At 32.5% G+C, this 72089-nt stretch overlaps 6 protein-coding genes and 3 long non-coding RNA genes across 14 annotated transcripts in view; 3 read left to right on the top strand and 6 right to left on the bottom strand.

Moving 5' to 3' along the window:
* Positions 1-883, bottom strand: part of LOC115880367 — a 2012-nt gene extending 1129 nt beyond the window's left edge. Inside the window, exon 1 of the mRNA XM_030897579.1 lies at positions 872-883. The gene's annotated coding sequence lies outside the window, so the exon portion shown is untranslated. The remainder of the gene's footprint in view (positions 1-871) is intronic.
* Positions 884-3004: 2121 nt separating this feature from the next.
* On the bottom strand, positions 3005-4249 carry LOC115880366. 2 transcript variants are annotated; one of them, XM_030897577.1, is made up of 3 exons: positions 4162-4249; positions 3952-4082; positions 3005-3808 (listed from the first exon to the last, which is right to left on the bottom strand). In XM_030897577.1, exons 2-3 carry the CDS (start codon positions 4056-4058, stop codon positions 3274-3276), a joined length of 642 nt encoding a protein of 213 aa, XP_030753437.1. In that variant the 5' UTR covers positions 4059-4082; positions 4162-4249; the 3' UTR covers positions 3005-3273. The 2 variants fall into 2 exon arrangements, with proteins under 2 accessions (XP_030753437.1, XP_030753436.1); XM_030897576.1 differs by lacking the exon at positions 4162-4249 and having other exon boundaries at positions 3952-4155.
* Positions 4250-8655: 4406 nt separating this feature from the next.
* Positions 8656-12873, top strand: LOC115880391. 3 transcript variants are annotated; one of them, XR_004049857.1, is made up of 7 exons: positions 8656-8899; positions 9121-9281; positions 9584-9719; positions 10252-10386; positions 10973-11107; positions 11694-11828; positions 12691-12873. It is a non-coding gene; the product is annotated as an uncharacterized LOC115880391 (long non-coding RNA). The 3 variants fall into 3 exon arrangements; XR_004049856.1 differs by having other exon boundaries at positions 8656-8828; XR_004049858.1 differs by having other exon boundaries at positions 8656-8813.
* Positions 12874-16017: 3144 nt separating this feature from the next.
* LOC115880407 lies at positions 16018-17591 on the bottom strand. The gene is made up of 2 exons (XR_004049873.1): positions 17135-17591; positions 16018-17002 (listed from the first exon to the last, which is right to left on the bottom strand). It is a non-coding gene; the product is annotated as an uncharacterized LOC115880407 (long non-coding RNA).
* A 7728-nt stretch (positions 17592-25319) lies between these two features.
* LOC115880304 (F-box only protein 11) lies at positions 25320-41478 on the bottom strand. Its single transcript, XM_030897488.1, has 11 exons — positions 41346-41478; positions 38601-38969; positions 38227-38377; positions 37962-38172; positions 37118-37295; positions 36836-37060; positions 35256-35750; positions 34485-34847; positions 28328-28770; positions 26727-26926; positions 25320-26291 (listed from the first exon to the last, which is right to left on the bottom strand). The coding sequence occupies exons 1-11, from the start codon at positions 41440-41442 to the stop codon at positions 26162-26164; spliced, it is 2862 nt and encodes a 953-aa protein (XP_030753348.1). The 5' UTR covers positions 41443-41478; the 3' UTR covers positions 25320-26161.
* A 99-nt stretch (positions 41479-41577) lies between these two features.
* LOC115880356 (CAAX prenyl protease 2) lies at positions 41578-46454 on the top strand. Of its 3 annotated transcripts, none has more exons than XM_030897564.1 (6): positions 41578-41749; positions 43833-43938; positions 44002-44140; positions 44216-44383; positions 44473-44541; positions 45508-46452. In XM_030897564.1, the coding sequence occupies exons 1-6, from the start codon at positions 41634-41636 to the stop codon at positions 45774-45776; spliced, it is 867 nt and encodes a 288-aa protein (XP_030753424.1). In that variant the 5' UTR covers positions 41578-41633; the 3' UTR covers positions 45777-46452. The 3 variants fall into 3 exon arrangements, with proteins under 3 accessions (XP_030753424.1, XP_030753425.1, XP_030753427.1); XM_030897565.1 differs by having other exon boundaries at positions 41588-41749; positions 44219-44383; positions 45508-46453; XM_030897567.1 differs by lacking the exon at positions 41578-41749 and adding an exon at positions 41824-41949 and having other exon boundaries at positions 45508-46454.
* A 343-nt stretch (positions 46455-46797) lies between these two features.
* Positions 46798-56180, bottom strand: LOC115880315 (BTB/POZ domain-containing protein KCTD3). The gene is made up of 12 exons (XM_030897507.1): positions 56031-56180; positions 55656-55969; positions 55408-55602; positions 54957-55157; positions 54274-54367; positions 51366-51547; positions 51070-51273; positions 50770-50886; positions 49235-49374; positions 48370-48692; positions 48007-48188; positions 46798-47484 (listed from the first exon to the last, which is right to left on the bottom strand). Exons 1-12 carry the CDS (start codon positions 56084-56086, stop codon positions 47243-47245), a joined length of 2250 nt encoding a protein of 749 aa, XP_030753367.1. The 5' UTR covers positions 56087-56180; the 3' UTR covers positions 46798-47242.
* A 423-nt stretch (positions 56181-56603) lies between these two features.
* Positions 56604-60072, top strand: LOC115880284. Its single transcript, XM_030897467.1, has 5 exons — positions 56604-56869; positions 56934-57085; positions 57215-57254; positions 57382-57445; positions 60065-60072. The coding sequence occupies exons 1-5, from the start codon at positions 56864-56866 to the stop codon at positions 60070-60072; spliced, it is 270 nt and encodes an 89-aa protein (XP_030753327.1). The 5' UTR covers positions 56604-56863.
* Positions 60073-66180: 6108 nt separating this feature from the next.
* LOC115880402 lies at positions 66181-67787 on the bottom strand. Its single transcript, XR_004049868.1, has 3 exons — positions 66718-67787; positions 66410-66647; positions 66181-66340 (listed from the first exon to the last, which is right to left on the bottom strand). It is a non-coding gene; the product is annotated as an uncharacterized LOC115880402 (long non-coding RNA).
* Positions 67788-72089: the final 4302 nt, after the last annotated feature.

The following is a 72089-nucleotide window of genomic DNA, read 5'->3' on the forward strand; positions in this document are numbered from 1 at the left end:
TTTAGAAAAAAAAACAGAAAACACAAACTCATTAGGTATGTGATTATCTACAACTTTTATCTGAAAAGTTTTTGTCTAAAATACCGTATGATCGAATAAAAACAACTTCAGCGATGGCTATGAAATGACGATCGATGATATTTCCCATATAATTTTACATAGGCACAAACATAGATATAAAATGACAGCGATCTTCATTTCATAGCCATCGTTGACGCCGTTTTTATTCGATCATACGGTAGATTATAATGGAATTAGAGAATTTTTTTTTCGAAATATCTAGTAAGCCTTGAATTTCTCCGAAAAATCCGAAAAGCGCATATTTATGACCCCACAAAACTGCAATTTTTTCCCCATTTAACCGACTCTATCTCCAGTAGTTTCCGAGAGTACCCATAGAGAACATCGTAGGAAACTCACCCTGTTTAGTATTTAGAAACTAACTATTATTATTTGGCTAGATTAGTTTGATTAATAAAACTCGATTAATTTAATTTAAAATAAATTTGATCAGATTTTTTCTTCGTATATTCTACTACCAGAAAACCAAAATTATATGATAACGCACTTTTCAACGAAGTTGAAGGAAGATATAGTGTATCTATCACAATACTTAATAGAATTACTACAATTAGAAGAAAAACAAAAGAAAAAAATACCCAAATACCTTCACCTACTACTCATCTACAAAATAAACTAATATAATCTCTTATAAAACACTACACAACTACTTCTTCACTACTTCAACCACTTCTACACTGAAAAAATTATCAAACTTACTAATTAATCAAACAAAAAGAAAAAATAACCAAATTATCCTTTCACCTACTACTTAACTGCAAAATAATAAACTATAAAAACACTACTAAACTGTTTCTGGTATTCTACACTAAACATTATAATTAAACTTAATAAAATTAATCTAATTTTACACTACAACCACTACAACTACAAAGAAATAAGAACATTTTTTAAAACTAGAGGAAACAGAACCTCGATACGTGCAACCAGTATATTAGATCAAGCGGACAAAGAATATAAAATACTTTAAAAATGTGCATTCAGAAAGAAAAAATATCTCGAAAATTATCTAAACAAACATTTTTTTTTCTTATCAGTGAAAAGCATCGGCCTCGTCGGCCTTGCGAAATTTGTCGGGTATTTACAATGGTCGAATTGTAAATACCCGACCAGCTTTTATAGCATATCTAATAGACAAAAAGTATCTGGTCTATTAGTAACCAATTGGCACAGTACGAAAATTATCGATTTTTATTTTCTCTGTTTTTATTGGTCGCTTCAAAATTCAAAGTAACAAAAAATATTTTTCTGTAGTAAAAGACTGTGAAATACGCCCCGCCATCTGGTGCTTTACATCCATAAACGTCTTAGGTTGAGCTACTTTAAAAATTCATATACAAGGCTATTACCGATAAACCTCCTTTTTTAAGCCCTCCATAATTTCTCTCAACTGAGTTGTCATGATTAAAGTGGGGTTGCAACCTGTTATATTAATTATGGAAATGGGAGAAATTTCCAAAAGTTCAGTTCGATTGAGATTTCTGGTAAGGATTCGAGGGCCCCTTGAGCTTGAGGGCCCCGGGGCACTGCCCCGCCTAGCCCCTAGGTAGCTACGCCACTGGGTGTCCCAGGCTGAGTGTGCATTATACGTTTCTAAAGAACTACGACATCTAAATCGGACATTTTTTGCACATTACTGTTTCACAACGAGATCTATCGATTAAAAATATTACTATAAATACTATAACTACTAATAACTACTATAAATGGGTACGCCCGGTACGCCCCATGAATTCTCTGTACAATTTTCTGAATTTTGATATCATACACTCTATAGCTAACATTAATCGTTTTTGAGAAAAAAAAATTAACATTTTTGGAGGAAAAAGACTACCTGTCAAAAAATCTGTATGGCCTAAACGACAAATTTAGTCATTACCACAACCACATGTGGCTATCTATTTCAAAAATTAAATTCTTCGAATGTCATATATAATATTGGCCGTATAGCTGTCATGAAATTGAGCGATTAAAAAATTACCATAAATCATTTTTTTTTCAAATGGAAACCCACTCTTTTTATTTCACTAGTGAAAAGGTTTTTGCCCTTTATAACTAAATAAAGATTACCGTTTATAACTAAATCTTAACTAACTTAAAAGCGATTTATTTTAGGTATACGAATATGTATAATGAAAAAGTAACGAATTAAAAAACCTTTTTATTAATGAAATAAAAAAAGTGGGCTATGATAATTTTTCAATAACTCAATTCCATGACAGCTCTACGTCTGTAAAAGCTCTCCGATTTTTTGCAACATTCCTGATAAAAAAGTCCTTAAAAATCGTATAATTTTTTGCTGCCACCTATCGGATAACTACGACACTATAACTAAAAACTTATCAAGAGCCATATTATATTTAAATTAATAATTATAAATTGACTATGCTAAACAGAAATATTTTACACATTATTGTTTGTTCATATTATAATAAAAGTATTTATGTAGTTTTTCATAATTAACCTTTTTTTGGAATTAATACTTATTGATTCCTCATCAAAAAATACAAAAAAAGTTTCAATAAACATGGGTATGGAAATGCATAGTTTTCCAGTTACAAGGTATTAACACTTTAAAATCAGGTTTTTTGAAAAAAAAAGATGAAATGAAGCATTACAAACTTACTTGAATGATTAATATAGAGTAGAAAATTAAAGTCTAAAGTAAAATAATAAAATTATAAACAAACAAGTGAAACAAGAAAACATTTGATATTTTTACTTTACTAGAGTTTTCTTTTTGATAACGCTAAATAAAACCTCATTCCGTTTTGATACAAATATAACTATATGCTGCCAACTATGGGAAAACTATGACAATATGACTAAAAACTTATCAAATGCCTAAAAATGATTAAATAGACATATTTTACACATTATTGTTGTTTGTTCAAAATAAAATAAGTAAATAAAAGCATTTATGTAGTTCTTCAAAATATAACTTTTTATTTGGAATAATTATTAAAGAATAAACTTATATACTAACATAATGTAGTATAAACTTATAACAAGTTAACTGAACGAATAATAAACGCAATATAAAATCAAAGTCGAAAATCAGAATATCAAACTAAAATAATGAAATGAAGCATTACAAACTTAATTGAATTAATAATATAAAGTAGAAAATTAAAGTCTAAAGTAAAATGATAAAAAATATAAACAAGTGAAACAAGAAAACATTGGATATTTTTACCAATTTTCGGTTTTATTTTTGGTAACGCTAAATAAAACCTCATTCCATTTTGATACAAGAGGCAGGCGCGTTCTATGTAAATCAACTCTAAGTTCCATAAAAAGTTTTACTAAACATTGTATTTCCTGCAAAACTTTAATCCTAGTTGAGTTGGCTTTCTTATCGCATTTTAATAAGATATGTTGTTCTGCAATGATGTTCGCTAAACCATTCTTAAAAATTTCTGATGAATTTGTTGGCGTATCAAAAATCGAATGTTTGGATCTGACTTTCTGTTGATAATACCTTAAATATTCCAAAGTGACATTGTAAGGTAATGCATTTGAATAGTATAGATAGTAAACTAGTTTCTGTAGTGCTTCATCTAGTTGTTCATCGGAATCTTCAGGTAAGATTTTAAATAGAGGATGGTTTGCGACTCTTGTTATAGTTTTTGTTTCATGATCTTCAGATTCGTTCCTGTGTTTATTACGCTCAGAATCGGAGAAGAACTGAATACCACAAAAGTGGCAAAACAGTCTCTTAGCAGCTCTAAAAAGAAACACACCTAAAATTCCTTTCCCTAACATATCTAATATTAAATTCTTTGGAAATTATAATAAATTACGTAATCCAATAAGAGAAGGACGTTGCCACTAAATATGTACAATACAACTAACATTACAATGGATTACCTCTTATGAGTCATGGTTTCTATATGTTCCTCCAGAGTGGAATCATATTTGTCGCAAAAAGTACAAGAACCCCCTTGAACAGCCTTTTCGGGAATTTTAGATGACATATCCAACAACCACAGTTTGAATCGCTGATAAAAATTCTCAAACTTAGGTCACAATAAACAATAACTAATACAATCTATACTATAAAAAGTACTGAAACCTAACCTGTATCTCCAGAAAATTAAATAGTAGAGCTGTGTTCAATACGAATGATCTGCTACAGAGGAACTATTCTGTAAAAGCTGCTGATTTTGATCAATCGAAAATCATATAATTATATGCTGCCATCTATTGGATAACTACGACACTATGACTAAAATTTTAACCGTTTAGGCAAGGGTTTAGGTCTTTGAATAATAAATGTGTAAAATTGAGACACAAATTATTACATAAATTTTAAACAACGATTTTTTTGAAAATTTGCGGAAATTACTACCACCTTTGATTTTTAAATGGCACCCTCGGTATTTTTTACTTTATTCGATAGAAAATGACACTCTGAATAGAATGACATATCATATGTCAACTTTTGACATTTTCACAAATGCCCCACATATGGTTTATTTCTTAGACAAGGAAAGAGAGAGGACAGCTAACACGCTTATTCTCCAGTGAAAAATTTTTGAGGCCAAAATTTGATCGGCGGCCATACTTTGGTGACAAGATTTCGAGGTGACACCAAGAGAATTTTTATGTTTTTTGTGAATACTGTTTTGTTTTAAATTTATAAACTGTGTTGTTTAGTATGGTGAGATGTTCGGCGTATGGCTGCAAAGGCTGAAGCGAGAAAAAAATGACTGGAATTACATTTTACAGGTAAAAGTTGATGCACAACTTGTGCTATGTAGCCATAAAATGTACATTTTTTTCATTATAGCAGTAAAAATATGTAAAATGCTATTAATATGTCTTGTACCACATCCAAAACAAACTATTTTTATTAATTCCAAGTAGTATTTTCAATATCCTATATTATAATTAATGTTTGAAACTATAAATAATGCTACTCAGACAGGATTTCTCCAGTGGCGTAGTTCTGCAATAAACATTTTTTTATATATTTTACATGTAAAAAAATGTATAAAGTATTCAGTATCAAGTTATATATTCGGTATCAAATATGTAAAATAATAATTGTAGACTATAAAAAAAACATGAAAAATTTTGGTTATAAAAAATCTATATGTATAGTTGTTACATAAAACTTAAATTTACCTGTCAAGATGGGGAATGTCATCGATCGTCATTTCCAAACAAACAGGATGCCGTTGTTTTTCGATCATTCGGTATATATGTATATACACGTTTAGAACATATATATTTACATTATTTTTTATTTAATTATACATTATACACACGTTAATAAATAAATAATTGTCTTGATGGTCAGTTCACTGTGACTGTTAAATAAATTTTGCATTATCGGCTTAGATATTCTAATATTATAAAGGTGAGACTATAAAGCACAAAATTGTATATGCATTACTCAAAAATAAACGATATATTAGTTAACGTTTTAATAAATATTTTTTATCATCTAGGTACAAGCTATAATTTCTGATGCTACGCCATTGGAGAATTTCGAGTGGTGACAAGTGGCCTCACTCTCAGCTGCCGTGTTACCTGTCCCCTCTCTTTCCTTGTCTAAGTCAATTCCGGTGAAACCGGAAGTGACCGAAAACATACCAAATCTTGTTGTTTTATCTAAAAAATAAAAAAAAGTTATAGGGGTGAGCCACTTTTGAGACGCACCCGGTATATTCTGAAAGTATCTAGGTCTAGAACCAACTAGAATCTTCGAAGTCTCGTTGAATATGTCTCTAGAGGTGCCAGACGTCCGGGATTTACGGGAAAATCCTGAATTTCGGTATGTTGTCCATTTTTTTTGGAAAAATCGAAATAAAATTGAAACTTCTACACTCTGTATCTCCGAAACTAATCATTTTTTTTAACTTACGAATTTTTTTACTTATTTTTACCTGCAGAATATGCTGCTAAAATTTCTGGAATACAGTTCTGAGTTCTGACCACCCTGTATATGTTTACTTAAATGTTTTAGCTTAAAACATTAACAATATTTTATTTAATTCTCCTTGATATAATGTATTGTTTTCTATTCTTTTAGAGTCACATAGCAGAAAATAAGGACGAAATTCCCATAGTCTAAGAGACTTACAACAAACCCTACGCTAGAGTCTATGACGAGGCCAAACTTCTAACTGATAAGGTACACACCTTAGGCCCACACTACTATAAAAAATACAAAATTTACTGACTTGGTTTTACGTTAGATCTGACAACTTTTTTTATTGTTTATTTATTGGATTATTAATAACTCTAATCATTTTAATTTCTAGATACTTCTGGCACACGGGATCTACCTGACCGACGAAGACTTAGATCTGATTGCTGAGAGAAATACGGGAATCTCCCAAATAAAAAATTGCTGAGAGAAATACGGGAATGTCCAGATTCCAACACATGTGTCAAATCTGGACTGTGCGACGTCAAAAGACTGTTAGAACGAGACATCAAAGTTGGCCTGGGTTCAGGTTAGTTATACTCGCTTGTTCCTTGTTATAGTCTGTATACAGGGTGACCCATTGTGTTTTTTTCTTCGCAGACGTATCAGGAGGGCCTGTCCCATCAATAAGACAAGCGATGAAGTCAGCTTTGGATACGTCAGTCCATCTGTCGTTTATTAAAAATAATTATGACCCTCTAACGTACGATCAAGTATTTTGTTTGGCTAATTTAGGCGGCGCTTGTGGTATTTTTTCTTTTATTTATTTTAAAACGCCCTTTTTTAATTAATTATTTTTTATTTCGTTTACAGTACGTCACTTGCAGGACCAAATTGGAAATTTTGCTGTTAACAAAGCTTTCGATGCTCTGATCGTTGACGTTGATGTTGAGACCTGTCAGGTTGATGACGTTATTAGACCGCACGCCACTGGAAATACTTCAAAAGTTTGTTTATTGCGGAGATGACAGGAATGTGGTCACTCTTGTAGTCTTTATGTGGCTGGTCACATGGTAAAATAAGAATGTTTTTTTTGTAATTTAATTTGTTCTTAAGTTTTGTAATAAAATAATATATCTACATATATAAAATGCTAATGTTTATCTGTGTCGTCTCTACTGAAGTAACGACTTGCTCTAGAAAGTTGCTTTTTTTACTAAAAGATAGCTAATTAGCTCTTCTAAAAACTGTCGTCGCCGGATTTTTTGTTTTTCATTTAATTAAAAAAAATAAAAAGTTTTTTTTTCTGATGCCTTGGCGGATGCGCCAGACTTCAACTAGTAGAAATATATGTTTTATTTGTTTTATTTTGAGGGTCCAAGTTTAAAACAAGGATTCGAAATATATACAGGATGTGTCTTAAATAAAGTGCCAATATTAGTAAATTAATATAATAAATTATAAAAAATGTTGGAGTATTTGGATCTCTTTTAGTGTCGTAACTATAGAGTAAAGCTGTAACCATGTGGTAATACCGTATGAAAAAAAAACGGCGTCCAGTTGGCTTGGAAATGAATATCAATGACATTCCCCGTTTATAATTTCACATGTAAAATGACAGTGATTTTCATTTCATAGCCATCGCTGACGCCGTTTTTTTTTCGATCCTATGGTATATCAGAAATTAAGAAATTATACAGTGGGAAAATTTGCGGTGACCGTGCAGTTCTAAAAATTTTTCTAAAATATACAGGAAAATTTAAAAGAAAATGAACGATTCTCAACAACTTTTTTTGCGCAAAAAGCCTCATAGACGTGTTCCTGGGGTCGACATATACCACCCCTAAAAATATTTACACTTATTTAAGGCTCACCCTGTATAGGACTGTATTTTCTAACTATTTATTAAAAAAAAACTGTTGAAAATTTTTAAAAAATACCCTGTATATTTCTTATTCATTCCATCATGCCTAGTATGAGGTTTTTTTTAATTAATCACTACTTTTATTGTGACTCCCCCTGATTTATAGCACAGATAACATTGTGTTTTATCACAGAATAGAGAATTATTCTTTATACTGTGGTTTTACTATGTTATCTGTGATTGTAGTAATTTTTTTGGAAGTAATCATAAACAGTAGTCAATATAAAACTAAAACAATGGAAGTAACTAAGTTATTGAGTTTTTAGCGAAATACCAACTTTTTATATGAATATCTCTATTTCTCAAAATAATTTTTACCTTGTTGGTTATCTTAATGTTTTAAAGAATCTTTAAGAATCGCAGAATATATTAACAATTAATTTATTCAAATATTTACTTTATTTAACTCTAAAATAAGAATATTTAGCAGCTTTTTCAACCAAACTTTTAAATTAATGCTTTAATTTTACGTTCATAGATGGCGCACTTTAAATATTTACCGACAAACAGATTTCTATATTTTATATCTCGAGCGCCACCTATGTTGTGATAGTGGTACTAAAAAATATTGTAGCGACATCTGTTTATTACTTTCTGAACTAACGCAAAGTCTGGTGCCCTCTATATATCAAAAGCAAAACTAATTCTGCGTTTGCGCCATCTATGAGAATTTCTGGGAACTTATTTTCCGTCTCTGTCTAAGTTTTCTCTTTCGCACTCGTTGCATCCTTTTTTAGTGTTTTCTCTGTCTCTCTCACACTCATTAAAAAATTCTTGCTTGTCGTTTTGGGACATAAACAGAACAAAGTTGATATAAAAAATTAACATTTATTTTTATAGAGTTAAAAAATGTTAATACATAGGCAGACAAAGGATAAATATATAGTTATATAATACACAAGCACATCTACAGTACTTGAGAATAACTCAGTTAGTTGAAAATGGGTATTTACATTTACATATTTACACAATAATAAGAAAAGAATCATCCCTTTGAATTTGAATGTTTATCTCATGTAAGAGTTCACTTCCTCCTCATTTTTTAATAAAGTTGACTCAAAATTTAACACTCGCGTAGTACACACTATAAAATATAAAACATAACACTATTCATTACAATGTGGTAATTGTCTTATAAAAGATTTGAACTGTAGAGGTACATAAGTTTAATATAAAGTAATTTAAAGGTTTAATACACATTTATTACAGCATATCTATATCTTTTATTGTTTTATAGGGATCATTCTAATACTTACAAAGGATTCTGGTCTATAATAGAATGCAATTTTCGTAGAAGAAAGCAACCATATCTTTCAAGGATGAATGAAGTTACGTAGGAAGTCTGTTGTAGTTTAATAGAACTTTGTTGGGATCAGTCAATCATTGCTTCCGTTTAAGGTAAGTAAAAGAATATATAACCATAGTTGAAGCAATTTATTTTGAGTAAAAGCATTATTTATTTCAGTCGTAGTGAAGTTGTTAATTAAAATCAATTCTAGTATCTTGGCAGTATCATTTATTCAAGCTAATTACTGACTTATTATAATATTTTCTTACTTAATTGACTACCTTTATGTATTTGCTTGAATGCTGTAATTATAAATATATATATAATGCTTTTTTCTTTAAAATTTCTTTTTAAATTTGTTTATGTCTAGTATGACGATCTTAATACATATTAATATTTTTTTATTTCACAGGATACATATAAAATTAGAGTCATTTTCTATGGACACAAGGAAGAAGGCGAAATGCTACATAATATCTTCATGAAATTCACTGAAATCATACCGGAATTATTTGTATTTGCAAATCGAATGATGGACCATCAAACAGGTAAAGATTTCTTACTTTTATTCCAATTTAAATAAACAGTTCCTTTGTGTAAATGTTGAAAAAATGCATCATAAATCTATGATAATTTTTTAGTGATAAAAATAACATATTTAGTATTGCATTACTTGTAAATTTGTATTTGAAAGCACACTTAAATACAAATACATCCAATTTGCTTTAAATATAACGTGTATTGTTGGTTGCATGTACAGTCAGGGGTTTAATAAAATTATTTCCAGAAAGTATCATTTATTAAATATTTCTTTAATTATTTATGATTTAATCTTTTTCTTTAAAAGTTAGATATCACAAGCCAACTGTGTATTATATATCTATTTTATTACATAAAAGCAACATGAATTATCTAAGTTAAATATCCAAACTTACAGACCAGATCAACTACCTATTTCATAGTATGTTGAAGAGTAATATATGAAAAATTATTAAATATTATTTATCCGTCCCTCCATTGCCCATAATAAAATAATACTCTTATGTTATTATTTAGATATTATAGTCTCTTTATTTGTAGGACTCCATAATTATTCAAGGTTGTCTAAATAATTTGTTTATGGAATAAGAAACAGACAAAGGACAATGACTGGCTAAGGATATTTATTCAAACAGCAGAAGATATAAGCAGTCATAGTTGAACAACTAACTAAAGGTAAATATTCTGAGAATATTACTGCAAAAAGCAAATACTCAAAAATAAAAATAAATGCGTTTTCTTTAATGGCATATATACTATAATTCGCCATTGCTCCAATATTTTGATTACTTAGCATTATTATTTTAGATATTATTGACCAAAATATGAATTTGAATAGAATATTGTGCTGATTGAAGCAAAAAAAAATGGTGTTATCGCCCGTCATTTCAAGGCTAATTTTTTCCTCTAATGGACGAGGTGTGCGAACACTCTGTATATCATATACCGTTAATGAGAGTCTCGTTTTTTCTGAATAAGGCTTCTAAACTAAATATTTTTTATCAGCATTAGAAAACTAAGAGTCTCTTCTTGACGAAATGGTGAATGCGCTTATTAAAAAATGTTTTAAATTTCTTGAAATTAACAGACTTTTATTTGCTTAGCTAAAAACAATAGAGCAACTACCTATTTCAATGTTTATTGAAGAATGATATAAGAAAAAATATTAAATATTATTTATCCTTATCCTCACTGCCTATAACAAAATAATAAATAATACTCTTATTTTATTATTTAGATATTATAGTATCTTTATTTGTAGGACTCCATAATTATTCAAGGTTGTCTAATGAATTTGTTTATGGAATAAGAAACAGACAAAGGACAATGACTGGCTAAGGATATTTATTCAAACAGCAGAAGATATAAGCAGTCATAGTTGAACAACTAACTAAAGGTAAATATTCTGTGAATATTACTGCAAAAAGCAAATACTCAAAAATAAAAATAAATGCGTTTTCTTTAATGGCATATATACTATAATTCGCCATTGCTCCAATATTTTGATTACTTAGCATTATTATTTTAGATATTATTGGCCAAAATATGAATTTGAATAGAAAGATATGTTGATTGAAGCAAAAAAATTGGTGTTATCGCCCGTCATTTCAAGGCTAATTTTTTCCTCTAATGGACGAGGTGTGCGAACACTCTGTATATCATATACCCTTAATGAGACTCTCGTTTTTTTTCTGAATAAGGCTTCTAAACTAAATATTTTTTATCAGCAAAAAAAACGAAGCGTCTCTTCTTGACGAAATGGTGAATGCGCTTATTAAAAAATGTTTTAAATTTCTTGAAATTAACAGACTTTTATTTGCTTAGCTAACAACAATAGAGCAACTACCTATTTCAATGTTTATTGAAGATTGATATAAGAAAAAATATTAAATATTATTTATCCTTGTCCTCATTGCCTATAACAAAATAATAAATAATACTCTTATTTTATTATTTAGATATTATAGTATCTTTATTTGTAGGACTCCATAATTATTCAAGGTTGTCTAATGAATTTGTTTATGGAATAAGAAACAGACAAAGGACAATGACTGGCTAAGGATATTTATTCAAACAGCAGAAGATATAAGCAGTCATAGTTGAACAACTAACTAAAGGTAAATATTCTGTGATTATTACTGCAAAAAACAAACACAAAAACAAAAATAAAAAATGTGTTTTCGATGACATAATATACAATACTACAATTCGCCAATGATCCAATATTTTGGTTACTTACTATACTTAGCAAACTTATTTTAGATATTATTGAAATCAAAATATGAATTTGAATAGAATATTGTGCTGATTGAAGACAAAAATGGGAGTTATCTTTCGTAATTTCCCAGCCAAATTTTGTTCCTACTGGACGAGTTGTGTTAACACTCTGTATATCATATATCGTTTTATAAGAGTCTCACTTTCCCTGAATAAAGGTTCTAAATATTAGTATTATCCTTGTAAGCAAGGGTATTATAAAACCGAGGGTTTCTACTTGACGAAATGGTGAATGCGCCTATATAAATATTTTTATAAAACTCGTGAAATTAACAGACGTAAAAAATGTAAAGAGATAGCATAAATTCTGTAATTTAAATAGTAATTTCCTACAAATGCATGTGTTTTATATATTTTAACTTATAATTCGATTGATATAATACCGTATTATCGAAAAAAAAACGGCGTCAGCGATGGTTATGAAATGAAGATCGCTGTCATTTTATATGGGAAATGTCATCTATCGTCATTTCATTAGGTCATTTCACAGCCATCGCTGACGCCGTTTTTTTTTCTTCGGTCATACGATATATGTACCTATACCTGGAGTTTTTCAAAGTTATGTATAACAATAATAAATATTATTTATTGTTAAACAGATTGGTGTTCAACTTAGAACAGCTGAGAGTTTCGGCTCTGTTGGATTTTAAATCAGTGATGTTTTACTACATAATTTAAAGCTAGTTATTTTTTTTATTACAGGTTTGGATCTCTGGAACACATCATCTCGTAAGCTGATTAAATGGACCCGTTCCTACATTCCAACGACACTGCAAGATACCCATAACTACCAAGGCTGGCTTTTATTTACTTTAATATAATTTCTTATAAAATATTTAGTATTTTTAGATGACATTATATTTAGCATAATTACATTTAAATAAATAAAACTTACAGACCTTTTAAATTGATTTTTATTTATTGTATAGGACCTCTTCGCTCTTATATGATCCTGGTAGAAATCGAAAATATTCTTTGACTTTTGGCAAAACTTGCATAAAATTATTTAATTCTCTTCAAAATATTAAGTTTCTATCAGGAAAACATAAAGAGCAAGGAGGTATATATGGGATCCCAAGAACCAAATATATTCCTCTTCACATTGAACAAAAACTTTTAATCCTTGTCGAAAATCACTGACTTCTATCAGGAGCACATAAGTGTGAAGAGGTGAGGAGTAAATTGAGTGCCAATATTTACCTTGTCGCTCTTATGTGCTCCTGATACATATCCGAGAAAATTCAATTTTTGTGAAAGACCGCACGAAAATGTGTAAACCGGGTCAAAAATCGCCGATTTCTATCAAGAACGCATAAGAGTAAAGAGGTAAGCAGTAAATTTTGTACCACACGTAAATATATCATTAATTAACGATTTTTCTACTGGCTCTAGCACTTCGACCTCGTTTCCAAACTTCAACCCTTAATATCTCGGAAACTATCAGGGTTAGAGAGGAACGGAACTCGGCTTTCAATAGGCATTTCAACCCTCTATAAGGGCTCAAGACGAGTGCGCGATCGGAGACAAAAAAAATTTTTGGCGAAAATTTTTTTTTGTCTCCGATCGCGCCCTATTTATGCACCCTTATAGAGGGTTGAAAGGCGAATCGAATGCCGTCTTCCCTTCCTCGATATCTCTTATAGTTATGGCCGTTTTTCGAAAAAATCTAACTCGTTCGAGCTCGTTGGTCAAGTCCTCTGATTTTTACCAAGTGGAATTTATTTTGACTACCTTTTATTCAAAACTGACGCTTGGATTTTCGATCAGGAGCGGGTTCGTACAGCCTTTGACAAAAATTGAATTTTCTCCCATATGTATCAGGAATACGAGCGAGGGTGTAATATTAAGATTGAAGCTGTGGTGTAATGGTAGATATTATTTTTATATAAAATACTGCCTATTTCTGAACAACTTGTTTATTATTAGAATATATATTATTTTTGTGATAAATAACTTTTTCTTTTTGTTCAGGATTAGACAGTTTTTAGGTTCAATTAAACTCATTTATTTTTAATTATTATTTATTAACATAATTATTATATTTTATTAACAAGAGTAACATAAAAAGTACATTAAAATCCAAGGTGTTGATGGACATGCTGATGTCTATGTGGACGTAAATAAATCTTCTGGGTACCCTTCGGGAAAGTCTTGGTTCTGTAAGGAAAATATAAAGAAATAATTAATTGTTTGTTCACTAAAGTGGGCCTCACACGATCAGTATTATTGATTGTATTGGATATTGTCACTATCCCAAAATACTTTCAAGATTGCCAAAGTATATCGGTATACTGACAATCACATCAGTAAGTTTTCCCTCACACAGTCCATATTACTGACAGGACAGTTATGGAAATACTGTCAATAATCCTGGTCGTGTGAGGCCCGCTTAACATGCTTGATTAAAATCACAATTAAAATCTATTACTTCTATGACATTGCATTTTCAGTAAATTAATAGAGCAGTAGGTATTATATAGCATTTTTTCGTAACATAGAAATCTTTTTTATAGCAAATAACAATAACTCAATACAAGAAAAAACACGACTAAGTTGACTGCATTTGTGTAACTGTGATTCTTAATTAAGGAATATTTTAATTATGACATTTAAAACGTTAAAAAACTACAAATTAAAAAAATAAACACTAATACAGGCAACTCTACATACACGTAATTGTATTTTTAGTTGCCTATACACCAATAAAAAGTGCGCCAAAATGCTATATTTAAATTTAATCATTTATACTAAAATATTTTATAAAATACAATAAAATTGGGTGTTTATTTAACATAATCGATTTAAAAAAAGACACCATGTAGTTTAATTTACCTAATAGCTTCAACTTCAGTGATGAATTTCATTCTCAATTGATGCCACCAACCTAGTGGCATCTTCAAGAGGGACTCTTCAGTGAAAATGCAGCTTTCCCAAAAAATTCTTGTTCCAAAGCAGTACTCCATTAAAGAACTCAATTTAAAAAAAAACGAGAGAAAGAAATAGAAGATTTCACAGAATCAAGATAAATAAAATGAGATAGAAATAAAGAGCTAGAGGTATGTAGAGTTGAAAAAAATTGCATAAAATGTGTGATGAATTTAGAAAAGTCTCAGAAGAATGACACAAAAAAATAAAATTATATACATATAAGACCTTAACTTTCAATGGAAGAGTTTTTAGAATTGCTGAATGATGCCATTCCCACAAGGAAGAAAATATGGGGGACAAAAAGTAACTTAGAGATATGATGCATTGAAAAAGAATAAAAAAATATAATACAGGGAATAGATATGTTGAAAGTTGAAATACTATGTCTTAGGAGGATAACAGAATAATGAATAAGACAAACAAATAGAAGAGTAAATGATGATATTCCAATAATAAAGAAACTATGAGTGAAAAATAATAAAATAAATAAAAGGGATGAGTGGGAAAATATGCCACGAAAATGAGGGATGGTTTTAGAAGAATAGGATGAAAATTGATAAAAAAAACAATAATTCTATGCAGACAATATAAATGTGTTAAATCATTTTCTAGGTATGCAAATATATAAGACAATAACTGGGAAGAGTTTATAGAATTGACGAATGATGATATCCCAAAAATAAAGAAAATATGACAGACAAAAATAGTGAAATAGAAATAGGCCAAAAGCAAAAAAAAAAGAAGTATGTGGTCAATAAGAACTGGAAATTTGATCAAAGACTATGCTTAGCCTCCTCTAACGAAGATCTAGTCAAAATATGACATCAAGCACATGAAATAAATCCTCCAGAGCACCAAGTTCGCCCCCCCTCATCCGATTTAACCCTTGTCCGACGATTAAGCCTCACCAGTCAGTTCCCATCCCAGCTAAGCAGCCTCGTCTCGGGTCGCCCTCGTCACCCATCGAGCGGACATCCACCGGGACCCCCTACAGGCGGACCCCCCTCATCATCTTCAATGTGTCCGATATCCCGCCCCCTGCCTCTTCGAGGGTCACGGAATACGTGCACGAAGAAGTCTCGGAGCTTGGGTGCCAGGTCGTATCCGGCCGAAGCCTCTAGCGTTAGAACACCTAGCTCGTAAACCAGAGGGTGGTGACTCCCTTGGGTACCTCTGCATGCTACACAGGTCATCGATGCCCGAACATCAGGGTTAGGGGGCGACCCGGGTCTCCTCTTTTGCAGGGAGGCTAGCTGTGATGCTCTGGAGTCGATGTTACTCAGGAAAATTCATTGGAAAATGGACTAGCAAAAACACAAGTGACATCGCCCGACTCAGATTTTTTTGAATAAATGGCGAATGCGCCAGGAATTTATTGGAAAATAGTCATCATTGTGAGATTTTTAAGTATGTTATTGTGTTTTTAAGTTATATTTAAACACAGGCAAACTAAAGAGACAGAATCCATAAAATTATAGCAATTCATGACATATGACCTCAGAAAAACGACATGAAAATAAATCCATCAAAACTAAAATTTTGTACAAGGAATTACACAAGCAAAACAGTATTAGAAGAATGACACCATAAGAAAAATAATAGAATTAAAAGAGACTTATTGAAATACAGGCAATAAAATATTTTAAAGAATTAATGAATGACGTTATTATTCCCACAATGGAGAAAATATGGGGCTATTATAGAGAAATGAAAGTAATCAAAAACGACTTGAAGTAAAATTCTAAATAGATAGCATAATATTTTACCAGTCACATAAGACTTATAGAAATACAGTCAAACGGATGCTGTATAGAATTGCTACAAACAATCATATATACAGGTCTAGCTATTATAGAGAAACGAAAGTAAATCAAAAACAACTTGAAATAGAATTCAAAGTAGCAAATGAAGTGGCAAAAAGATGAAATCCACTGATGAGAGTATTAGATACCAGTTAAAATATATTTACACAAAGGAATTAAATTTTAGATATGCATGTCTAAGTTCAGAGGCATTGTAATATTCATCAAAAAGATAAATGTACTGCTATGGAATTGTCTACATCCATCGATTTGTGGTGGGAAATCTGTAACAAAAGAAATCAATATTATTAGATTTTATTATAATTTATACCTAAATATTTTACAAAATATCTACAATAATATGAGGCGTTTGTCAAATATACTTGATTTAAAAAAAATATTTTAGTATAATTTACCTAAAATTATTCTATTCCTCTTCAATGATGAATTTCATCCTATTCCACTGTTGAATGTTGAATATAATCAACCTAATGTCATCTTGATGAGGGTAGTTGAACTGAAGTGCAGCTGTCCTTGTCCAAAAATCCTTGTTCCAAGGCAGTACAATATCCCATTCATGAATCGAAAACTATACAATGGCATCAACAGAAATGAAATCAAAGACTTGGAGTCTTAGAAGAATTACAGTAAAATAAGAAATAATACACATAAAGAAGAGGTTAAGAAATAAAATTAGAAGAAAAACAATAAAGAGAAAGACCGTTAGCCTCGTTTGATAGCTTCATACCTCTTAAAGAAAAGTGAAACTTTGTGAAATGGATCATATGGAGAGGAGATCCTAGGATTGTCTGACTGAAAAGATTTGCTAGTTCATTTAGCGTTACCCAGGGTGCACCACGTGGAGGCGAACTAGCTTTGCACCCCCCAGAATGAAGAAAAATAGATGAACTTGAAAAAGTTCCAGAAAAAAATGTATATACCTAAAAAATGTACATATAAAAAGATTAGTCAGACAATCAATGGAAAAATTTATAGAACTGATGTATGATGACACTCCCATAAGGAAGAAAATATGGAAGACAAATAATAAAATTGAGATATGATTTGGTTGCAGAAATTAAAAAAAATGGAATGAAAATAAATTCAAAATGAACTATAATTCTAGACAGGTGATGATGACGAAATATGTCTTAGAAGAGTCTCAGAAGAATAACACAAAAAAGGTATACATACATATACAAAAAACTTATAGAATTTATAAAATTGATGAATGATGTTGAATGACATTCCCATAATGAAGAAAATACAGGAGAAAAATAGTGAAAAGGATATATGATGAATTGAAAAAATATACAAATGTACAGGAGAGTCATTGGAAGGGTATATACAGAATTGATGAATGATATTCTAGTAGTAAAAAAATATGGCAGACAAAAATAGAGAGGTAGGACAAAAGCAAGACGAAGCAAAAAATATAAATAAGTACAGGCGAATTGACAAAAAGTTATGCTTAGCCTACTCTAACGAATATCTCGTCAAAATAGGACTCAATTACATGAAGAAAGATCCTCCAGAGCATCAAGTTCGCCTCCCCCCTCGTCCGATTTAACCCTTGTCCGACGATTAAGCCTCACCAGTCAGTTCCCATCCCAGCTAAGCAGCCTCGTCTCGGGTCGCCCTCGTCACCCATCGAGCGGACATCCACCGGGACCCCCTACAGGCGGACCCCCCTCATCATCTTCAATGTGTCCGATATCCCGCCCCCTGCCCCTTCGAGGGTCACGGAATACGTGCACGAAGAAGTCTCGGAGCTCGGGTGCCAGGTCGTATCCGGCCGAAGCCTCTAGCGTTAGAACACCTAGCTCGTAAACCAGAGGGTGGTGACTCCCTTGGGTACCTCTGCATGCTACACAGGTCATCGATGCCCGAACATCAGGGTTAGGGGACGACCCGGGTCTCCTCTTTTGCGGGGAGGCTAGCTGTGATGCCCTGGAGTCGATGTTACTTAGGAAAATTCATTGGAAAAATGCAAAGACAAAGAGAAGTGACATCGTCTGTGGACGAGTGATTTTTTGAATAAATGGCGAATGCGCCAGGAATTAATTGGAAAATAGTCCTAATAATTATTGTGAGATTTTTAAGTGTGTATAAATTATATTCAAAAACAGGCAAACTAAACCAACAGAATCCATAAAATTATAGCAATTCATGGTAGAATTTTAGATAATAATAAATTTTAGATATTTTTTCTAAAAAAAAAAAAATTCATGGTATATGATCTGGGAAAAACTACATGAAAATGAAATCCACCAAAACTAAATATCTGCACAAGAAATTACCCAGCCAAAAAATATTAAAAGAATCAAATCAAACCATAAGAGAAATAATACATATAAAATAAGACTTATAGAAATGCAGTCAATGGAATATTTTATAGGATCGATGAATATTATTCCCACAATGACGAAAATATAGAAATCAAGCCGTTATAGAGAAATAAAAGTTAACCATAAACAAAACGAAGTAAAATCCTAAGTAAATGGTATATTTACCAAACAAATAAAACCTATAGAAATACAGTTACTCCTATAATCAAGAAAATATGGCAGTCAAGCTATTATAGAGAAATAAAAGTAAACCAAAAACAACTTGAAGTAAAGTTCTAAGTGGATGGTATTTTACCAAAAAGAAAATGAAATAGCCAAAAGCCAAAAACTGGCCAAAATTAAAAACAGATGATTTGAATTTGTCTATGATAATAAGGAATCATAAAAACGTAACTCAGAGACCCCTTGGATTTTTTTCCTACTTAATTAAATTTAAAAATGATGCAATGAATGCACTGTAATGAACATTAAATGCCAGTTGAAACATATTTACCCAAAGGAATAACATTTTAGATATACTTATAAGTCCTGATGCATTGTTGGTACTATTCATCAAAAGGATAAAAATGTACTGCCCTGGAACTGTATTACTCCATCGATTTGTTGTACAAAATCTGTAACAAAGGAATAAATAATATTACATTTCATTATAATTTATATATCTACAAATTTTACAAAATACAAACTACAAAATGATATTAGATATGTATTTATTAAATATATTTTATTGAAAAAAATAGTAAAAAAATTACAGAAATTTACAAATTTACCTAAAATTATTTAGTTTCCCTTCAATGTTGAATTTCATCCTCATTCCACTGTTGAATGTTGAATTTAATCAATGTAATGACATCTTCTTCAAACTGTTGCAGTTGAAGAGGGAATAACCAACAACTGCCACGAAGATAAAGCCTACTAAATAGAATTATTAAGTTATATTTTTACACAGTTTTATATACTTTAGTAATGTTAATAGTTAATATTAATTTCTTTAAAAAGTGATATACATAGTATTTTTAATATCTACTAGCTCATAGTGCATATAGTGCATTAGTGAGCAATAGTGCATTATAAAAATAATAAGTGCATTATTATTATAAAAACAGTAGCTGGATTTAAAATTTAAATTTAGAAATAAACGATGATACAATTTGTTCTTGGATTTAATTTCAATTTTTTAAAAGATTGGGTAGGCAATCAGGAAAATTAAGAACTAAACGAAATTACCTGTTGGTATTGATTAAAGTATATTCAATAATGTGACTAAAATAAATATAAACTATGAGAAATACAACTTTTTTATAAAATATGTATTAACAAAAAATAAAACTTACTTTGTTTAGTTTCAAAGTTGTAGTTGTAGATAGGGCTGAATTGTGTTATAGAAGCCCCCATTTACCATAAATCTTTGTCTCTCTATGCCTATTTAGCTTCCTGCATCGTATTTAACCCTTCGTCCACGATTAGGCCTCGCCATAGTCATTTCCAATCCCAATTAAGCACTGTTGTCTGAGATCTCCACCATATCCACTTCTGTGAAAGGACGCATGAAGACTGTGTGCTCGTGTGTGCTATTATTAACATGTCTAAAACAAAACAAAAAATATATTTAGCACACTCAAAAGTCACAATCTTCTACTAAAGATTAGTGTTTTGCATATGAAAATATATTTGTAAGAGTTTTTTAAAGCAATTTTTAATCCTTCATAATATCCCCAGTCTTTTAGAACAGCGTGACGAATACAGACATTCAAAAATCAAAACAAAATTTTTACTGATGTGTAAGAAAGGTTTCAAAAACAAGAAAAAAATAAATTCTAGTAGATCTTTTCCTGGCTAATGTAAATTATAATAACTATATGTGTTTACCTATGGTGTTTACCTTTCCTAAAATTTAAACAACAATACAACGAAAACAAGACATTTGCAAATGTGTAGTTTTAAAAAAATGGGAACGACAAAAAACCATTATGTAATACTCTATAAAATGCCACAAATAATAAAATATTTAGAATCAAATATATCCAAACGTTTAGAAAATATGTTTTATGATGTTAAAACATAGAAAATAGTATATTATTTTAAACTAGACATAGGAAAATTGATATCTGAAAAAAACTCCAGGCTCTGTGTTGGACTTGTTACGTCCAAATTCAGCTTAAAAAACAAAAAGTGAATTGTAATATGTATTTAGGTCTTCAATTATGTAGTAATGTTGCATGATTTTACGATAGAGAATTGCAGAGGACGCATTTAAACAATATTATAACGTAAAAATACTCTTAAATGCCAAGAGTCGCCATGATGGTTGGCGATAAAAAAAACTTTTAAGATCAGATAATACGTAAAATAACATGAAATAAACGGTACTTACTATTACAAAAGGTCGAGCAGAGCCTTAGGAAAAGATTACGAACCAATAATACCCAATAAAATCGTTTTTTCTAGCTAAAATTTCAAAAAAACCCAAGACCGGCCGGCATACGCCACTTTTCTTTGGTTAAAATTAGAAAAAGTATTAAGTGTAAATAATAGATGGCTCTTATTAAGCACTTTTTGGGACCTCGAAAAAGTAGATTTCTTTAATTTAATTTTGAAAACTAATAGTATAACTGTCTTCCGATAGATGTCACAACCGCCGAATAGTTACAGAACTCTATCCAAATTACATACCATTACTTTTCGCTAGATGTCACAGCATAACTTAGTTTTGACAGAAATCTTTTTTATTTTTATTATAGTATAACTAGTTAACAACTGATGGCGCCACATGTTATTGTAGTTTCAAAAAATGCTGCTACGATAATATTGCGCTGCAATCGGTTTCGCGGGTTAGACGAAAAATTTGAATTAACGCAATTTTCTTTTAGAGCTTATACAAACGTTTTAATTACGAAATTCTTAATTATAACGTTAAAAATAGATTGAGAACATATTCAGTTAGTTGAATTTGATATAAACAAGTATAATAAATAAAATTAGAGTAAATAAATATTGATTTTTCAATTATATCTTTAAAAATTCTGTCTTTATTTGATGCAATAAACTTGTTTGTTATTATTTTTATAATTTTCTTTTGTATTTTTATTCGTTGAATGCAGTAAAGCAAAAAAGAACATGGTTTTGTTGCGAAATTATAGTACAAAAAATCTATACTACCGTATGATCGAATAAAAACGGCGTCAGCGATGGCTATGGAATGACGATCGATAATAACATTTCCCATATAATTTTACATATAAAATGACAGCGATCTTCATTTCATAGCCATCGCTGACGCCGTTTTTATTCGATCATACCGTATAAAAGTACGTTCTTACAAATAGGAAAAAATGAAAAGCAATTTTTTCATCCATATATTTTTTTGTATATAATGTACACAGTACAATACAAGTGCTAGCTATCTACTAATTCTTATCTGGTCAGTAGATCTATTAAGCCTGACAATTACACTTAAGAGTCTAGAAAAACTTAAACGGTATCATCAATAAAAACTACACACACTGCCATCAGTGTTAATTAGAAAAAGGACACTATATTACAAATATTTTACACAAAAAACTCCATCGTCCCGTCCAAAGAAAAATAATACAATGATTTCATTTTTAAAAAACGATCGAAAAACGAAAATTCCTGTATACTCGTTACGATTTTTATAACAAGTTGATCTGGCAATAACGTAAACAAAAACAAACGAGCAATCGTCTCTCTAATTCTTCTTTTTTTCGTAGTATGGCACCTGTTGCTTGCGACACAGAAGCCACGATTAAGAAGTCTCCTGCATTATTAGTTTCTATTCTGTAGCCCATATAGTACGGCGCGCGTAAATGTATAATTTTAAATAATAAGTATGTACAAAAAATTAGGAAATAATCATGCACGTATTCCACTCATTCTCACGACACAGATATTTATAAATAGAAATTTACAATGGGGCGTTCTCTTAGGCAAAATAAACTGCAGAAACCCAAAGAGTTTAGTAGAGAGCATAGATAAGAAAATAATTATTTTTAATAAATTGTACTGAAGCTGTGGTTGGTTCCTTGTGAAACATCGTTGAAATATTAGTATTTTAATAAAACACGCTTTTAGATGTATCAAAAATCTTTTAATAAGAGTAACTTTAACTCTACATATATGTTTCGGCTTGTTAGGCCTTTTTCAAGAGTTTTTTAAGAACTAATCGTCTAACTACACTGTAACTATATATATATTTGCTATGGGGGTGGGTTCAGAGAGTTTACAATAGGGATAATAAAAAATGTGTTTAGAAATCCTTGTTGGTCGTTAACATTATTTTCGTTTTTGACAGATTTTAGTATTTCTAACTGTTCAATGTAATTTAAGCGTCTACCTTTTGTTTCTCTGTGTAGTAACTTAATTGAGTTTTCATTAATTTTGTGATTATTTACTATACAATGAGTTGCAAGACCAGAACTATGCTGGAGATTATTAATAGACTTTACATGTTCTTTAATCCTTATATCTAAATTTCTACCTGTTTGGCCTATGTACACGGCATCAAAATCATTGCAATCCACCCTATATACACCCGACTTATTTTTGACATTAGTTTTGTCTTTATTATTTAATAAAATTTGACCTAAATTTCTTTTATTTACGTTAATAGTTTTACATCCTATTTTATAGAGATTATTTTATATTTTGTTAGTTAAATTAGGAATGTAGTTTAAAAGTCGATAATTGTTATTGTCTTTAAAATTAGCGGAATAAAAATTTTTCATTAATATTTTCTTTTGTTTCTTCTTTAGCATATTATCAATAAGGGAACACTTATATCCATTGTTGATGGCGATTTGTTTAATAATACATATATGTAGAGTTAAAGTTACTCTTATTAAAAGTTTTTTGATACATCTAAAAGCGTGTTTTATTAAAATACTAATAATTATTTTATTGCGCTGGTCAAAATCAGTAATGTGTCACATAGTAGGCATAGAAATATCCACGTTTGACGTTTGTTTGCCTTCAAAATTGGAAGTTCAAATAAACCGTGAAACAGAACTGACACTGTCAAAACCAGTCTCGGTTTAGTAGATATACAGGGAGGTCCGAACTGTATTCCCGAAACTTCGGCACCATATTCTGCAGATAAAAATAAGTATTCGTTCGTATAAATGTATGCCCTAAAATGTGCTTAATGCTTAGTTTCGGAGATATAGGGTGACGAAGCTGAAGGACCAGTGTTGAAGGACCAGTACAACGTCACGTTCAATAATATCAGTTTGGGACTCGAAAACAACGACGTGCAATGTGTCAAAGACAACATCGGCAAATGAATGGAAAAAATTGAAATAAAAATGAAACTACTACACCCTGTATCTACAAAACGAAACATTTTAGGACACAAGTTTATATGAACTTTTTTACTTATTTTTATTGCTGCCGAAATTTCCGGAATACAGTTCGGATAACCCTGTATAGCTTAGGCACCAACTGAAATAATAATGTCTATGCCTTCCACGACGTAAGTTTTCGTTCAACGTCGACACAAACTAATACGTTAAAAATTTTACTGTCAAAAGTGACATTTAAGTAGATTTTTAGGTGTCATTTGTCAAACTATGACACGTTTCAGCTTTCAGCAAGAGTTTTTCAATGAAGATTCCATAATCCCTTGGAGCTGCTAAAGTTAATTTTCTTTTGAAACACCCCGTATATAATTTTTTTCGCCATCAATAATTATTATTGGAAAATCTTTCTTCCACTGTTACTAGCGTTTCCAATAATAAAATCTTTTTAAATTGGATATACATTTATGATAATTTGTTTAATAAAAAATCTCTTAGGTTTTTTTGCTCAAAGTCGAAATTTTTCTCACCAGAAATATGCAAATACTGATTATTAAACCTATATATAGTTGATTTTTTTATAATTTTGCCTTTTTCCCGATAACATTACGCACGACACACGCACACACACGTTCATAAGTCAATTATATACAAAAATAGTTTTAAAGCTATTTTTCTCCCTAAACAAAATAACGTAACCTAGAAAAACAATTAAATAAATAATATTGTTCGTCGATTTTAACTCTCTTTTCTGTTAATACGCTAATTTTTTTTTTTAAAAAAAATATTAGACCATAATCTACCTAGACTCTACTCTCAGTATCTTTGCTTCAAAGTTTGGTTAATGCACAAGTGACGTCAGATCAGGGCTTCAAGGGTAGTGAAGTGATAGTAAATATCGCGTTAAGGTTATTCTGTTCACTTAATAGATACATCTATTGTACAGGGTGTCCCATTTTAGTGTGTTTTACGGTGTTTCTCGTTTACGAGTAGAGCTACAAAGATGCGGTTTTCACATCATTACGTTACTATTTTATGACACTAAAATTGTTACACACAGATTTGTCTTTAGCATAGTCTTTTTAGCTCCCAGCTATAAATTTTTATATATTATCATATTTTTGATCAGTTATAAGAAAAATGCAAAATTTTACTGTATTTCAGGAACTAAGAAGGCTAGGACAAATCTGTGTGCAACATGTTTAGTCTCATAAAAAAGTGACTCAGTGACGTAAAAACCCCACTTTGTATCTCTACTCTTAAAAAAGACACCCTGTCAAAAGCACGAAAATGGAACACCCTGTACTTTTTTTGTGCTAAAGAAAAAAGAACGTTCCTATGTCCAATAAGAGTAATTTTGCCCCTGGATTTTCGTTACATAAACAGTCTCAGAAAAAAGAATTAAAATATATTTAATCCACTATACAGGGAGGCCTCGCAGATATTCTACTAATGTTTTGATAGATGGCATTATTAAGGAAAAAATTGTTATATTTTCTATCAAAACATAGGTCCTTCTGTATCTGCGAGCCTAAAAATTTCAGTACCGGAAAAATACAACAAAGAAATCAACTTTCGCTCGAACAGCGGCAATAATAATAATTTACTCTAGGGATCCCTCCCTTATAATTCCCTTACCGCGCATGCGCATCACACACACACGAGATTCTAGGGGGCGGGGGTTTTGTCAATGTCGATTGCGTCATCATCAGTCGGGAATGGAACTCTGCCGCGCGCAGGGGGGGATTTACAGGAAAAACACGACGGCCGCCGCCACTGCCTCCTAGTTGACCATCAACGTGTGCGATTCCATGGGCGCCGCGGAATCGTACAGGGTGTCCGTGTCCTGGGTGGGCTCGCCCTGCAGCTGGCACTGATTGGTCAGGGTACCGGCGCCACAATCACAGAAAAACCTAAACGAAAATCGTACCAAAAAAATTAATCCACCTAAAGCCACGCCTACACGTAAAGTTTTGTGCGACAGTTAAAACGGAATACTTATATTTGATATCAACAATTAAACTTATAGTTATATTTTCTGACACTGTCGTTCGTTTTGACACTTTAGTTTTGTATTACAAGTTTTTGGTTTTTAGTCAAGTGTACAAGATAGTTTAATATAAAAAGAAAGTAAGTAAAAATAGGCAACGTTGTGTCGGTCAAGCTTAATCACGTGACTAGAAGTTTATTTAGTATGAACTGTAATTTCTCAGTGCAAGTAAAATGTCTATCGTCGATAAGTTTTACCTGAACAGGTAAGAGCGACAGGCTAAACGTTACGTGTACGAGCGGCTTTAACCGCGAGAGAAATGAATAAAAATCCCAACTACCGTCAAGAACGTACGTACCTGTCGTGCCTGATGAATTCGACGTCGTGGCCGGCGTGACACGTCTTGATACAATTGACGCAGATGGCGTTGCGGTCGGTGGTGTTGCACGTTTGACAGCGGTAGAAGTCGTGCATTGGGAACGATGTATAGGAGGAGATCTTGTACAGGCACTGACCGTTGGCAACCGCCTTCTCTACAGCGTCTTGATTGTTGAATATCTACAAGCAAATTAAGATAAAAAAAATGTATTAATATATTGCAATGTCAATCAGTCTTACATTAAATTTTCCATATATAAAAAAAATTCTTAGATTTTTATTGCTAATGAGAGTTTTTTTAGAACTACATAAAAAGATCGCCTTTTTTTTCACTTTATACTCTGAAAAAAAGGTTGGTAGGTGAAGGTCCTCCACCTTTCAGTTTTCTATTTTTTTCCTTAATATTTATTAGAAAGAAAAATTCATATTTCGGTATCTACTATTTGGAAAAAATATTTCGTCTCATATATTTGCAGGAAATTAAATTATCTACAAAAAACAATTCCAATTTATTTTATGAATTTCGGGAAAATTTGTACAAATTTGGGTTTCTATGAACAAAGAAATGTTTTAAACTTTTTTCTAGTTCTTTTAGTCCTAAGTATGTTTGGGTACATTGAAACAAAAAATTATTGCATTTTTTCTAACTTAGAGTCAATAATTCATTAAATTTCGAATAAACAACGTTTTTGTGACAAATTTAATATAAAAGTATTGATCTAGAAGAAAAAAAATCAATTTTTCAAAAACTGTTAAAATTATTGTGCACTGAAGTTTGGCGATGAATATCTTTTAAACGGTTAATTTAATCGACTAATCATCAGAGTTGTTAAACTACACGTAGTAATTAATAAACTACATTTACTACATGTCACAAGTAGTTTTTTAAATGTCGAGCAGTAAATGTGTAGTTTATGTAACTAATGTAGTTTTTTTAAATAACAGTGAAAACATAACCTAAAAACTTTGTTTGTTGATCAATTTAAAGAAATAAAAAATCTATATTTTGTGAATTTGTTCCTTATTATGTGATATTTTTGATACTTTATAGTTAAAAATGGTTGGAAGACGTCGATGTCTCCATACCTTGCTCCATACCTTCTGAAAAGAGGGGAATTATGAAGTTGTGCCTTTAGATGTAAAAAATCATATATTCTCCTGGAGAATGTCTATGGAGAATTTCTCCATAAGAAATTATAGTTTATTTTGTGTTCAATGTTACTTTGTATTTCATAGAAAATACACTTTTGTTGAAAAAAAAATTGTGTTTTTTTCTGACGTTGTTTAACTTATACAAATATAATATAACTTCATACTTCCATGATAAGAATTTGGCTTGATTTTTGTTTAAAGTTTAAATTGTTTATGTTTTACTATATTTTTGTAGGTAGTTTTTAACGTAGTTTTTTGCTTCATAAACTACTTAACAACCCTGCTAAGAAATAGTTATTTACGTATAACAAATATTTTTTACACGTAGAAAATAGTTTTTTACGCCTAAAAAATAGATTTTTACGTCTAAAAAATACAATTTTACGCGAAACACGAAGATATATGTACACAGGACCAAGTATAGCTCACCTTATTTCCTCTTACTATGGGCTGCACACCGCTGGCCAGGCACAGCCCCCCGAACCGATTGTTGAAAATCTGATTGAACTCCAACGTTGCCGTCGCGTTGTTCGTGATCTCCACCCCGGCGGCCAGCCCGTCGAAGATCCGGTTCCGCCTCAGAATGGGGTGGCTCTGGGTCGAGATCAGCACTCCGGCCTGCGCGTTCCGGAAAATGTCGTTCTCCTCCAGCACGCCCTTGCCCCCGTTGAAAATGCAGATGCCGCCGTCCCTGCCGTCGAAGATCTTGTTGCGTTTCAGGGTCGGGTTCGAGTCGGTCTTGATCCACACGCCGGCCATCGCGTTGTCGAAGATCTCGTTCTGTTCGAGGAGGCCCAGGCCGCCGTTGTAGACTAGAACGCCACCGTTTTGACCGCCCCAAATTTTATTGCCTCGGATCACGGGGTTGGAGCCTGGAAAAATCGCAGTCAGGGTTGGGTAACGTAGAAAATGCATGTTTTACGTTATCTGAACTTGTGATATTTTAGAAAAATTTTACTTAATGACTAACTTTACTTAATTTGCCTTCATGACAATAAAAACAGATTTCCATACTTGAAAACATAATAATGTATACAGGGTGGTCCGAACTGTATTCCGGAAACTTCGGCAGCATATTCTACATATCAAAATAAGTAAAAAAGTTCGTATAAATGTATGTCCTAAAATGCTTAGTTTCGGAGATACAGGGTGTAGAAGTTTCATTTTTATTTCGATTTTTTCTAAATAATTTCGGAAGTAACGTCAATATTTGGATGAAAATTGGTATCTGGGAGTTTTGTGAGACGAGAAATTTGATTTTGATGTCAAAATTACTCGTATTTGAAGGGGGCGCCACCTACATGTGTTTTAACTGTTTTGAAGAGTAATAACTTTTCCACAGTACCTGTATAAAACCACTGACTAAAAAAATATACATTTCCGTGACTTTTTATGTAAAAAATATCTCTTGGTAAAAATCGCTACGAGCAACCGTTCTCAAAATATTTAGAATGGAAATAGTCAATACATGTCATTATTGACAAAAAATAAGCACACGTTGAGTATAGTTATTTGACTGAAACAATAAATTTTTATTTTTTTAAATTAATCATAAGTTTTTCTGCAAAAAACTGATGATTAAACAGTTTCTTTTGAACTTTTGACACAAAAATATTTCAAATTTATGATTTCAGTCTAATAACTATTTAGTCAACATGTTTAATTTATGTCAATGATGACAGGTATTGATAATTTCAATTCCAAATATCTCGAGAACCATTAGTCGTAGCCATTTTTACCAAGAGACCCTTTTTATGTAAAAAAAGTCGTAAATGTATATCTTTTTACTCAGTAGTTTTATAGAGGTACAGACGAAAAGTTATTATTCTTGAAAACAGTTAAAACATATGTAGGTGGCGCCACCTACAAATGGGAGTCATATTGACATCAAAATCAAATTTCTCATGTCAAAAAACACCCATCCACCAATTTTCATCCAAATATTGACGTTATTTTAGAAATTATTTGGAAAAAATCGAAATAGAAATGAAACTTCTACACCCTGTATCTCCGAAACTAAGCATTTTAGGACATACAGTGGTGGCCAAAAGTATGGAAACTTTTTGCTTTTTAAAATATCACAGAAAATATTGCTATGCTTAAACTCTCAGGAATATAAATGAACAGCTTATCAGCAAATAAAAGTATTCCAAAAATTACACAGCGAAAAAAATCTGTTTAGCAGTTTTTGTAGGAGAACAATAGATTTCTTGTGGCCAAAAGTATGGAAACCATAAATAAATACATTAAAATTATTTAGTTTAAGCTGATAAACGGTACGATTTGCTTCAGATAAATATAAACATCATGCCCAAGTCTAAATATTTCTCTAGGGATTTAAAAAATAAAATAGTTAAATTATACAAGAGCGGTTATAAACAAATTCAAATAAGTAAAAATTTAAACATTTTAAAAGGCAACGTTTCGAAAATAATTCGTAAATTTAATAAAACAGGGAACGTTTCAACAGCTTTTAAGTCAGGAAGACCAAGAAAGTTGTGCAACAGGACAATGAAAGTAATGAAGAGAATATCAATGGGAGATCCAAGAAAAACATCCACAGACATTTCTCGAGAAATGGGTCTGCACGCACGGTGAGAAGGTTGGATGACATGGGACTTTTTGGAAGAGTTGCGGTGAAGAACCACTAATATCAAAGAAAAATACGATGGCCCGCTTTAAATTTGCTCAAGATCATCTCACCTGGTCTTATCAGAAATGGAATACTGTACTGTTTAGCGACGAAAGCAAGTTTCAACTGTTTGGTAGTGACGGGAGACGTTATGTCCGAAGACCAAAAGGTACACGATGCAGCTATAAGTACCAGATGCCCACAGTAAAACATGGGGGTGGGAGTATAATGGTATGGGGGTGTTTTTCTCGCTCAGGTGTTGGTCCTCTTGTTAAAATTGATGGGATAATGGACCGTTTTTTGTACCAAGACATATTGGAGAATAATATGCTGCCTCATGCTGATGAAGAAATGCCACTCAGATGGTTGTTCCAGCAAGACAATGATCCCAAGCACAAATCTCGATTTGTTCAAAATTGGTTAAATGAACATAATGTTCCACTAAAGGATTGGCCCTCACAGTCTCCGGATCTTAACCCCATAGAAAATTTATGGGACCATTTGGATAGCAAAATTCGAAGCCATTCTATTTCAAATAAAAATGAATTATGGGAAGTGCTAAAAACTGAATGGGCGGCCATTTCCAGTAAAGATTGTACGAGATTGATCGATTCGATGCCACGAAGATGTAGAGAAGTAATTAATTCAAAGGGATATTCCACTAAATATTAGTAATTTTTATATCATCTTGAATTTTAATAAACATTCTTCTTAAGTTTCCATACTTTTGACCAAGAAAATATTCATAATTTTTTATATATTTTTTAATAGCTGTAATTTTTTATTTAAATGTATTAGGTTTTGTAGGAAATTATTTGTAGGTCACGATTATATAAGTCGTTTTATTTCAAATTTTAATTTCCCAGCATAAATGACAAATTAAAAAAGTTTCCATATTTTTGACCACCACTGTACATTTATACGAACTTTTTTATTTATTTTTATCTGCAGAATATGCCGGCGAAGTTTCCAGAATACAGTTCGGACCACCCTGTATATTCATTTCTGTTCACAAAATTATTTTTCTAAACGGCCAAACATAGATAACTATAAATTTCAAATCTCAATTCTCCATGTTAATGAAATTTTCATAAAGTTCACTTAAAATAAATAGAAATAAAACCTGTACTTCAATAATTATATCGTCCCATTGCTGCCAAAAGTCACTAACTTACTTTTTATTACTTCCGAGAAAAATGCGTCTAAAGATGAATTGCATTGCATAAAGATGTTATAGTTAGTAACTATTCGGTATTAAAATAAAACATAAATAGCCAGAAATCGTAGTTAATGACTTATGCAATCGATTCTCCGCTTCAAAACATAGTTAGAGATTGAATTTGTTTGTTCGGAAAAATGTTAGTTAGTGACTTTTGGCAGCAATAGGACGATATGCTTTTCACAAATTAAAGTTTTTCTACGCATTAGGATGTGGCATAAAATAAACATGTATATCTTAAACATCTTAATTATTGACATACAGGGTGGTAAATTTTTCTAAGAAATTTTTTTTTTATTATACTAACTCTGATGTTATTATAGATGTCTTTATGAAATTTGATGCACGTCTTCTACGTATAAAAATTATTATTTTTAAGTACAAAAAAGTGTCTTGTATATCTCAATTTCCATCCAGTCGAAGCAGAAACGATTTTAACACGACAGTCATCGCATCAGATTTTTAGCGATTGAAATACTTTAATTTTTCAGCAAAAACTATGAGTCCAAGGAAAAAAAATTAAGAGACAAAAATTGTTTAGAAATAAATTAAGATTTTGAAAATAATGTTTATTTTAAGAGTAACGTCAATGGCGTACCATTTTTTCTCGAAATATATCCTATATAAAACCTGGTTAAAATAAATAATTTTGTTTGAACATCAAAAAGATCTTGTGCTGCATAGAAAACGCGGTTCAAGTTTCATACAGATATCTAAAATAACATTAGAGTTATTATGAAAAAAAAAATTGGAAAAATTTACCACCCTGTATCTTAAAAGTTAAGAACCTACATTCATTCGAGGTGTTTTTCTTAGAATAGGTTCAAGAATAGCTCCTTTAAATATTAACATGTTATTAAGGAATATCCTTTATGTTTGCTATAATCAACTATCAAAAAACGACTTTTTGTCCCTACGCTCAACTTTTATTTTTCCATAACTGTCATGGTAGCAGATAAATGTTATATTTTGATGTTAGCTATTAGTGATGTAACGAATGTCAAATTTTAAGCATTCGCGAATGAAAATGCCGCTTATCTATGATTCAAAATATGCCGCGCGCAACACATAATATTTCCGGTGGCAGGCTAAAGAAATTAGCGTTGTTAAGTTGGCAGCAGGGCGAGTCAACTGAGATATACGACCTCGAATGATCTGTTAATTGAGATAGTAATTTCTTGGTGCGCTAAATGGCGTATCAAGTTTTTATAGCTGCCCAAAACTGACAAAAAAAATTGTTTCAGGTACTTATGTACTTTATTACAAGGTTCGCCCGGTTTTGTATTACAATAATTTTTGCAAATACTTTTATTTTTATGAATATTTAAGTCACTTTTACTCTTAATTTTTTTAAACGATAATGCACCTAAAATCTAGATGGCGCCACTTTAAATTTGAAACTATAAAATACACAGGAGTTGGCGTTCTTTTTTAGTATGTTCTGTGGTTGGTAGAACGGGTTTTTCCAATGATTGGAATTTTGTTTTGTTTTTGCTACCGGCTCAGACGAGTTTGTGAATTGTGAGGTTAGACTGTTATTAGACTTATTAGATTATGTATTTTTTAACATGAGAAACTGAAACTTCTAGTGAAATATGGACTTATTTTACGATTTGCGAAGATGAACGAGCTAAATGTAAGTTGTGTAATAATGATTATTCACGAAAAGGAAGAACTACCACGGCTATGCGAAATCATTTAAAGCCGATGCATAAAACCGAGTTTTCTGAATTGGAAAAATGTGAAGAAAAAAAACGGGATGCATTTAAAACTCTTTCGCTGGCATCATCGTCCCACGAAAGAACTAAATGTGAGAAGCAGAAACAAATTTCGAATCAAGACTGTATCGAAAAAAAGAAACAGTGGGATGACAAATCCGTGAGGTCTTTGGAAGTTGATAATTCCATAAGTGAAATGATTGCGCTGGATGACTTGCCATTTAGCTTCGTGGAATCTCTTGGATTGGTTTGATTTGGTTTTGTGAAAACGTGTTGAAAGAAGGGACGACAGCTCAAGAAACTGTCATGGCTGCTATAACGAAATGTAAAAAGATCGCAACACATTTTCATCATTCGAATTCTGCTCAAGACGAGCTCAGACGTTGACCCTTTAGCTTGGTGGAAAGTGAACAAGCGGAAGTACGGGCTTATTTCTCCTATAGCAAAGCATTATTTTATAGTTTTTATTTTTTAAATCTAAATTTTTATCACAATAATGTGTTCTATAATTAATATAATAAGTATATATATAATTAAAAAGAAAAGAAATGAATACTTTTTTGTTTAATTTACCTAATATTGTTTTCACATTCTGTATTTTTCTTTCAAGTTCATATTCGCAAAATATTCAAAGATATTTCTGAATGCGAATGCGAATATCATAAATCAAACATTCGCAATATTCGTTACATCACTATTAGCTATACTAAAGCAATTATGGATATAAGTGGTAGAGCAAATCCGGTTGAATCTCTTTCTGACAAACAAAATAATATTTAAATGCAAAAAACAAAAAAGAAAAAAAAACATTGCCAATTATGTAATAAAAAAGTTTATTGGTTTCAAAAATGTATTATATATTTATTATTTATTGACGATACATTAAAAAAGGTGATAAGTTAGGATATTATGTCCCAAAACTATTAGTATTTATCTTAATAGTTATGGCGGTCAAATGATAAAAATAAAAATTTGATTCTCAATGTCTCCCACTGTGCGCCGGAATCTCACACTTACCAGTCCTAATCTGCACCCCAGAGTAGAGGTGATTGAAGATATCGTTGTCCTCCAGCTTCCCGTGGCCGTTATCGTAAAAATACACGCCCACCTGCTTGCCCGAGTGGATCCGGTTCCGCCTGAGTACCGGCGTACTGCCCGTGGTGATCCAGACTCCCGCCAGCGTGTTGGCGTACACCTCGTTCTCCTCGATCAGGCCCTGGCCCTTCTCGTGCACGTAGATGCCGCCGTGCTGGCCGTGGTGGATCTTGTTGTGGCGCACGATGGGGTCGCTGTTGGTGCGGATCTGGATGCCGGCGAGGGCGTTGCCGTAGATGTTGTTGTGCTCGATCAGGCCGCGCCCCTCGCCGAAGATGTACACGCCTACGGAATAACAAATCACCGATTAGCTTTCAATAAGCTGGACGATTTTATTTCTTGTACTAATCGTTGTGATTGAAGTATTTGAAATAAATATAAATTCAAAAAAGGCTTACAATATACAAAACTAATTTTCTACGTCTGGACGTGTAAAAAATGTAGAAAACTAGTTGGTGTAGAAAATTAATTTTTAAATAAACACGTAAAACACGGTAGAAAATATAAAATTTTCTACCTACCCAACCCTTTTAACTGGTCAAAGTGTTAAATAAGTACATACTCATCTTCATCACCATTAAAATCATCAAAAAATATATTTCCATGTTTTCATGAGTCAGGGGACCGACACAGTGACTGTCATTGTCAGGCATCCCCTCGTCGGACAAACTATAAAGATTATTCACAACTCACCTCCTTGATGACCGTTATAGATCTCGTTCCTCCTAATGGTCGGATTACTGTTGGACGTAATCCACACCCCAGCAAAGTTATTCGAATGGATCTTGTTATCGATAAACTGGCCCAGTCCATTCTCGTGCACGTAAATCCCGCCCGTCTGTCCGTGATGGATCTCGCAGTGCACCACCGTGGGGTTGGCCCCCGCCTTAACCTCGAACCCGGCTATCCTGTTGTTGTGAATATCGTTGGCCTCGAAGTAGCCCAGTCCGTTGTCGAAGGTGAAGATGCCCACGTCGCGCCCGTGGTGGATGTGGTTGCGCCGCATGATGGGATTGGCGAAATTCTTCACCCAAATACCGGCCAACGCGTTGCGGCTGATCTCGTTGTCCTCGTACGTGCCCTGGGCGTAGTCGGTCACGTAGAGCCCCACGTTCTCGCAGTCGCTGATATCACAATGGCGGATGACGGGGTTGGCTCCCACGCCGCTGACGCACACGGCTGCGCCCACTGCAGAGAAAAAAAATCGTTGGTTTTAGAGATTTTTTGGAAATTTGGCGACGCCGAGTCGAAAAAAAATATTTGCTTTTCAGGATTTTATTAAGATATGGCAACACCAGATTTCAGAATATTACCGATATTTGGCAACGTTGCACCATAAATAAATCGTTTGTTAGTTTTTAAGCTTTTATTAAAATTTGGCAATACCTAAACATAAATAAGTTCTTTGGTTTTTAGAATATTGCAGATATCTGGCAACGTCACTTCATATTAAAAATCGTCTATTAGTTTTCAGGATTTTTTTAAGATTTGGCAACGCCGGTTCAAAAAACATACTACAGCTTAATATACAACAATAAATTCTTTAGTTTTTATTATTTTAAAAACATCTAGCAACGTCGCTTTAGTACAAAAAATGGAAATATAAGCTTTAATTATCAAAAAATCGATATTTGACAACTTCGCTTCGTGTAATATTCATTAGTTTTCAGCAATTTATAAAGATTTGGCAACGCCAATTGAAAAAAATACAGATAAATTAAAAATGTAAGTAAATCCTTAAGTTCTTATAATTTAACAGACATATGGCATCGTCGCCTTTTGTTTATTTTAATACTCGTTTTCAGGATCTACAGATTACTAAGTAGAACTTTAATTTGTGAATTTCCTGAACATTTGGCAACGTCACTAAATAACATAAAAATGACAGTCAATAAAAATATCTAGATTTCAAGAAAATATTCATAATAGGCAACATCTCTTTTATTTAAAAATTGCGTATTTAAATATAAACTATAATTTTTCGCTAAATGATAACGACAATCGTTGCTACAAAAATAAATCCTTAAAACTTTGAAGTCTGACAACGTGGCATTTTATATATCGATTCTACATGGTTGCCAAAGTTCACAAAAAATAGTACGTTCAAGGAATTATTCTGTATTTTTCCATAGACCAGAGATACGGTCTATGTGATCTAACGTCTCATTCGTTAAAAAATACCATAATATGATTGGAAAAGAACGCCGTCAAGTTGGCTTGGAAATGACGGCCGATAACATTCACCGTTTGGCAATATTCTGCGTGTGACTTACCGACTGACGTACTCCGAATGACACAATGGTCGATGGTTGGACTACAATTCTCGCCCACCTCCAGACAGTAGTGCTTGTGGTGGGGCACTGTTGACGTCACGTCCGGCGAGAATTTCAACGTCAAATGGCCGGCGTACGCGTTCTTCGCCCCCTCAACGAACATTACAGTGGACTCAGACTCCCTCTCCAGTATGACGGACTCGGCAACGTTGCCAGGCGCTCCACCTAACAGGAAAAGAATATTTTAAATTGTAAGCTTCATTAAGTGACTCTTACTCTTACCTATCAAAGCTATATCGGAATCGATCACTAAAAATTCGCCCCTGTACGTGCCCGAGTGCAGAAAGATCAGCGCCCCCTGGCCGGCATGCTCGTTGCCGGCGTGGGCGTTACAGGAACCCGTAACCGAACCCGTCGTACTATTCGTACCGCTCCTTTCGTCCGCGTAGTCCAAAGCACCCTAAAAACGTTTCAAATATAAGAGCTTGTCATTAAGGAACATCACATATATTTCGTTAGATTCTAGTATTTTTTGGAAGTTTGGCAACGTTGCACTTTTATTATACCGTTCTGGTCATCGTAAAAGAGTGGTCTGGAATTTAACGTGTATGATAGTGATGTAGACAGCTTAATGAAAAATCAAATGTATTAAAGAGACAAAAGTTGGGATGATACATTTCTACTATGCGGTATTGCCGGATTTTGCATCAAAATTTTAAACCGCACAAGTAAGCGTTGGTTGGAACGTCACTTTACACAATTAGGTTACTCATTTTACTACAGCTGTAATAGATTATATTTGGTTTGGATATATTACCTTCCGTTCAGTAGTATACAAGAAACTTTTTAAAAAGTTTTTTTTTCTACACACGCAGAAACCGGCAACGCTGTATGCCGCATTTTATTTTGTCTCTCTGTCTGCCAACCAGTCAATTGTATTTATTTCTATCGCAAGATGAAGTGCCCAGGATAGTATAATATAATAAAAGTGCAATGTTGCTAAACTTCCAAAAAATCCTTGAACTTAAATGAAATATACAGGATGTTCCACAGTATATATTTATTTTACTATTATTTTTTTACACCCAGTATACATTTCAACAACAACGAATATTTTGTGTCTCACCTGTACAGTATTAAAATACATTAAATTCCTCCCTTTGAAACTCATCTCCTGGTATCCGGGCCGAACATGGATACCCCTGTATAACTGTCTGAAGGATTCCTTCCACGGATTGGCTAGTTCGGATTCTTCCGGGCTGATAAACTCGAATCGGCAAGGTGCGGGATTAAATAAAGGCAGGTCGTACTCGTAGACGTTCTGGTACAACCTCTTCCTACAAAATAAACGTTTGAAATACTTTTAAATTATTTTTTGGGTCACTTTTTACCATAGTTCTGTGTCGTTGGCGATGATTTGGAACCTTTTGCATACTTGGCTCACCCTACACAAGTCCTGTTCCAGTAAGTAGCTGAATATGGTGAGCAAAACCTCGTCGGGAAGTTCGTACTGAAGATAGTGTGCAGCTGTGTTGGTACAAGCTAAACAAAACATTATTTATTTAAAGACAAATCGTGAATATCTAGACGTGTAATTAATTATAAATGGCGTTTATTTAAAAATATTTAAATATACATATAATTAAACAACCCACTTATTATGGTGGGTCAAAAAAATCGACCATTTTTTTCACTACATATACACCCTTAAACATTTATTTTAGTAACATTATTCCATAAAATAAACAAAAACAATCGTACTCACTCTCGTACGAGGCCGAACACGTCCTCCTGGGCCTCTTCCTCGCCGGCAACATGTTCGAATTGTAGCCGGACCCGCTCCCGCTGGCTCCGCTCGAGCAAGGGGGGCTAGCGGGGGCGCCCCCGGCCGTAGCAGCGCTGGTACTAGGTCCCGGAACTCCCGTGCCGCCCTCGGCGCCGCCGTGATGCTGTGGCGACTTGCGTCGCAGGTCGTAGGGGCTCTGGTGGGCGGCTAGAGGACCTCCCAGCGGAGCTCCTCCGGAGCCTCCTGCAGGGGGAGGCGCTCCTTGTGCGGGTGGCGAAGGACCAGGCGCCGAGGGGGCTGGAGCGTTCTGGTTGGGCTGGACGGGCGACGAGGGTTCGCATGGTTCGGCTGTTGAAAGAGAAAGAAAATTAGAAAGATAATCGTTCGTTTTGTTCATTTTTCAACATCATTCGTTTTGGCACTTTAGTTTTTTATTATTAGTTTTATGAGTTTTTAGTTTTAATTTAAAAATATTTTGATCAAAAGAAAATTTACATATTTTCTTTTGGTAGGCAACGCTGTGCCGTTCAAGCTTAATCACGTGACTAATGGTGTATTTGGTATGAACTGTATATTATAGCATTCCAGTTAAAAAGCTACTACAGCTCTGGCGTAAAAATATTAATGATCCATCCTGTATATCTATGAAATATTTTTCTTTTGTCAGCATATTTTATAAAAAATATTAAGTGAAAATCCTGATCTAAATAGAGCCTCTTCTAAATATCGAGTCGCCACCCTGTATATAAAAAATCCCTGGCAGTACCTTTGTTTATTTTCTTTAAAAAAGTAAATTGACGCAAAATTCGCACACAGCGAAATCACCGACATTTTTCCGTACTGCCAACAGATTTATTTACAATTTTATCAGATAAAAATGCTTTTATATAACGTCAATTAAGAGTAGTACTACTCTGCAGACGTTTCGCAACAAAACCGAACGTGTACGTAAGCACGACTGACTTTCCTCCGGTACTTTATTCTATTTTCTTAATTGTGACACACTTTAACAATAAATAAATATATAACCCTCTTTACATAACGCCAGGCTAATATAAATGTTAAATAACCCGGCCCCATAGACGTTTATTTTATTATACAACTGAATAAAGCAACATCAACTTTTACTCCTAAAAAACGTACCACACTGTTGCCAAATTTAGCCAATTCTAACCAACAGTTATTATTACTATTAATAATTGAAAACTTGAATCAAACTAATCATTTATTTATATACTAGGTGGTCTATCTTCATTGGAAACAGAAAATCATGTGCAAATTTTGAATTGTCCAGATATTGAAAGATATAACAGCTGTATCAACAACCTCTAGGTTTACCTATTTCTCTGGGATTTTTAAATTTAAATTCCATTAAAAATGGTGTGTGCTATTTTTATATTTAAAATATATCCCCATAAATGGAATTACCTAGTTTTAGTTGGAACTTTCTATAGTTAAGTAATTGGTATTTTGACATATACCATCTAATTTTCACGATAAAAGTAAAATATTTTCTAGTTCAAATTAAAAAAAAATCGAAACCAGGATAATTACTGGTCAGGTTTTCATAACTAGGACAAACTTTGCCGATTTTTTTTGCACATTTCATCACGGCAAAGCTTATTAGGTATTACTTGTAGAAATATTCGTTTTTAAATAGTTTTTTTTTTCGTTGTAATGTAAATAAAGCAACAGACTGTCTGAGAGCTATATAAATAAAACGCAGCATCCCACATTAGTTCATTTAAAAATAAATTTGTAGTTTTATCTCCTGTTCGGGAGGAACAGGAAGTATAATGTTGGTCCCCCTTTTTTTTGGCCACACTCTTTTTGCTAGATGTTATCACAATATGACTTATTCTATTTCTGTGTATAGGATAAGTCAAAAGATGAATAAAAATTACATTACTTCCAAAAAAGGAATTTGTTGTAGGTATATGCAGAAATTAAGCATATAAAAAGTATACTATACCCACTCAACTTTATAGCAAATAAAAATTAAAAACTTCTAAACATATCAAATAATTTAAAAAAAATATTATTACTAATTGAATTAACGCTAACAAAATATTTAAACATTGATTAAAACAGTGTTTTTTATATATTTATTCCCTATTTTATCACATATATACTTAAAATCAATCACAAAATGAATTTTTAAAGTTGTAAGTCAGGTCTTGAAACGTCAGTTCAAAAGATAAATAAAAAAACATTCCAATGGCAGAATTGTGACCAGGTTTTGATTAAAACTGTGTTTTTCGTACATTTATTCCGTACTTTAACGCATATACATTTTGATTCAATCGGAATTTCAATTTTTAATAGCTGTAAATCACGACTGGAAACGTCACGGTCAAAAATAAAGAAAAATAAATAAAAGACATGTCCCAGTTACAAAATGGGCGACTCTCGAATAGATTTCAATGAAAATTCACGTATAAAAGGTCTTTCCAGCAACTTTAAGGCACTTTATCGATGTTTTTACAGGTATTTTATCCCGAAAGTGGTGCACAAAGCATAAGGTACACTTTTTTTTGCTCCAGCACAACACCCACAAAAAGAACTAAAATCGATGAAAACAGGGCGCAAAACCGTACCTCGGGGAATGAAACGGGGCTATGGAGGACCCTGTGTCGGGCCCCTCAAATACCGAAGCCCGGTCGATACGCCGCAATCGTCGTCACGATAAATTTTCCAGTTAGGTTTGGCAAAAGACAGACTTACCAGACGTCGTCCTCGATGGCGTAGGGATCCTGTTGGCCCCTTTTCTCCTGGATCGCCTTACGTAGGACCGGGAGGCCGTGAAGGAAGCGCTCGGCATGTTGGCGGAGTCCCTGCCGATTTTGTCCCCTGCAATTCTACACTTCTAAACAAAGGAAACACCAACACTACGACAGGCGGCCATTTTCGATAGAAGACACACACAGACGGGATGACGTTTGGCGCAGGTCGGTCGCGCGGCCAATGGGAGTTGCGTCAGCGCGGGCACGTGACCGGGGGTGAAATGTCAAAATGGAGCTGCTCGGTTCACGGACGATTTTCGAGTGTTTTATGTCGATCGGTACCTGTTTTATGTTGTCGGTGGCATATTTGGGCAGTTTGCACGTGTGGAAAAGCCAGTATAATAGGTAGGTACCGGAATTTTCGCGACAGCGCCCCGAACTTTCCTCGAAAACGCACAGTAAAGTCGGTTCTACAGGCTGCGAAGGCTGCCGTCTGTCTTTCTCTCTCTCCACTCCACCTCCCCCCTCGCCAGTCAACTGGTTAATTGGCCGACTGCGACGTTGCCGTTGTGAAGTTTATATCTCCAAACGTAGAGATTTTTTAGGTAAACTAGATTAGGTAAATTTATAGAAATAACATGATTTCTAACATTCTCTGGTCATTTTTCTCATATAAGTAAAATCATCATTCAAATTCGTTTAAGCCTTTGAATAAAAAGATTAAAGAAGGAGTACTCGTATAATGCTCTCCGATTCACGCAAGGCAAGGTAGACGGACAAAGTGCACTAGGGTGGGGATCCTTGACAGTTCTGTTTGACAATTCATTTGACACATTTGAATTTGATTTGAAATTTTGTGGATTTGGCAGTCTTTACTTAGCTTATTTTATGTTATTTATTATTTATTCTACAACTGATAGTTGTTTAGAGGTAGTAAATCTAAAAAAATATTTTTTGTGACAGAACTTAAATTACCAAGTACACTATTGCGATTTATTATTATGTATTTATTACTTGTCAAAGATTAAATGTCAAAGAATTTAGATACGTCAATTTGACTTTCCTGCTTCAGTAGCGTATCGGATGTTTGTGTTAATAAATAATTATTACAATTTATCTATTTTTATTAGACTTATATATTTTTATAACTACCAACATTTATTGACGACGAAAAACAAAACAAATTATTTTAAATGTTTTGAATAAAATCAGAACGGCACTGATAAACCGGAATTTATGTCGGCCATTTTTGGTTACCGGCGCGTTTGATCTAAATTTTTTGATATGCTCCTTACTTAATCTTTTTATTCAAAGTAAAATTAGGCATTTTGACACTTTCGGAAATTTTAGGGAAAAATAAATTCTTTGACCGCGAGAAGCGGCAACGTCGCGCCGGTCAGCACCTATCCGTGGGAACGCAGGGTTCGAGCAGAAATATTTCGAATATTTTACCATTTTAATCAGGGATTCACCCCGAAAACGCCGCGTTCAGATGAATAAAACCGTTTTACTACCCCTATCCGTGCATAAATAAATAATACGAAATTCTAATAATAAATAATATGATTGTTCTGTCCGAGAGAGGCTTAACGGATATTCTAATTTGGTACAACGGTATATACAGGGAAAGTCCAAAGATAAAGGACCTTGAAACTTGTAACTCGTGTAGATCCTGTAAACTATGACGAACGGAATTTTTTTCAATGAAATTAACTGCATTTCTAACACGTAATCGTTTTTATTTAATTTCTTTTACGGTTAACAACTAACTTTATTGTCTAGCTAAATAGTTAATAAAACTAACAGATTTTAATACTGTATAACGACCTTAAATAATATTAAATAATTATTTTTTTGTTATGTAAATTAAGAAATATATCTACCGTACAATAAAAATCTAACCATACATTTGACTAGTATACAGGGTTGTCCAGTTTTTAGTAGCATGACTTTAACATTCAATAGGGAAACGATGTTTTGCAAAGTAAATTTCATATCAAGATATGGTTGATATGTAGGTATGCTGAAGAAATTCTGTTCGAGCAAAAAAACGAACCATAACCTAAGAAAAACTTCAAAGGTTACTACGACGTTTTTTTTTTCGATCGCGCAAATTAAATACTGTAGAAAGGTGTATTTTACAAAATCCTTTAACTTTCGAAGTCAAAATATACTGCACGATCGACGAAAAAAAAACGACTTAAAAGGTTACTATGACGTCTTTTTTTCTGGGTCATGCAAATTAAATATTACAGATGTATTTGATAAAATCCTCTGACGTCTGCAGAGTATACAATATACCATACAATCGAGAAGAAAAAAACGGCGTCATAGTAACCTTTGAAAAACTTCAAAGGTTAAAATCCCATATGGTCGGTTTTAAAGTACAGAGTGTCCAAAAAAAGATCTTTTTACAAACTTGTAAAAAAACTGTATGAACGAAGAAAAAAAGCATAGGTATATGTATATAATATGTATTTTGTTTCAGAGACCATCCAACAACTATCAGACAAAGATTTTTAAGCGTGTTTGTTATGTTTTTCCTCTCACCAGTATTTCTGTACGTAGGACTAAACAAAGATGTTTTAGAAAAGGTAAAAAAAAAACAATTTTTTCAATACATGTATTTTATATTAAAGAAAAAAATATGTTTATAGGTATCTTTAGCTGAAGTACTAGGCTTAAGGACTAAAGGCCTACTGCAGGCCTTTTTTATGCCCTTATTTCTCACCATGATACTGTTTCTCGGCCCCATATCCATGGAACTGTACAGTGGGATAGCCAAATTATATACAGGTACGATCAAAAATTTAATAATTATATATTTTGCGGCAACTCGGTAAAATTAAAAAATTGATTAATTACTTTCAGAAGAATCTTACTGGTATTCAAATTTTACCAACCTGATATGGCTGAGGTCTCATTTAGTGGCACCACTGTCTGAAGAATTTACTTACAGAAGTTGTATGTTACCTTTACTCCTACAGTGTCTACCACCTTTGACAGCCGTCTTAGTGAATCCACTGTTTTTCGGTGTTGGTAAGTGCCTATTCATTGATTCCTATTCTATACGCTTTTTGTACACCTTGTATAAGGTTTAAAAAATTAAAAAAGGAAATATTCTTTAGCCCATTTCCATCACATGCAAGAAAGGATAAGATTTGGCTTGGACTTCAGGACGGCATTCAAAATATCATGTAAGTGCATATTTATAAATATATACAGGGTGGATCAAATATGGATCAAAGAGGCTCAAAAATCATTAATATCTCATGTTTGTATATATAATACCGTACAATCGAAAAAAACAACGTTAAAGTAACCTTTGAAGTTTTTCAAAGGTTACTACGACGCCGTTTTTCCCTCGATCGTACGGTATATATTATGTACTCGGCAAAAGGTAAAGGGTTTTATAAAATACATTTTTCTAGTATTTAATTTATATCATCCAGAAAAAAGGCGTCATAGTCACCTACGGAATATTTTCAAAGGTTAGTATGACGTCCTTTTTCCTCGATAACGTAAATTTAATACTAGAAAAATGTATTTTAGAAAACCCGGCGAGTGCATAATATACCGTACGATTGAGAAAAAAACGACGTCATAGTAACTTTTGAAACTATTTCGAACGTTACTTTTTTTCTCGATGATATAAATTAAATATTAGAAAAATGTATTTTACAAAACCCCATAACCTTTACCGAGTACATAATATATACCGTACAACCGAAAAAAAAATGGGGTCGTAATAACCTTTTAAAACCCCTTCAAAGGTTACTATGACGTCTTTTTTCTCGATCATACAAATTAAATACTAGAAAGATGTAATTTACAAAGCCCTTTAACTTTTGCCGAGCTCATAATATAGCGTGCGATGGAGAAGAAGAAACAGAGCCATAGTATAAAGTCATTTTTACTCAATCAAGCAAATTAAATACAATATGATCGAAATAAAAACCGCGTCAGCGATGGCTATGAAATTAGGATCGCTGTTATTTTATATGTGAAATTATAAGGGATGTCATCAATTGTCATTCCCAAGCCAACTGGACGCAGTTTTTTCGATCATAGAAAAAACCGGCGTCGTAGCAACCCTTGAAAACACTTCAAAGGTCACTATGACGTTGTTTTTCTAATTATTTTTAAACTCCGTTTTTTCGTAGGCTTTCAGTTTGGCTATACGACGATTTTCGGGGCCTACTCTGCATACATTTTCTACCGAACGGGTCATTTCGTGTCGGTGTTCGTGGTGCACGCTTTCTGCAATCACATGGGATTCCCGGACGTCGTGGAGGTGGCCGGCTATAAGAGAACGAAAAAAATCGCCGTCGTTTCGTTATTTTTCCTGGGATTTTTTTGTTGGTGTGCCCTGTTGAAACCCCTGACCGAACCATCGTGGTATTACAACAAAAACCCATGGTACAGTGGGTAGTATTACGAATACATTGAAGTAAAACCTAAAAAAATGTCTTGGAGAAGCCCCCGGAAAAAAAAACACATAAAAGTCGAAATTAGGACGACAGTGATTATCTTATTTTTATGTGTCCCTGTATAACTTAAGCTAACAATGTATAAAATGTCAATTTTGCCATAAAAATAGAAATAATTCAAAAACTGTAAAACTGTAAAAAAAAAGAACGTCATGGTAGTAATTTGGATGGCGAAAAAAGTTTAGGATCAGGAGCTTAGGACAGATTATCGATTTTGTCCTACAATATTTCAATGAAGACTTCAAATCAAATGTATTCTGTGACATTGATAAAAGTATTAAGGACTAATATAGGTTAAAAAATATTTTAAAAAATACTTTTTACATGTATATTGTACGTCTTTTTATATGTACGAAGTTAGAAATCGACTTTTTTTTAAATAAAACGACTTAAAGCATAATATATTTTTATAATTTATTTTAAAATATTGCCACACTTATAATATACAAGGTGAATACACAGTACAGCAATAATAATATGCGCCTACATATTTTATTGAAAATAAACACGTTAAAACACTTTTTGGCTACTGTGGATCACCCTGTATATATTACTCCCCGATAAAATATTAATATTTGTTGTTATATTATTGTTTACCTTTATAATAAATATTATCAATTAAAATATAAATCATACGGTATTTTCCATGTGATAATATACATATGTATATACTCTTTTCAAAATGCTATAACTTTTTAATTATATATATATATATATATATATAGTAAACAACAATTCATCAATCAAGAAAAGAAAGACAATAGAAGTTTGCGAATTCAATTACGCCACAAAAAAAATAATATAAAAATCACCTAAATGTTCTTTTAATCTCTTAATTCATTGTATTATAAAAAATAACAAAATAACCCTAATATTCTATGCATTTATACACCTCATTTTAACTATAAGTGATCTAAAATAAATAAATAAAATACAATAACAAAATAGGATTTTTTAGACATCGTGTCATAATCACAAGCGATTGACCATCACAAGTTATGCAACCAATAATACACCAAGCCCTAACAACTTTCTCTAAATCACGTTCAGGAAAGATTTCGATAGATGACATCCAAAAAATGGCAGAAAAGATCATTTGCCTGCGAATTAAAATAACAGACACAACTGTCACTGTCAGGGATCCTCCCCTTGAACATAATCCAACTTTTCATGATTAAAACTAATTTCTTTTTAATTGTTTCCTGTTCTAAAATTTTTTGGCGCTTCTTTCAAATGTACAACTTTTTATTCAGACAGAACTCACAACATTCAGACTAGTAGAATAAAATCCTTTTTAGGGCTCTAGGATGTATTTTTGGTTGCATATACAATAACGTCACACCTAAAGGTGTCAAAAACCTTACCTAACTTTACACTCCTCTCTTCTCATTCTTCTATTTGGCGTTTTCTACGCGGACCCCGCGTTCTTGTCAACCTCGTTGCCGAGTTGCTGATTGAGGAAGGCGACGTTGCTAGATTTCAGGCGAGTCGCGGTCGCCAGCGACATGCAAGGCGACATACAGGGCGTGGAACACAGGCTGTTGCTGATGTCGCACTGGTCGAGCATGCGCAGAAGCTCGGTGGGCGTCGGCCCGCCGTCGCGTTTCTCTGTCGAATTCGACGGTTTTTTCATGTAGAAGGGGTTCGAGTCTAAAGAAGAAGCAAACATAACCTCAAAAGCCGTGCATACAGGTGCGAGGAAGTCCAGTATCGTCGTTGTTGCGACAAAGATATGAAATAAAGTTTCATAGAAATGTTGCATGGTTTATAAAGAGGCATATCCTAATAATATTTTGTTGTATACAGGACACGCCAAAAAAAAGTAATGATAAAGTTGGCGATAAAAAAACATTTTTATGTTTAGAGTGTTCCTAAATCTTTAAGGATTTCGCAGATATTTGCGGTATTAAAAAAATATGAGATGGCTTTAAAAAAAAATACTGTTCAATATGAACATACATATATAAGGACATCCTGTATACTATTAGGATATATGCACCATTATAAACCATGCAATATTCATATAAAACGTTTTATCATATATTTGTCAACAACGACAATATTAGACGTTCTCGCACCAATAGGCCACCCTGTACGTACAGGACGAATCAACGAAAAAATATTAATTGTCTAGGGAAAGAGTTTTAGATATACAGAGTGAGCGAAATTTACCTAAATCAGTCTTGTAGCAGAGATCCAAAGCGGTGGTGAGGTCCCACATCTGTATTGAACCATTGGAATGACCGGTAAAAATGAACCTTCGCGGTCTCGAACCCATACGACTGGAACCCTCGCATTCGTGCACGCAAAACGCGCTCACCGTGCTGCCATCTACCGCCTTTATCACGCAAACCCTGCGAATCGCACAAACTTTATACAAAGTGTACAAATCTGGAAGAGACTGATCAAGTTCTCTAACCTTTCTAAAATAATTTTCTTTAAAGGATACGAAGCTGTGTAAAATCGAACCCTGCTCGAAATTAGTGCATATCTATAATACTTAATCTGCGATCTATAGGTATAAAACAAACTGACCTCTTGCCGTTACTGGCCAGCCTGACGAACAGCTGATCCGCGTCGGGTACCACCTTCTGCACGAACACCTGCTCGTCGTCCTGCTCGCCGAACGGTCCGCAATCGTTGCCGGCGCCGGTCAAAGAGGCCACGCCCCCCTGAGGCCCGGTACTGCCGGTGGTTACGGGGGGCTCGGCCGCTTCCAGCGCCACGATTTTGAAGGAGGCCTCGGGCGCCGAGCCGGGCTGAGTACTCAGCATACCCCTGAACCTGGTAACCTTCCAGGATCGGACGTGGTTGTACTCGGAACAGACCGAGACCAAGAATTTTTCGGAGAGAGTGACCTAGAACGAGAAAATATAAGCTAGTTTAAATGTGAACATAGGATTTATAATATAATTTATTATAGCTATGTTCACTTGTGAAATTGACTATAACCCTATACTAGGATCATAAACATAGGATTTATATTACAAAACATTGTCGCTATGTTCACTTTAAACACTAACAAGTTCATACAACAGTCACCTAGACATTAAAAATATAGTCTTAAGTCAACTGTGAACATAGGATTTCAAATAGAAATTATTATAGTTATGTTTAAATATGAAATTAAGATACCAAAAAGGAAATACACATAGCTTTGATTTGATCAATGAATATAGGATTTATTAATTGAAATATAGAGTTTGCAACACAGATTAACGCGTTTTTGTTTATTTTTAAACTGACAAGTCCTTGCAACACAGTAACCTAAAAGGACAGACAATTTTTATTGTTACATTGAACATAGGATTTGTAATATAAACACTGTTCCTATGTTCATTCTTGAAAGTATTTGTTGCCATTTTATTTAATTATCGAGTAAGTTTAACGATATACAAACCTTTGTGACACGACTCTGATGCACGGTAAATGTTTGAAATAGTTGTGGCCCATATCCTACAGTCTCTGGGTGTTGTACTATCACCCTTACTGCTCCCGAAGTGGTACCGTAAGCTATTTCTATCCAATTACCACAGAGATCTAATCAAGATGTTTTAAAAAATCGAAAATCAATTTATATATAACTAGTCTCATACTAACTTTACTTTATTAGATGTTAAAAAAGATTTATACACCTAGATCATACAATATTAATATTAAATTTTACAATTTCGGGCACTCAAAACGTAAGAAAAATTTGAAATCAATATTTTTTATATAATATGATCTAGGCTTGAAAAACTACAAATCATAGCTCCGCTGTCTTGTGTTATATACCAGCAAAAACTCAACAAACATATTTTGCGTGTGCTTTACATAATATAATGTATAACATTGAGTCATAGATCAATTTTTTCTAATGGAAAAACATTAAAAAGAAACCAAAATCGTCAGCAACCCCCAACATAATATAGAAAAGAAAATTAGTAACTAAAAGTAAAACTAAAAATCACTAAGACAAACAAATCGAATTAAACCTATGTTTGTGTGGTGTGTCGTTTTGTGAAAGCTTGGAAATTGAAATTGGCATCCATACCTTCGCGGTGTCTCTCAGAAGCTGACATGAAACACAAGGCATCAGTTACTTGTTTCAGGTTAAAATATATATGTAGGTTCATTTAAATTAAAAGGACAAATCGGTAGGATATCTGAAAATCGGCACGACTTGGCAACATCGATTTTTATATTTACTATTTTAATAATTGAATTGAAAGGAATATAGAAAATCGGTAGGATATCTGAAAAAAGCCACAACCTGGCAACATCGATTTTTAATTACTATTTTGATTAATAAATTATTTAATTTATAAATTAAACGTTAAAACCAGTAAAATATGTGAAATCTGCACAATTTGGCAACATCGTTTCACTAATTTTCTCCAATTATTTTCGTTAAAAACAAGACACCGGTTAGTTTGTCGTTTCTACCAGGTTAAAATCATTCAATTTAAATAAAAAGAACAAAACCAGTAGAAAATCTGTAAATCAAACAAACTTGGCAACATTTTCTTGTTATATTTTTGTCTCAAGTTGAAATAATTTCATTTAAATTACAACGAAAAAATAAATAACAGTGGAATAACAGAAAATAGGCACAAGTTGGCAACGTCGATGTAATATTTTTTCCAATAAAAACGTGGCATTTTTAAGTACTTTTCTCAAATATATTTTACTTATTTAAATATTTATGTTTTTCGCAGTTAATAATTAATATTGCCATCAAAGTACATAAAAATTATCCATGTTAAAAAATCAGGAGAATCAATTAAAAATCGGACAACGCGGCAACGTCAAATATTAAAAAAGTTAATAATTTATAGAAAAAAAAACATCTTCTAAGCGTTATAACTAAATTTTGCTATGTTTATTGTACCACACAGAAATTTATTAACAATTCTTATTACTAAATTAGTCATTTTTTAAACCTATACTTACCTGTTTTCGGTGTTAAATAAACGGAAATAGCTGTGACAGTGTCATTGTTTGGATCTCTATACAATTCGGTCACCAACAAATCATTATCCTTCATCCTCAAAGGAAATTTCTGCATATCTGTTAAAAAAAAGAAAGATTTTCTAAAAATGTCCGAAAAATCGATATAATTTTTTATATACCCTGTATATTTATGAAAATTCGCAACTTCCCCTTTATTTTTTATTAATAAAATACCAAATGAGGAATGGTACAATTGATGGTAATTGACGCCGTTTTTTTTCGATCGTACGGTATACCTACCTATATAATAGATGCATCCGTTGTTGCATCCCAGCAATAATATGGAACCTGCCGTATCGAAGGAGGCTATGGGCATGACGTCTTGCGTCTGCCAGTGTTGCGTCATCGCATGCCACACCCCCAACTTTCCAGAGGGCGACAGCGCTACCAACTGACTACCGATGAAAAACAAATACTCCACGCGTACCAACAAATTAAATGTTCCTAGAAAAAAATAATAATAAAGTGAAACTTCTTTACTACCGACGCGCGTAAAGAGAATAAAAAATACTGCAGACAACTAGAAAGTTCCTAACCTATATTGGTCATGTCCCCCGTGTCCGATATGCCCCATAGCCTCACTTGACTGCCGTACGATATCGCCACCATTTTTGAGATGTCCGTCGGGCCCATTTTGGCATTGATGGCGATACGTTCTATACAATTTTCTATGTGGGGGCTGGTAAACACTTGCTGCCAACCGCTAGAGTCTTTTAACCTGTTTTTATTTTAAAAAAAAGGTATAAAAAAAATTTCTTATACGGGCACTGTTCGGTTTTTATATGATTCAAAATAAAAAATATATAAATTGTAAAATTAGTAATTTTTTAATGGCCATAATGCGTTCTTTCAAAATCATCGATAAACTAAATCATTTCCATAGATCCAGTGACGTACCCTGACTTTAAATTTTGAGACCAAAAACTGACAAATAATTTGTCAAAAAAATCATATTACAGCTATATGTTTTATTTTGCATAAAAATGTTAACTAATAAGTTAGAATAATTATAATTCTTCCCTAAGTGGTTTTATCGCTAAATTTAACTTAAGCTAAGTACAACACAAATCTTAAATACGTGGATTATTATAACAACAAATACATCGTAAAAGACTATTTTGGTAGCATCCTGAACGAGGATTCAAGTTAAACTTTTTAGAAAATAATTTAAAGGAAAAATGAACCTGCTCAGATGCTTGTTCCGAGTAAAATCCTAGAGCTCTATGATTTGCTTTTATAAACTCTGGCACATGATGCAGAATTGCATGAATCTTTGGGGTTATCTTAATACCCAAGTTGAGTATTTCCAATCTAAATTGTTCGATGTCATGTTCAAAATGTTTGTTTAGTGCTTGACCAAAACAACTCGAAACTACTTGATTGAATGCAGAACACACTGCAATATATTTATTTCCTAAAAAAAAGATGTTTAGGATTTTGCTTGTCAAAACTTTGAATAGGATTCTTTACCGGGCGATATCGTCTTCAAAATATCTACTTTCTTTAAAAGTTGTCTGGCGTTATTTCCGTTACATTTTCCATAATGATCTAGTTTCAATCCCGCTTTTTTTTATCCATTCTGTTGCAACATTGGTATTCTCCAATTCAAGACAATCAAATAGTTTTTGAACCACACCTAACAAAAGGTGAAGCTCAGGAGAGGAATATACTTTAAGACAGGTGTTTCTTCGTCGCCAATGATTAAAGGTATGTTTATACAGTTTTCTAAAAAATAATTGCCCTTTTTTATATGGTTCACTGAACAACAGTTTAAAAAAATATATATATTATAAAATCTTTGGCTTTTGTTATATTTCCTCCAGATTGTTGTCATAAATTTGTATTTTCTGTAATACTTTTTATAGTTCTGAATGATCCTTTAATTTCCATTTCCTTTACATTTACATCATACCATGGGCAAGTGTGAGTGGATGAATTTGACTGAAGACCAAGGAGAATCATAATAAGCTTAAAGTCAGCGGCAAAAGTATAGGAACAAATTCCACATATGGACTGCAGATCTAACGTCTCAAAGAGGCTTTTAATGTTAGCATAAGATTCAGACAACTTTGGTCCTAAGCCAATTATGAATAGTTTATTAATTCCAGCACTTTTATATTTCTTGAAATATTCGGGATCATTTTCAGGGAGCACATTCAGACAAACTTTAAGCGATCCACCACCAATATCAATGCCAATTTTTACATGAAAATCTTCAGATAATTCTCAAATTTCCAAAATATATAGAAGACCAGATAAATCTGAGCAGTATACAAAAATAAATATTAACTGAATTAACATTTTTCCTTTAAATTATTTTCTAAAAAGTTTAATAAAAGCAGCAAAATAAAACATATAGCTGTAATATGATTTTTTTGACAAATTATTGTTTCAGTTTTTGGTCTCAAAATTCAAAGTCACGGTACGTCACTGGATCTATGGAAATGATTTAGTTGTTCGATGATTTTGAAAGAACGCATTATGGCCATTAAAAAATTACTAATTTTACAATTTATATATTTTTTATTTTGAATCATATGTGTTTTTCAAAAAACATGTGCCATCTCTCGTGGGGAGATCCCTCACGTAAAAATAAGATTTATTTTTCATTTCGTCCGATTCTGCTTTGTTTCATAGCTACAGGGTGTTAAACTCTTTAATATTCTTTCGATTTATTATAATTTTTTTCCAAGGGCTTTTAGTGATTCGAATAAAATTTTGGGGGTAAAAGTTACTACAAGTCCTACATATTTTAAAGCTAAAAAAGTGTTATCACTGGAATATTTTTCAATAAAAAAACATGTGCGCCACTGACTTTTTTCTTTTTGATAGCAAAAAATAGTGTAGACCAATTCAAAGTTATCTCTTGATATTTTGTCCAATTCGGCCTCCTTGATGAGATAAACGCAAGTTTATTAATCACAATTATTAATAAAATTAAAATAAAAATAAAATTAATAAATCATATATTTTACCTAATTTATTATTAAATATTATTACTATTAGGGATTATTAGATACTATTACTCCAACCTACAGCAATTTCAAATAAAAAATAATGGTATTTAAGATAATTACAAAAAAACTAATTTTCAAAAGTGTTAAGATCCTGTAAAAACTCTTAAACTATGCTTTTTTTAAATATTCCAGTGATAACCCATATGCCCGTCCCTGGTGAATAGTGGACACTTTTATAGCATTAAAAAATGTCGCATTTATAGTAACTTTTACCCTCAAAATTTCATTTGAAACGCTGAAAGTACTTGGACGAAAATTAAAATAAATCGAAAAAATATTAAGACTTTAACACCCTGTAGCTATGAAACAAAGCAGAATCGGACCTATGTTGATATGAAAAATAAATCCTATTTTTACCTGAGGAATCTCCCCACGAGAGATGGCACATGTTTTTTGAAACGCCCTGTATTATTTCGTAAAAAATTACCTGTAACAAACGACAAAATGAGCATATCCCACTACAATCCAGTTGTGATGAGCTTTAATAATCTGTACCCGCAATGGATCTGCCCAGCTTGAAGCTAAATAACAAAAAAAAATCAATCAAAAGTTTAGACTAACCATCATACAGGGTCGTAAATAAAGGAAAATAACCATCTATTAAGATAGATATGAAACTTAGTGGTAAAATTTTGGGTCAAAGCGCCCGGCGCGGCGCCCCTCCGTGTCCTTAGTCAAGACTACGTTTAACCCGGCGCCTTCACCTTTCCTGCTCTATTTTTTTTATATTAATATTTGAATTCAAAAAAGGTTTAATTTTAAAGTTACTCTGATATATTAGTACCGTATGATCAAATAAAAACGGCGTCAGCGATGGCTATGAAATGAAGATCGCTGTCATTTCATATGTAAATAATTTATATGGGAAATGTCATCGATCGTCATTTCCAAGCCAACTGGATGCCGTTTTTATTCGAGCATACGGTATATCTTTAATAAAAGATAAAAATAGATAAATTCTTTTTATTCTTTATATGTTGAATGTTTCTTGGACTAGTAACTGCAAAATTACATGGGCTTGTGGCAGGGTGTGTATAGACTCAATTTAGGTGGAGCAAAGTGTGAGCCAAGTAATGACAGATTGCCAGCTAAAACCACACAATAACTCACCTGAGGCTCCGAAAACTAATCCTAGGTCATTTCTGACCAGCTTATTCAAGTCGGCTGATGAATTGCGGGCATGCCTCAAGTCCAAGGAGGCTGTGCGCGAGTGACCTCTATTGGCAACACCTCTCAAGTCTTGAGAACTCCTGCTGTAGCTGGCCTGCAGCCCTTGCATCCTCAGTTCCAAGGAGGAGTTTCTAGAATGTCCTACAATATGAAGAATTACAGGGTGTCTCAAAAAACATGTGCCATCTCTCATGGCGAGAACATTTATTTCTCATATCACATAATAAAATTAATAAATTATTTATTTCATCTAATTTATTATTCAGTATTATTACTAGTAGTTATTATTACTATCTAAGTCTAACCTACAGCAAATTCGAATAAGAAAATCATGTCGTAGGTACTTAATCATTAAATTTTTTGATCATTATATTGTATAGTTAATTTTTACCTTGCCTAGCTTGGAAATAAGTCCCTGCATGATTTTGAGCACCATTTCCTGTATCCTTGCTTGTACCAGGAACACTATCTGGTTCATTTTGATTTTGTTCACCGTTAGCTTCAACCAATCTGCTTCTAGACTGGTGTACTGCAGTCGTTTCAACGAGAGGAACACCTGAATTTGAAGCATCCTGCAATGGAACCGCTAAAAAACGTATTTTGTAGGTTAAAATTCTTATAAATCCAAGATTTACTTACAAGGAGGAGGAAGGTATCCATAGAACAATACGTCACCGCAAGTGGATTGTGTTAGCTCCTCACATAACATCAGCCTTCTGACTAGAGGAGCGACGTTATAGTATTCGGCTTCGTGTCTCAAAGTCCTGAGATCGATCCCTTTCAAATTGATCTCTTTGGTTCGTAGGTAGTTTAGAATAACTGAAAAAACTTCTGGGTCTCTGTCGATGAAAATGCATCCTTTTTCGTCGCGTAAGCTGGGAATGCGACCGTTTAACAGAGCGGTAAAGAACGTGTCCGGAACCAGCGTGAGAGTCTGCCTTGATGTCGAAAATCTGCGAGGATAAGAGATAAATTATTTACTGAAAAGTTGCTGCTTTTTAGCGCAGCATTTACCTCTTGCCACCGACGTTTAGATGTAAAATATCACCCGAATATGACTGGTAGAACATTTTCGCTGCGTACCGTTTTAAAACCACATTATTTTCATTTAGATCTAAGAAGGTTTTTTTCAAAATTGTTGACCATTTTCGTAATAAAAATAAATAATTCCAATTGACAATTGACAAATGTCACTGATTGACATTTTTATTTTTCAAAAATTTCAGCGGGATTATTTCTATAGTAGAGACTGTTTGTTATTATTAATATAATAATAAGGTAATACGAAAAAGGGTAATAATAGCAGTAATAACAATAAATAAATCATTTATTAATAATTAAGGATAAATTATTAATTTAAATATGTTATGGCGCTTGATAAGTTTGTACTAGTTCTCCAATAGATGGCAGCATAAAATTATAGGTTTTCAAGGTTTTCGATTTTTTATTAGGGATGGACAAAATCGAACTTTTTAGATCTTTTATAGAAGTAGGCACGTTGCAAAAAATGACAGCTTTTACAGAATAGTTCCTTTGTATTAGATCGTTCATATTGGACACTAGACCAAAGACTTCTGGTCAAAAAAAGTTTATTTAGAAAATTACCACCCTCTATCTTAAAAGTTAAGATGTTTAGGAAGTTTTTTTTTATAAAATAGATCCAAGAATAGCCTGGTTTTAAGTGTTTGGTGGTGAAAAAAAAATAAAAATCAAAGAAAATTAGATAAAGTTTTCTTGATAAAATGGTGAAGGTATTTTAAAAAAACAGTGTTGTCAAATCACGATCATTACGTAATTAGAAAAAATGGTTCTAAGAAGTTACTCAGTTGAACAATCACAAACTCTTGATGAAGGTAAGGTTTATTACAATTATTTCAAGTTTTTTCAAATTTTTTTGATCGAAATTATGGATTCTAGGACAAGAAAATTGCTTTATACGCTGCCACAAATTTAAACAGTGAAAATCTTCATGTTCTGAAATTATGTCTGGATATTTTTGAAAAACTCGTTGAAAATACTGAAACTCACAGTTATTTAATATCAATTTTTGGAATTTATGAATCGTTATAGTCTCTTTGTATTAGGTTATCATAATTTCTACAAAAATAACAAGAAATAACATTCTTCTCTTGCAGAATGAGAAATTTTGATAAAAATATTTACCATAGAACCTCAAAAATTATTGAAATTCTAAGAAGTGCCACTTCTCCAGCTCTGAACACTCGTAGCAAGAATAGAGCAAAGAACTCTAACAAAAAGCAAACAATTTATCTTTTATAATATGATCCAGATTTAGATAAAGTATCATTTTTTATTAAAAACATATATTTTAAGCAATGACAATGACTTTAAGTACATTTTTTAGGATAACCAAATTACTTTTGAGAGTACTCTGGTCAAAACCAAGAGTGTTATTTCATTTTTGACAGGTTTAAAAACGAAAATATGTACAGGGTGGTCGAAATTGGTCTGTTTTAACAGAGAAAACCTATTTCCTGACTAGAAAGAGTAAAACCGACATAGATATCATGGGCTCGATTTCTGAGACACGTTTAATGGCGTAAACCGCCTGTTGATATTTTCACTGCCAACTGAGATACAGGGTGTTTTTGAATTTTTTACCATTTTGAAAATTGCCCATAACTTTTATATTTCGCGGAATAATAAAATTCCGTAAAAACGTTCTTAAGGCACTTTTTTAAGCACAATCCAGTGGCGTTGTCCGTTTTTTTCTATGCTTCCTCTTTTTGTCAGAAATAATATAATTTTGTAAATGGAAATCATAGTCGGCTATGAACTTAAAAAATGAGGTGCTCAGTTTGAACATCTTTGATGATTTTTTTAGAAAACGTTTTTTTAGTTTTGTTCTTTGTTTATTGTATCGATTTTAATTGTAATTACTAATATAGAATCTTAATTTACCGTTTCAAAAGTAATTATGCAGATAAATAATAATACAGAATATTAAATTGTGATAAAAAATAATTAGGCAAACAGGTCAACACAAAATCAAGGCCCGCTTTGATATAAAGATAAGAAACCTAATATTTCTCTCATTCTTAGAAATATATACCATAACTTTATATCTTTGGAAAGGGTTAAACGTCAGCAACATTTTAAGTTCATAGCCAACTATGATTTCCATTTAAAAAATTATATTTTTTATTATTTCTGACAAAAAGAGCAAGCATAGAAAAAAAACTGGCTACGCCACTGGATTGTGCTTAAAAAAGTGCCTTGAGAACGTTTTTACAGAATTTTATTATTCCGCGAAATAAAAAAGTTATGGACAATTTTCAATATTGTAAAAAATTCAAAAAGACCCCGTATCTCTGTCGGTACTGAAAATATAAACAGGCAGTTTACGCCATTAAATGTGTCTCAGAAATCGAGCCCATGACATCTATGTCTGTTTTGCTCTATCTAGTCGAGAAATAGGTTTTCTCTGTTAAAACAGACTAGTTTCGACCACCCTGTACATTAAGGGTGTGAGTAAAAAAGTAATAAAAAAAAATTACAGAAAGTCTGGTTCTAAGTGTTTGGTGGTGATGAAAAATTGAAATGAAGAAAATGAGGTAAAATTTTCTTGACAAAATGGTGAAGGTTTTTTTATTAAATTTGTGTAGTAAACTAAATAAATGTTAAAACTATTTTATTTTAAATGTTTTTTTTTCTTTTTGATATATGAAGTAATGATTGAAACTTTCTTATTTATTTTACTGTGATATCAATGTATACAATTGTACAAAAAATGTACAAATACTTATTTTTTAACTGTGATAATTGAGAGTACTCTGGTCAAAACCAAGAGTGTTATTTCATTTTTGACAGGTTTAAAAACGAAAATATGTACTTTAAGGGTGCGAGTAAAAAAGTAATAAAAAATTGAAATGAAGGAAATGAGGTAAAATTTTCTTGACAAAATGGTGAAGGTTTTTTTATTAAATTTGTGTAGTAAACTGAATAAATGTTAAAACTATTTTATTTTAAATGTTTTTTTTTCTTTTTGATATATGAAGTAATGATTGAAACTTTCTTATTTATTTTACTGTGATATCAATGTATACAATTGTACAAAAAATGTACAAATACTTATTTTTTAACTGTGATAATTGAGAGTACTCTGGGGTCAAAACCAAGAGTGTTATTTCATTTTGACAGAAAAAAGTAAACGAAAATATGTACTTTAAGGGTGCGAGTAAAAAAGTAATAAAAAATTGAAATGAAGGAAATGAGGTAAAATTTTCTTGACAAAATGGTGAAGGTTTTTTTATTAAATTTGTGTAGTAAACTAAATAAATGTTAAAACTATTTTATTTTAAATGTTTTTTTTTTCTTTTTGTTATATGAAGTAATGATTAAAACTTTCTTATTTATTTTACTGTGATATCAATGTATACAATTGTACAAAAAATGTACAAATACTTATTTTTTAACTGTGATAATTGAGAGTACTCTGGGGTCAAAACCAAGAGTGTTATTTCATTTTTGACAGGTTTAAAAACGAAAATATGTACTTTAAGGGTGCGAGTAAAAAAGTAATAAAAAATTGAAATGAAGGAAATGAGGTAAAAGTTTCTTGACAAAATGGTGAAGGTTTTTTTATTAAATTTGTGTAGTAAACTAAATAAATGTTAAAACTATTTTATTTTAAATGTTTTTTTTTTTCTTTTTGTTATATGAAGTAATGATTGAAACTTTCTTATTTATTTTACTGTGATATCAATGTATACAATTGTACAAAAAATGTACAAATACTTATTTTTTAACTGTGATAATTGAGAGTACTCTGGTCAAAACCAAGAGTGTTATTTCATTTTTGACAGGTTTAAAAACGAAAATATGTACTTTAAGGGTGTGAGTAAAAAAGTAATAAAAAAAATTTACAGAAAGTCTGGTTCTAAGTGTTTGGTGGTGATGAAAAATTGAAATGAAGAAAATGAGGTAAAATTTTCTTGACAAAATGGTGAAGGTTTTTTTATTAAATTTGTGTAGCAAACTGAATAAATGTTAAAACTATTTTATTTTAAATATTTTTTTTCTTTTAGTTATATAAGGGTTATATCCGTTATATGAAGTAATGATTGAAACTTTCTTATTTATTTTACTGTGATATCAATGTATGTAATGCATATAGGGTTTTTTGGAGAGAAGTTACTTGGTGTATCCTCAAAAGGATTTTCTGCAAAAAGCTGGTGCAATAACCTCAATTCCTGTGGAATAAGAAACCAAGAAGGGTTTGTACATTCTATAGTAAATTTTTGGAATGAGGCTTTTTACTCGTGAATCTCTCTCTCATTAGTTTTATAATAAAACTTAATTTAGCACATTTCATGGTAATAACTTAACTCGAACTTTGAATTGTAATTAAATATAATAAAACGATAACAATAGAAACTTATACCTTATTGATGTATTAATATAAATTTACTAATTACTTAACGCCTCTAATAAAACTTATTTCTCTGATAATAGAACCCAGAGGATTTGAAAGTAATTTTAATAACAAAAATTGGCTTTATACGCTGCCACAAATTTAGACAGTAAAAATCATCATGTTCTGAAATTATGTCTGGATCTTTTTGAAAAACTCAAGGAATCTCAAAGTTATTTAATATCAATTTTGTACTCTGTTATGTTTCTTGGCATGGTTTATATTACAAAAAAATAAGATGTTAGTTTTTAACATAATCTACCGTAGAAGGTATTGTTCAAAAAGTACCAAATTTTTTACTGCATTTTTAAAACTTTTGAGAAAATAACAGGTAAAAGAAAATATATGATTCCATATTTCGACAAAAAATATAAATTTATTGCTCTATACACACATGATCTGTTAAAATAATTATAGTGCTTAGGGTGTCACAACTTACTGTATATTTCCTGTGATACCAGACTTTACAATAGTCTGCTACTTTTGTGTCGTCCATTATCAACTCTATATCTTTGATTTTTCTCTGTTTTAATGTACATTTCCAAAACAAATGATCTAAAATGAAAAGAAAAATATCAATAAATAATATATTAAAAAACCAGAGAGTTTAGGAGATACAAGATAAGTTAACGAAATGCTTACCTATTTTTTGTAAGTCCGTCGCTTCACAACTGCCTCCCGTCTTCAAATTCTTGCAAGAAGGAACATCCAACATAGTTTTAACCTGAAATATTAAATAAACATTAGTTTTTTGAAGAGTTTAATAATATACTCATATAAAATCTTAAGAAAAGGTAACAATAAGAGGTTAAAAAATAATATAAAGTAATAATTGTTGTTCTCACCGTAGCGAATAGCTATTTCAAAAACCAAAATAATTTGGCAGCATTTCTTTTTTCAATTTTCCAAGATTTTCTTGACTTTATGGTGAAGGAAGATATAATTGGATCCAGATTTCCGATAAATATTCCCTAGAAGTTTGACACGAAAAAGAAATAAGTATTAGTATTGATATAACGACTATAAAAATACAAATATTATAAACTAGAATTTTGTCTTATAATAATAAATATTATGGTTTACCAAAATAACTCACAAATTTGCCACATATTTATACATTTTTTTTTCATAAAATTTCTTACTTAGACATCCAATATATTTTATTTGTACACTTCAGTTTCGATGCAGATGGTTTTATCTAAAAAAATTAAAAAAAAAAACATATTTAAAAACCTAGAAAATTATGAAGCTGTAAGAAGATACTTTCTTACCTGTAGTCATCATCAACAGATTGTTCAACAAACACTATGGTGTAGTCTCCCTCACATATTTAGATAACCTCTTTGTAATTGGGCCCATTGTTGTCTATTGTTGGCTATGCTAGCTCAAGTTATCCCTGCTTATTTTCTAATATCATGGTCTTCTAGGTCTCTTAATTCCTTGTGGGTACCATGCTATAATTTTTCTGACCCATCTGTTGTCCGTCCTTGCCAGGTATCCTGCCTATTCCCACCTGAGGTATTTGACTTTTGAGGGTCTCTTTTCGTATCCACTCTATTCTTTTATGGTCTTTCTTCGGTTATTCCCAGCATATTTCGTTCCATTGAGCGTTGTGCCACCTGCAGTTTCCTTATAAAGCCCGTTTTAATTGTCCAGGTTTCGCCTGTCTAGGTCATGACTGGTAGTACACATTGGTCGAATGTTTTCTTCTTTAGATAAAGTGGCATTCTGGATTTGAATATTATTGACTTTCTTCCAGAAGTACTCCATGCTAACTTAATTCTTCTGTTGATTTCTGGTAGTAGAGATACCGAGGTGTGTATTAGTTGTCCCAAATATATATATTTTTCTACTATTTCCAGTGTTGTGTTATTTATCAGAATGTATTTTCCGTCCACTAGTTCGTTGTATATTACTGTAGTTTTTGCTAAATTCATTTTGAGACCTCCTTTATTGGTGGCTGTATTTAGTTCGTTAAGTTGTGCTTGTACAGGACTATTGGCAATTAGGACTATGTCATCAGCGAATCATAGATTGTTTAGATATTCACAATCAATTTTTAATCCTTTATTGGTCCAGTCCAGTTGACGGAAGATTTCTTCTAGTGGTGTCGTAAACAGCTTTGGGGATATCGCGTCTCCCTGTCTTACCTGTAGTATATATCACTATATATTTTTTACACTCGATATTTTTTTTTCATATTCAAAATCTGTCTTATATCTTCACCCAGCACTCAACACTACCCTCCCAAAAATTCCACATATAGCGCCCTGAAAAAAAGGATATGCAACAACCAATCCTCAATACCTACAGTGCAGCTCATACAGAGAACGTTAGTCCCTGAAGAGCTTGGAGCTGAAAAAATTGAAACACTGAACACGAGCCAATGTGAACCTGTTCAGAAGACATTCAGATGACTTTAAAGATATCAACTTAAAATGACCCTGCTGTGGTTCCTTGGAGACTCATACAAAGACTGATAGTACTAGAGCATCTTGAACTACTTCTGTAAAAAAATAGAAGCAACAAAAGAGTATCATATACATACATAGAAATTGTGTAGACTTCAATTTGACTTCGACATGACTCTCTAACCTGTTGCATACAGCTTCAAACAAAGTAGATGTTCAATCAACATAAATCCATAAAATACAAGAAGGATCATACAATAATCTTCTAAAGGCGTTGAATCCAGTAGGCTGCAGTAGTTCCTGGGAAGCCTCGAACTTATGGATCATTATATTCCGATTCTTGCTTCAAACGTAGTAGAACTTCAACCCATGTGAACCTCTGAAACACAAGAACCCCACAAAAATATTCTGCAGGCATCGACTCAAACTGGCTGCTGTGATACTGTCTAAGGCTGACACCAATACCTGCAAAAAATAGAAACAAAAAAAAAGACTGCCATATACATAGAGATTGTGTAGACATCAATTTGGCTCCGACATGACGCTGACCTGTTGTATACAGCTTCAAACAAAGTATATCTTCTACCAGCGCGAACCTATAAGACACAAGAACCCTACAAAAATTATCTGAAGACTCAAACTGGAAGCTCATAGAGGCTATCAGTCTTTGTAGAGCGCCAAGACCTACTCTTGTAAGAAAATAAACCAGACTTAGATATGACCCTGTTAAGTTTTGGACCTCAAAAATTTAAACCTGAACTAATGATGACCTCAAAAAGTCCTAAAATTTCTACTGCACTACTAAAAAACTCGATTCCTTTTTTCTAGGCCCTAGAATCATACCCGAACTTGAATTGAAAATACAAAAATAAGTTTAAAACATTTAGACTATTTGTATTGAAAATTTAGTTATGGAAATGCTTAGATATTGACATGCGTTTACTCTAAAGTAGTATTAAGTAAAAGAAAGTGAGTTAAAAAATTAGGAAGCTACAGAGAGTTACCTACACCTACACGTTTAATTTAAGAAAATAAAAAAATCTGTTAGACATTCTCTAAATTTCAATTTCACTAAGATAATATGAAGTATGATATTAATTATAGTTAATAAACTTTTATTTTTGAAACAGTATAAATCACAAAGAATCTAATCCCAAATAACGTTAAAAAGAAAACACTAAAACAATAAAAGACTTGGAATCCTCATTATCTTAGCACCCTCGATTCAACATTACAGAGACTAGAATAGGATGATTATTCTATTAAAAAATTTAGTTTAAAATTACAGAAAATACTAATACGAATAGTGACCTAGAAAGTCATAAAAATCTCTACTACACAACATAAAAAAATTGATTCATTTTTTCTGGGGCCTAAAATGATATCTGAACTTGAATTGGAAATATAAAAATAAATTTAGAAAATTTAGACTATTTGTATTAAACATTTAGTTATCGAACTGCTAGATATTGACATGCGTTTACTCGAAAATAGTAATAATTAAATAAAAGTGAGTTACAAAAATTAAGAAGTTAAAGAAAATTGCCTACACATACATGTTTAATTTAAAAAAAAATAAAATAACTGTTAGAGATTTTCAAGATTTTAATTTGACTTAGATAATATGAACAGAGCTAAATATAAGAACATCTAATACATTCTTAAGAAAAACCGATAGACATAACAATCCAACAAAAAGACCGACAGACATAACAACCCAATGGACCTCGGCTGCTTTCGAGAGGAAAGCATGTTCTTTGCTTCTGTGAGGAGCCTCCACAGAGGACGTTAGCCCCTGCGGATCTCAACCCAACGTGCTTCTGCGAGGACGCTCATACAGGGGACTTTAGCCCCCGTAGAGGTCGACTCGACACTCTGCTTCGCTTCTGTGAGGGGCCCCACAGGTGACTTTAGCTCCTGCAGGACCGCGCTCACGCCATCTCCGGGAAAACGAACAACCAAATAAACCAGGAAAATAATTTTAAAAAAACTTACGTATTTTGTACAGCACTCCCCACGATGTGCATCCCTTGTACAAAAATATACGCTCACTAACCTGAAACAACAGAAAAAATACGTTAGCTGAAAATAATAAAAAAAGAAATAAATCTTATAACATACCTGATTTTATCTTGTTCCATGCTCTCCATCCTACTGTCCTTTTCCAGAAGATCTTCGTTCCAGGCCTGCACCAATCGTCGTGCCTCCTCAGAAACAGCCTTAAGGACAAGAGTACCTTAAGGCAACAGTTAGTGAAGAAGGTACTACGACTGAGACCTTGCACATCGGACATCTCAAGGCCACAAAAATTATAGATTTACTACTATAGGTAATAAGAAAAATTTAGGGTGTCTTTAACAGGTTTTTTAGAGAACTCTAAAGATTGAATAATAATAAATGAGGAAAATATGAGTTAATGTTATTTTCCACGAGAATTTACTTCACTCGAAAATACAATTAATGATGTGCAAAATGCATTATTTTAAAATTATCAAATTTAAGTTTTATTATATTAAACATGAACAAAATTACAAATATTTTGAATGATTTTAGTATAAACGTACGAGTTTATTAAGAAACATGGTATCTCGCACCTTTTTTTAAATGTAAATGCAATTAGAGAATAATTAAAAAAATAGTAAAATGATGATAGAAAAAATTAGATTTAATCCTATGACAATGTCCTACAGAAAACTATTACAGAGACTGGAATAGAGTGGTTATTGTTTGAAATTTAGTTTAAAATTACAGAAAATAAAAATTATGTCCTCTAGAATTTTTTAAAAAAAACCTAATCCTAATTAAAAAATAAATAATGCTAAAAAGAGAACACTAAAACAATGGAAGACTTTTGGAATCTCCATTGGCTTAGCACTCTCGATTCAACATTACAGAGACTAGAATAGAGTGATTAAATTTAGTTTAAAATTTCAGAAAATAAAAATGATATCCTTTAAGATTTTTAGAAAGAATCTAATCCCAAATAACACTAAACAGAAAACACCAAAATAAGAAAGGCTGTGAACCTCAATTACCTTAGCACTCCCCATTCAACACTACAGAGACTAGATAAAAATATAAAAAATAATAATGTTTGTTATAAAAATTCTTGAAAAAAAGAAAATGGTTAATTGAAGATCCGATTTCCTGGCACACATTTCATTAAACTTTGAGCAAAAAAAATGTGTTTTAATAATAAATTAAGCATAACTGAGTAAAAGTCAAATTGGTTTTAAATTATTTTGAGACATAGACACCTCGAAAAACATTAAATATATTATTTCTTGTGATTTTTACAAACGACAAGAAATACAAAGGATTATATATGATTCGAATCAAAGAAAGTATGAACGCAAATAAAAAGTGTGGCCTTAAAATGCTGTGAAAAGCCTTAGAACAGCTCCAGAACCACGAACCGACGCGACCGTTATAATTATGCTTTAGAAATGGTCCTTCTACATTTCCTCTTCATCTGCATACTGAAACAACGATAAAAAAAGATCAGTAAAGATGCCCGCGTCCAAAAAGTCCAAATAAATTCAACTCACCTCCATTCCACATTCTTTCACTGGCGATTCCTGCCACACGGCGTAAAAAGCAGTGTCGTCACACCGCGGGAGCGGAAGGACGCCCCTGGTCCCTCAGGAACTACGGACGGTCCCTGGGGAATCCCATTTAACGCGTCATCAGGATCGACAGAACCTGGAAATACTTTTTAGTAGCAGGACATCTAACACAGACCGACTAAATTCACAAATAACACGCGCTGCGTACACGATCATAGTTCTGGAAAGATAGAAATATTTCTGAATTAGATTTATGGAAAAGAACTAGACAGGTGTGTGTTCAGACTTACCTCACTATCACTGACACTAGGCTGAATATGCTGGACTACGGCCCATCCCATCATTCCGATTAGACGTCAAGAAGTATGTCCCTCCCCCTCAGTGTTGGCTATCCATCCAGGGTAAATTTTATATTTTGAAAGAGCTCTATCGCTTTGACATGAGATTATTAGGAAAATTAGTTTAGATAAGATAGAGAGTTGTGCTCAAAAATATAGTTTAGATACAGCGATAGAGCAGAGAAAAATTTGATGGGGCAGAGCAAAATTTAAAAAAGAAATGGTCCCTTATTCCAATCTCTTACAACAGTGAAAAGAAAACCCTAAAATAACGCCAGACTGGAACCGGCACTACTTTAGCATTATCAATTCATTCATCTCAAAGACCAGTAAACTAAATAAAAATTATTATAAGTTTGATTTGAAATTATATAAAAATATAGAGAATAAAACAGTTTAAATCAGAATGAATTTACTTAATTTATACGTGAATGGGAATACTAAAACAAGAAGGCTGTTACTCTTCGATCGTAATTGTATCATCCATTCACAAGAGACCATGTAAAAAAGATTATTTTAAACAAAAATTATGTTTTTTATTTTAGTTTTTAAGAGAGAGAATCTATTATAATCCCATTAACGCCAGAAAGAAGACCTAAAACAAGGAAGGTTGTAAACCTCCATTGCCGTAGCAACCTCGATCCAACATCACTGAGACTAGAATAGGGTGATTATTGTTTTAAATTATATTAGTTAGAATTTTTAGAAATATCCTAACCCCAAATAACGCCAGAAAGAAGACCTAAAACAAGAAAGGCTGTGAACCTCTATTGTCGTAGCACCCTCGATCCAACATTACAGAGACTAGAATAGCATCATTTTAAATTTTTAGAAAGAATATTGTCTCAAATAACACTAAACAGGAAACGCTAAAATAAGAAAGTCTGTGAACTCAATTTTTATGAGAGAGAATCTAATCCCAAATAACGCTAAAAAGAAAACACTAGAACAATGGAAGACTTGGAATCTCCACTGCCTTAGCACTCTCGATTCAACATTACAGAGACTAGAATAGGGTGATTAAATTTAGTTTAAAATTACAGAAAGTAAAAATTATATTCTTCAAAATTTTTAGTGCGAACCTAATCCCAAACAACGTTAAAAAGAAAACACTAGAACAACGAAAGACTTGAAATCTCCATTGCCTTAGTACCCTCGATTCAACGTTAGAGACCAGACTAGCACTAAACAGTAAAATAAGAAAAGATGTGTACCTCCATTACCTTAGCACTCTCCATTCAGCACTAACGAGACTTGATAAAAATAAAAAACATGAAAATTTTTGTTATAATAATACTTAGCAAAATGAGTGGTTTATTGAAGATTCGATTTCCTGGCACATATGCCGTCAAAGTTTTAGAAAAAATATGTTTTAACGGTCATAACTCCAAGAAATAGAACCTGCATAAACCGTTTAAATGGACAGACCAAAACACCGGAGAGACCCAAAGGCACGGCGGGTGATGTTCCAGTCAATTCGAACCTTTACGGAATCTTGGCCAAGCCTCGACCCTCCGATACCAGCTTGATCCTCCATTCCTGAGGACATTTGTTCCTTGGAACCCTGGCCAGACCAAAAATCACCGGGCTACAGGGCGACCCACCTCAAAAAGAATCAGATTAAGAATTTGACGGTGTCGTCGAGAAAAACCATTCGACAACGGTTTGATATTTTTCGAGTAACGAGGCAACCCGGAAAACAAGTTTATATGCCTGCGTTTTTCAGTTTGAAGAGGAGAAGGAAAAATATAAAGACTTTCACTAGTAAAAGCTTTATATTGGTGGTTAATTAGCAAGGCGACATCGGAGGCTGAGAATAACCACATAGTTTTATGACGTTCCGATCGGACAATTTAACGTAACGTCTTCTGCCAGATTCCCCACACTCAAGGACCAGCGTTTACCTGCCCTTTCCGGTCCAAGAGTGCCAGATGATCCCAACCCACTGCGCCCCTTTGCAAGCCTCCTAGTCCTCTAATTGAGCTGAGCCCCACTCCCCAGACACCCTTTACGTTTAGGACAACAACCCGGCCCCATGGGATAGCCTGCATAGCATGATATAAGCTTACGCCCGGTAATGGAGCGGTCGAATAACATACCCACTGGCAGACTACAACGCAACGAGCACCTGGGAACCCCGGCCTGTTACCGGGGCTGTAATAATATGCGAACGAATCCAGGGCGAAACAGTCCCAGGCCTCCGAGACTGGCCCCTCGCGACAGTCCCCACAGCCCACAGATTGCATCGCAACCACCCCGCAACGCTGCTTTTTTGTGTCTATCGATTTTAAAAAAAATACGAGCACTAAAAAGTACTCGTATTTATTATATTAAAATACTAGCACTAAAAAGTACTGGCATTTATTAGATACTTCATGTGAAAGATTCTCTTAAAGTGACATTTATTTAATTTAATTATATTTTCAAATATAGAGATGAAAATCTCTGTTTTCATGGATAAAAGTCTATAAACATTTCTTATAGAGCTTTATTTGCGTTAGAGAAAGAGAGTGACACTTGTGATATTGAACCCAGACTATGTAAAACGACGGATTAATCTAACACGAACTCAGCGGTCATGTCTTTAGAGCCTGATAGTAGAGACATTAAACCGCACGCTTACTAGCTGGGAGCGTTGATGGATTTTCACGTGATAGCATTCCATGAGCCGTCTGCATGGGTAAAGTAAGTGTAGTTTGGTAATTACAATTGTGTGTCCCCATTCGATTGCGATCTGAAAAAAGAAAAAAAAAACTTACAAAAAGACCCCAATAATATATAGTCTTGAATAATAATCAACGACTGGAGTTATTGAAAGTTAAAATAAAAAATATATGTAAAACTAAAAATGTAAAATAAATATACAAGGTATCTCAGAATTCGCGCTTCAATAAAACACCTCAGTTATACAGGGCGTTAAAGAGTGTAGGTCTTATTAACTTTTAACTACTCTATATGTGACAAAGAAAAAATGTTTACAGAGAAAAAAGTTTAAAAACTGTATTAAAAAATATTATAAGTTAAGTAACTGCGTGAACCCCCTGTATACTGTCTACAACCAAAATTTATATATATTATTTAATAAAAAATTATTTAAAAAATATATTATGTAGATGTCATTAAGAAATAGTAAAATAAAAATAAAATTACAATAAAGTAGCCTGGAAAGTAGCATTATTTTAGGAAAATCTAATTAAATTATATCAATGAAAACAGCTAACTTTTTTAAAAGTTTTTCTTAAAAATGTCTATACCAAATGTCCAAAAAAGAAAACAAAAATATATAAAATATATTTCTGTAGAAATTAGTAATGGACGAAGAAATAGTAAAATATCTATAAATATTTGAAAAGCTTAGTGTGTCTGTGTTTAAAAGTGTGGATGAATAATATTGTAATTTTGGTTCACCCTATAGGTATATCTATATAGGTACTAAAACAATTGTTACCAAGTAATTTCAACAGCTATTTAATAAAAAAGTATTTAAAAAATAAATATAGATAGATAAAACAGATAAAAGTCATAGAGACAGAGTGTAACAGAGTATAAATAAAATATTACAATAAAGTACCATTAAAAAAAAAACAGCTGATAATATCCCTTAAAAATTTCTTATAAATAAATAAAAATATATACATATTTCTGTAGAGATTAGTAGTGGATGAAAAGTTAATAAAATATCAGTAAACTATTTGAAAATCTTGCCAGAAGCAACAAAAAGATATTATAGTTTATCAACCCCAAGCACAAAGTCTCTAGGAAATAAATAAAATCAGTGAATTAGCAAGCAAAATTTACTAGGTTCGGAAAAACTATCAAAAAAAAATAAACTCCTATATTAATTTTCTAAATGTTATTTTGTTTAAATAAATCTATTGTAAAGAAAACAACATCTAATCTACTACATCTAACAAGTGCTTTTATCAAATGAATGCAAATATATTTAGAAAAAAATAATCAATGCACAATTAATAACATAGACTATAGAGAAATATTTCACAAACTTAAAAAACAAGGAACCAGTATTTTAATTTTAAGGGTTTAGATCAGTTTCAAGAAAAAAATCAGCTGATTATCAATATAAATTTCACTAGTTATTCTTCATTAAATATTTCACTAATTAAAGCAGCTACAGGCAGATGCTATTCTGTGTGTTACAGCTTTCTAAACTTTATTAAGATTATTTTATAAAAGATGTAATACATAAGTATATAAAAATAGAGAAGAATAAAACGTATGTAATGTATAAGAAAAAGAAAAACCATATCAAATGCCACTAGGTACTATTAGACATATTCTTCAGAAAATCGAGTGATTATTATATATTCACTTATATAAAGGCTTTTATTTCTAAAATCCTATATACATCAAGGTATCTAAGTCTAAAAATTATTTATTTTAATACATAGATATCCTATACAACCATAAAAACATCAAATTTAGAAAACGGTCAATCCACAACAAATTACATCTTTTTATAGCAGGCAGAAATTATAAAAAAGGCAAAACTTTTATACACTGCCCGATAAAATTTCGACCAATCGGAAAAGAAATGACGTTACATTCAACCAATAGAATTGCTTTCAAGCCAGCCGCTTTAAGAGCATCCGATATGTCGAAAAGTATCAGGAAATTGATAGGAAAATGGTTGTACTTACCATCACTCGAGTCCAGCTGGGCCCTACCCGCGATTGTACCGAGTAAAATGTGTAAAGGCGCACATTCACTCCCGAAGTGCAGCACGTCTGGATACAGCGCCCGAGCTCAGGTACGACCTGAGCTATATGACGTGTCCAGACCCATACCGATCCTTAGTCCATTCCATCCAAAGGCAGCCTGGTTTCTTTGCAACTTGAAGATCTGTTGCTGTGTTGGTGTGTTGTTCGTCATCTCCTTCTTCAATGGCAGCGTGGTCCTTGGATATCCGTAACCCTGGATAACTTGGGGCATAATCTGAAACAAGACAAATATTTTTTAGTTACATAGAAACATAAAAACCTAAGCAAAAAGTCTCTAAAATACATCCTCGTACATACTTTAGGTTTGGAATTAAACGAAATTCACAAGTTTTTTATTCTAGAAGCTACGACAGATGTCCGACGCATTAATGCCGAACCCTGTACAAGACAAGAACATTTAAAAACATAAAAACCTAAGCAAAAAGTCTCTAAGAAATAAATAAAATTAATGAATTAGCAAAGAAAATTTACTAGCTTCAGAAAAACTATCAATAACAATCAATTATATAATACCTATAATATTAAGTACTAATTATTACCTTATATTAAGTTTCTAAATGTTATTTAGTATAAATACAGGCGGAT

The sequence above is a fragment of the Sitophilus oryzae genome, unplaced genomic scaffold (assembly GCF_002938485.1).
Source record: "Sitophilus oryzae breed Bouriz unplaced genomic scaffold, Soryzae_2.0 scaffold_1621_pilon_pilon, whole genome shotgun sequence".
Classification (NCBI taxonomy): domain Eukaryota; kingdom Metazoa; phylum Arthropoda; class Insecta; order Coleoptera; family Curculionidae; genus Sitophilus; species Sitophilus oryzae.

Excerpts from the sequence above, each read along its gene's own strand:
- LOC115880366 (XM_030897577.1), bottom strand. The coding sequence starts at position 4,058 with ATGTCATCTAAAATTCCCGAAAAGGCTGTTCAAGGGGGTTCTTGTACT. Across the intron at positions 3,809-3,951 it reads GAAACCATGACTCATAAGAG|AGCTGCTAAGAGACTGTTTT; the intron begins GTAATCCATTGT and ends GTTTCTTTTTAG.
- LOC115880304 (XM_030897488.1), bottom strand. The coding sequence starts at position 41,442 with ATGCCGAGCGCTTCCTTCACGGCCTCCCGGTCCTACGTAAGGCGATCC. Across the intron at positions 35,751-36,835 it reads CATTCGGAGTACGTCAGTCG|TGGGCGCAGCCGTGTGCGTC; the intron begins GTAAGTCACACG and ends TTTTCTCTGCAG. Across the intron at positions 34,848-35,255 it reads CTATAACGGTCATCAAGGAG|GCGTGTACATCTTCGGCGAG; the intron begins GTGAGTTGTGAA and ends GTTATTCCGTAG.
- LOC115880356 (XM_030897564.1), top strand. The coding sequence starts at position 41,634 with ATGGAGCTGCTCGGTTCACGGACGATTTTCGAGTGTTTTATGTCGATC. Across the intron at positions 43,939-44,001 it reads ACAAAGATGTTTTAGAAAAG|GTATCTTTAGCTGAAGTACT; the intron begins GTAAAAAAAAAA and ends ATATGTTTATAG. Across the intron at positions 44,141-44,215 it reads GATAGCCAAATTATATACAG|AAGAATCTTACTGGTATTCA; the intron begins GTACGATCAAAA and ends AATTACTTTCAG.
- LOC115880315 (XM_030897507.1), bottom strand. The coding sequence starts at position 56,086 with ATGTTCTACCAGTCATATTCGGGTGATATTTTACATCTAAACGTCGGT. Across the intron at positions 55,970-56,030 it reads CTAAACGTCGGTGGCAAGAG|ATTTTCGACATCAAGGCAGA; the intron begins GTAAATGCTGCG and ends TTATCCTCGCAG. Across the intron at positions 51,274-51,365 it reads GGGGGACATGACCAATATAG|GAACATTTAATTTGTTGGTA; the intron begins GTTAGGAACTTT and ends ATTTTTTTCTAG.
- LOC115880284 (XM_030897467.1), top strand. Across the intron at positions 57,086-57,214 it reads GGAATTTATGAATCGTTATA|TGCCACTTCTCCAGCTCTGA; the intron begins GTCTCTTTGTAT and ends AATTCTAAGAAG. Across the intron at positions 57,255-57,381 it reads ACACTCGTAGCAAGAATAGA|GATAACCAAATTACTTTTGA; the intron begins GCAAAGAACTCT and ends TACATTTTTTAG.